Here is a 71,815-nt window from a genome sequence, read left to right as displayed (position 1 = left end):
GGGGGAGCAGGACACCGCCAATTTTAAGCCTTTAAGCCTGGGAGGGATCTTGTACAATTAATGGAACCACTAACACTGAACTTGAGAGGTGGAGAATGAAGAGGCCGAAGTAATGAATGGCAAACAGGAGCTGGAGGGAAACAGGCAATGGTGAGCTCAGTGTCTTTCACCAACAAGGTGACCAAGCTGTTAGGCATGACCTCACCTGGAGTATTGTGTGCAGTTCTGGTGTCCTCAACATAAAAAGGACATGGAACTGTTGGAACAAGTCCAGAGGAGGCCATGAGGATGATCAGGGGACTGGAGCACCTCCCATATGAAGACAGGCTGAGAAAGTTGGGGCTGTTCAGCCTGGAGAAGAGAAGGCTGCGTGGAGACCTAATAGCAGCCTTCCAGTATCTGAAGGAGGCCTATAGGGATGGGGAGGGACTCTTCATTAGGGACTGTAGTGACAGGACAAGGGGTAATGGGTTAAAACTTACACAAGGGCAGTTTAGATTGGATATAAGGAAGAAGTTCTTTACTGTAAGGTGAGGCACTGCAATGGGTTGCCCAGAGAAGCTGTGAATGATCCATCCCTGGTGGTGTTCAAGGCCAGGCTGGACAGAACCTTGGACGACATGATTCTATGATTCTATAATCACATCCATGCAATACCCTCAGCTTTCTGCACAGCCCTTGGCTTGGTCCCATGTGGTGGGTTGATCAGGAAACAATACATAATCAACAGGGCTTGCATGAAACTGATTAAAACTGCATAATGGAGAGGGCTCAAAGCACAGCTGTAAACAGCAAAGTATGTGTTGAGCAACCCTGTGTCCAGAGGGTAGTGAAGGTTAGCAGCTCTGAGCTGTGGCATGCCTGGATAAGGTAAGGACTGAGGTCGTCTGAATGTCTTGCCCGTGTCACCAGCACATGCACAGGACCTAAATGCTGGGGATCAGAGCAACCTGGCAACAAGCAAGAGGATGGGTTTATTTTCTATATCCAGCTCAGAGCCACGCACAGAGGGACTCTCCAGAAAACATCCTTCTGCTTGGCAGGAGGGTAGGAGTCAGTGGGGGTCCTGCAGTAGCCAAAAGGATGGGAAGCCCTCTGGGATGGAATTGCACTGGATATGGGTGTTTTCAAACAAACAGGGCATTCCCCACCCTGGGTCATAAGGTTCCGGGGTGGGGGGGTGGTGCTCATCCTGTCTGTCTCTTCTGGGCATCCCATCACCACCACCACCAAACACAACTGCCAGAGTGTTCCCAACATCTAAGAGCAGGTTTGGAAAACTGGAATGATGAGTGCTTCCCACTCATTTCCTCCCGCAGTGAACTGAATTCCAGGAGTATCCAATTACCTGATGTTGCCCCCAAGTTTTCTCTTACCTACTTGCTCTCTAGCTGAATTAACCCCAAGCCCAATTAAAGGACAGAATGATACTGCAGCAAGCAGGATCACTGTTAATCCTGTGGTAGATTGTAGCTTATGAAAGTGATTGAAATGGTTGGGAATTGCATTGCCTGAAAGAGATCAGCCTTCGAGTTGTAAGTAGCATTTTTCTTTTTTAATATATGCTAATCATCTCTCATGGGTCAACAAAAGTCAAGACCTGGGTTAACCAGAATGAGAAACTCCTGCATGTCCTTGGGCTTAATATCGATCTGCAAAAAGCTATGGAGAAAATGATGACATGTTTTACATCCTGCAATAACCCTCATTGTCTCAGAAGGGAAATGGGCTTGCAGACAGAGGAAGGACAAGGGTGGCTAATGTGCATGTTACAGGCATGTGTACAATAAATTACCTTGATTGCCTTCTCTGGGCTGGGCATGGGCTAAGTGCATTTGCTGGTCACTGAATGTATCGCATTAACCTGCTGCATACAGTATGTGTCTGTTTATCCTGCCAATGACTGCAAATCTAATCAGCTTTAGCTGGGTAAAAATAGAGCCAGTTTCCGTGTGGAAATCAAGAGGCACAAAAACAGCAGCAAAGAAGCTGATCCTGATCAACTGAGCTCATAGGAAGGAAGATTCCCAATGCCAGGAGCATGGAATGTGTTATGATGCTTTCTTCCTTACGGCCAGATGGATCCTCCCCCCCCCCCAGGCCTATATTCTCCCCAGCACTTACAGGCAGCCTGAAGAAAGGATCTGGGGAGCGTGGGAACCTCAGGCAGGTGGGCAGAGGCCTCCTCTGAGCACTGGTGCTTTGTGTGCTTTCAGGAGTGAAGGAGTAGGGCTGCAATCAGCTGGAAGGGACAAACAAGTCGAGGCTGACGCAGAGGAGGCAGAGGTGTGCACGAGGTATTTTGCAGTAAGGGCAAAGAAATACGAGCAGATAATTCAGGTCACTTGGCATTCAGGCTGGAGGAAAGTACACATTGCTGCAGGTTTAGCTACATCGATAGGTGGATGACGACCAGATCCAGGCTCCTTTGTGCTGTGAAACATACCCAGCAAGTGTATTCAGTAAAACTGACCTCCTATCCTGTGTAAAGGCTTATAAAGCAAACATGATAAAAGGAGAAAAGGACCAGTACATGGCTCCGCAGGTGGTAGCATCTCATCCTCCTTCCCTCCCTCCATCCCTCTGTGATGTTTGCTGAAGGACAGATGTAGCTTTTGCCCACTGTGATCTTGGAAGCTGAAAAATAAAGCAAAAGGAAAACAACATGATTTCCTCCCAAGATGTCTCATTTTCCTTTCTGTTTTACTGGCTCACCCTACAAATGTGTGTCAAGCTGTCTGTCCATGATAAACCCCACATCCTTCTCACGGTAACTGCTCTGCACGACACAGCCTGTCATGCAGCATGGTGCTGCTTTGCCTTTCTCGTCTCAGGTGGCAAACCTCTGCAAAAGGCAATGTGATAACATAATTTATCCAAAGGGAGTTGGCTTTCCCAGTCTCCCACATCTCCCTGTATTTTCCATCCTGCTAATCCACCCGCTGCTTTCATGCATGTCTGGCATGCCCCTTTGCATGGCAGAAAACCTGAGGTGGCTAACCTTAGCTTAACCTTAGCCTAACCTTACCTTTCCATAGCTGAAAGATGGTTGTAAATAAAACTGAGGTAGCCAGTACTAACCAAACGAAACATAGCCTTCATTTCAAGCCTTTGAATTTTATGTCTGAGACCAAGGAGCAGGAACGGTGCCGATAATTAAAGGACATCTGTCACCCTCATGTTCCTGCTGGTTTTGTCAGGAAATGCGGCTGACATAATGTGAGGAGAAGAAACCTGCTCTGGAAAACGACTTGGCATGCTGGTTTCCATCTTCATCACTGCCATGTGTAGGGCTACTCCTGCCTGCTGATGGTGGAAAGGGACAGAAGAGCTAATGCGGGGCTGGTCAGTCTGCCCAGTCCAAATGGGTTATATCCCAGAGCATTGCCAAACCTAGCAGCAAAATCCATGTCTGCTCCCTCTGTCCCACCCCAGTCTTGAGACAGGCTTCATCCTGCATGAGATTTAAATGAATAAACAACTCAGAGGAGAGAGTTTGTCTGTTTGTTTTGGGGTATTTTGTGGAAAGATATTGTTTTCCTTGTCTTTTCTTAGCAGCTACAAAAAAAAAATCACTTATTTTTATCTGGAAAACTCCAGTAAGAACCCCAGGATTTATGAAGCTGAGGGTTGCAAGTATTGGCCAAAATGACTTTCATACAATCATAGAATGGTTAGGGTTGGAACGGACCTTAATGCTCATCCAGTTCCAATACCCATGCCATGGGCAGGGACACCTTTCTCTAGACCAGGCTGCTCCAAGCCATGTCCAATCTGGCTTTATTTCCCTTTTTTTTTACTCAAGCTCCCAATGGACTGAATATTAGTATCTGGCTTTTCCAGTGGGGAAACAGAGGCTGGGACCCACAACACATCTTGCCAAAGGTGACACAGTAAAGCCACACTGCTGCTGTCACACAACCATGGTGAGAAAGAAACACTCACTCCTCTGGTCCGCCCCTTCAGAAAAGGCACTGCTTCTGAACCCTGGGATCAGCATTTGCTCTTGATGGAAGAATTAAGACTCCATCCCTGTTTTTAGGAGTACAGAAGATTATCAGTGCTTTGCAGCTCGTTGTTGTTCCTGTTGCTTGCTCCAACCATGGGATTTTTAGGCAGGGCTGTCCTCTCCATGGGTTCCAATACCAAACCAAAGCCAAACATTAAAGCTTGAAACCGTGGATATTCAGGAATGAACCAAGTAATGAAATAAGTCTGGCACCTGATTAGAAAGAAGTGATCACACTTTCAGTGTAATAGAGATGCTGACGTGGGAATTTCTGTGTGAATAATGAATGTTTGGAAATGCTTGGAGCATTTCAAATGGTAAAGGCAGTGTATTTTCCTGTGTTCAGCAAGCCAGTGGCAGTAGTTCCCAGAATTGTTTGGACTGTAGCAATAGGTTTATAATTCATAACAAAGAAGAAATGTCTTTCATTGAAGCAAGAAGACACAGTGAAGTAAGAAAGTTGACATTACTCATATTCTTTTGTTATGAAATGCTGTCATGCAAAGGTGTTCAAGGATCCTTTTTTCTGAGCAGATAAACAGCTGTTGATGGATTTGTTCCATATTTGATGTAGTTTTTCAAACAAGGTTTCTTTCTTATGGCCTGTTTTGCAGGGGATTTAAGCAGATGCACTCTGCAGCCTGGAATAGCACGCCTAGACTGTCTGAACATACGAAATTTGTTTGCTTACCAAAAGCTGGAGTGAAAAGCTCTACTACACGTTTCATGAGCTGTGTTTCGGAAAAAAAACACGTAAAGCACAAACCAAACCTCCACAAAACTCAAAGCCAGATTCATGGGGTTTCAAGTTCTACTTAAGGAATCAGCAAGCAGGATTGAGGAGTAGTTAATAACAGAATGTATTAGATGGTGCCTAATAACATGGGATAATCCAGGAGGAAAAGAAAGGGTGAGGGATAAAGGAATGTCATCCTAGAACAGTCAGGTACTTAGAAATGAAGCCATGAGAATTCCAAACCATGAGATTAACTCAGCTGTCACTGTCAAGCGACACCCTGGGCACAAAGCATGGGAGGCAGCAGGGATGAAGAAGAAAAGGGTATTTGAATTTTCACTGTGATGAAACACATACGTTCGTCCTGCTGAAACAGAGGCTCCCAGGAGCACACGGTCCTGATAAATCCCAGCTGGGAACTGGATTTGGATTTGGTCTGAAACTCCACTGCTCATCGCAGACACAATGGGATTAATGTTGCTCCTCAAAAGGAGTGGAGCTGGAGGTTACCTTCCCTGTACTCCATCTCGTTCATTTTGCACCCAGTTTCAGTCTTCAGCCAAGAATATAACCTTCCCTGGGCTTCCACCTCCTAGAAATGCTCTTCTCACAACCACCCCAAAGCTCCTCCCTTACCCTCTGCTCGTATTTACTAGTATTACTTGACCCTTCCCTCCAAACTTCATTTGTGATTGAAGTCACCACGATTTTCAAGAGCCTGTGAATTTTGGATGGTTAATTCTGGAGATGGTCTCAGGCTGAAAGTCATTGCCAGATGAATACTTTTGGCACTGACACATGGCCTGCCATCTTCATTAGGAACCTGAAGAACATAAAGGACCCTGAATTGTTAAAGCAAGAGGCCCAAGTCAAACTCCTGAGTGAAAAGCCTCCAAGTCATTTGTTGAAAGTGAAAATTTGGAAGAAACTGGCTTTCAAGCCATACTCAGGCACTCAACTGATTACCAGTGCTGCTGAGCACTCAGCTTTGGTCTTTAGCTCTGACTGTATTGATTCTACATACTTATCCCTACCTCTGGAGCACTGCAGAGCATCCTTTGCTCCTGTTGACAACCTGGCAGCACTCAGCCCCATACAGGATCTGTGTACAAACCTCCAGAACTGCAACAGCCTGCTTTCCCTTCTGGGCAATCACATCCTGGGAAAAACCAGAACCATCTGCAATGGAAGCCTGGCCCAGCTGAAGTCAATGAAGGTTTTGCCATGAGTTTGAACATGGCTGGGATCTTGTGCTGTCTGCAACAGGCATCTGTTTCTGTGTCCCAAAAAGACCTCTTTAAACAAGAACAGGCTGCCCATGGTTTTCATCAGTCTCAAATATTTCCTATGTTGATTTTCTTGGCCAAGCCCCAGGTTTGCCATTGCTGTACTGTACTCTCTGCTGGCCTGCACTCCCTCCAGCGTTGTCAGATGTTGTGTTTCCCCTTCCTATCACAAACAGAAGAGCCGTGCCACTCTTAGCCATGAGTCCCACCCCTTGCTCCTCCCCAAATACCTCTGGTTTATATTTACTCCACAAAATGCTTCAGGATCGTTTTGGGAGGAAAGACACTCCAGCAATGTAAGAGGACACCATCCTTTGGTGGCCCTTTCTATGAGGATGTGACTGCAGCCCGGCAATTTGCTATTCCCGTCCTGTGAAATCAGAGTGCTTCAGAGGTATGAGAGGGATCAGAGACTTGGGTGTATGGTTTCTTCTTGCCCCATGTTCACAGCAGCAAGGGAGTAACTGGAGAAGGGCTGCCCATGGAGGTCTGCCTGAGCTCTACATGGATTGCATGTGAACTGTAGTTTCCATCCTTGCAACACCAGGGAAACCACCAAGACCAAAAAGGATGGCCTCAGCAAACACCAGAACTTGGCCAAGCATTGGCTATTGCAAAACTGCTGTCTCAGACAAGTCACTTGCTGTCTTTTCATCTGTCAGCTAGAAATAATTGTTGGCACATGATGCTGACTTTGGGGTCCAGAAGAACCATATTCCTCCCAAAGCCAGAGAAAAAACCAGCTAGCTGCTGACATAGCCCTTATCCACCTGGTGAAGATACTGCTGCTCCTGCTTTATGCTGAAATCCTGGGCAGAAAAGCACAGCTCAGTCTTGCTGGTGGGGCTCAGGGTCAGCCCTTCATCCCATATGCTCTGAATCACCCACTGTGGTTTGGGGCAGGAGCCGATGGCTCCAAAACCTGAGCTACACTGGCTGAAGCAGACAGGGAAAGCTGTCAGAGTTGTGATTCAAAGCCAAGCAGCACTGGGATTTGGGGTCTAAACACATTACCTTTCCACTCACTGCTATTACCTATCACTTTCCAGACACCAGTCCCCAAAAAGGCTGATATCCCTTATGAACCTTTTTGGTCCACCAGAAAGCCATATACTCCAAAAGAGCACTGTGCTGGGCAGGTAGATGGGGAAAGTGATGCACAGGGATGGACGTGTCCAGCACTGCCTCATGAATCACTGCAGAGCAGGTCAAGCACAAAGATACCTCCTAGATCAAGAATTCATTTTGCTTTTTCCATGTGTTAGCAGCAGTAAAGAGGAACTGGTGTCCTATAGGTGGCCATCTGAGCTCTGTCCACCGGTGGCCTTTGGGGCAGAAAGAAGAGCTGGGGTCTCCAGAGCTGGGAGTGACTGGCTAATCAGAATAGTTTCACTAACACTTCTTCCACAAACCTACAACTGTTCCAATTGTTTTCCCAAAGGTCCAAAACCCAAACCGAGACTTTCATCCTGCCCTGCCGTGTTCTCTCCCAAAGTTTGCATTTTCTTTCAAAAGAGTAAACTGGGAGGATGTGGTTGCTTTCCCGTTTAGAAAAATCATTATTTCTTTAATAACACTCACCATGCCGATGAGATCCAGGAGAGATTCTTCACGTTTCACAGCTGAAAGGCTGGGAACCCTTTTCTGAGGAAGGACTGATGACACAGAGGCCACTCCTGACAAAGGTCAGTCACCCCTTTTGCTTAAGAGCATCCCAAAGGATGCTGCAGCCACTGAGGTCTGTGTATTGGGCCTAACAACTCTCATTTCCAGGCTGAGCAAAGGCTCTTTGCATGTCTGTCCTGTTGTCACTACCTCCTACACAGGGACAATCTAAAGTGGGGAACAGTGGACTTCACCCACATCATTGCCATCACATGAAGCCCAGTAAAGACCTCTCACATCCCCAGCTGATATTCTTGCTCACACACAGCAATGTGAGGGCTTCATCTCATTGAGTTTGCTGCAGGCTCTCACCTGCTGATGTGCTTTGCATTTACAGCTGCCACATCAGTTCTTCCCCATATGCATTTCAGCATGGCAGGAACGTTACTTTAGTTGGGCAGTATGAGGATCGGGTTCAACCATGGGCACAGATTTGCTGGTCCCAAGAAAGTATAGGAAAAAGTGCCGTTTTCCATGATTTCTGGGGTCTGCAGCAACAGCAGGTTCCTGGCACCCTCTAATGGAAAAGTTAAGTCACTGAATTACCATCCCTTACGTCTGTGAGTCTTGGCTTTTGCATTTCTATTTTTAAACTAATATCACAGGAATAACTTCTAGCCATGCACCATACACCTTGTGCCAGCATGGACCCGGAGAATGTGCTGAACAAATGTCAAGGCTGCTCTGGGGAAGCAGAGGTTGCCTGGCAGTTGTCCTCTAAGCCCTGGAAGCCAGCACACACAGGGATTGCTGCTTTACTTATGGAAATGCAAAGCAATAGCTGATCATCTCTGACATTTGTGCCTTGCTTGTGAATTGAAGTGACATGCTCATGGGCTAGTCATGTTACATTGCCTGTCCCTCCCTTTCCCCGCCATCTCCCCCAGCCACATTGATAGGGTGGCCTTTCCCAGGGTATTTTTCCAAGTTAGGCAGTCTGGAAGCATGGGAAATCTCTGCCCAGGTTAGATGTGGCTCTGGAGCTGGTTTGTAAACAGAATTGCTGCTCTGAATTGTAAGAGGCTTTTAAAACTTAGCTCTTGCTAGAAAGTGACACCCATGGCCAGAGAAGTCCTGCACGCAGCCCCTTGGCAGAGCTCTCTAAAAGGTATGTCCCTGGGTGGTGGGGGATACCTGACATTTAGGGGCATGGAAAAAGCCTGGGTGGTGGCAAGCACAGCATTCCTGTGATGATCCAGCAGCCTCATGCACCCAGGCAGAGGGGGCATCACTCTGCTGGCTTTTGGAATCTCATGTAGGAGCTTGGCTTCAATCTGAGGATCCCCAGATGGACCATGGGGAAGGACTGGCTTTTCCTTCGGGTGGCTCAATGGGATCCCTGCCCCAGGTAAAGCATTCCATTTCTGTCCATTGCTGACCTACCAACAGAGGATACAGTGAATAAGTAGGACCCAGCCCATCAATCATGCTCTCACCCTTTACACACTATACCCAGAGATAAAATCATTTAAATAACTGTTTATTGCAGTGAAATCTGATTTCCAGGAAACACTGATCCATGCCAGTCTCAAAACTCTGGATTTACTGCAGCATGCAAGAGGTTTGCAAACATAGCAGCATGTAAGGTGGCATTTCCCTTGGCAAAAGGCTATTGGCCTTTTGGTCAATATTGGCCAAAACCAATGAAAGTGAAAGAAAAACTGACCTGAGCCTGGCAAGCGTGCCATTGCTGACACCAAGAGTTTAACACCCCAAAGCTACCTGTGCCTCTTTTGCCTCACAACAGAGAGGAAAAAGCAGGCTGCAAAGTGCCGTATGAAAAGCATAGAGGACCAGTATTCCCTGAGGGCTAGCTGAGACAGTCCGATGCATTTCACCCATAGGTTTAAGGCACAGCTGATCACAGACCTCTGGCAGTGGAAGCTAGTACTCAAATTCAGCAGGTCTCTTCTAAAATCTCTTTAAAACCCTTTCACTTTGAGAATCCCAGTTTCCACAGCAACAAGACACACAGCTCTCTGCGGAGTTTAGGGCTATAAATAAACCCTAGATCTATAGTTGTGATATTAGCTATGAGGGCTTTAAAAAATTGCATGTGGTAATGAAGGATCAGTGCTGAAAGGAAACAAATTTAATGAGGAAAAGATGGTTCCTAACTCAGCTTAGAGCGCAGCTTTGAACAAAGGAAAATGAACAATACACACCACCTGGAAAGTTCCTGCCTTTTCTAAGGGTTCTCCTGATTTCAGTGGGATTGTTGGAAATGGTGCCTTACAATATGCATTTTGCCTGTGTTTAAACTTCATGTTTAAATGGTTGTCTTTAAAAAAAGAAGGAGAAATGCCCATTAGCCATTGTTTTCGTAGCCTTGCCCTTTCTGGGGAAGCAATTAAGGCTCTAACACTGAGCCAGATTATTCAATATCCTTATGCATATTGAAGCTCTCCTGCCACACCAGTGAATCCACTGGCTCTGCTCTAGAGCACGTCCCTATTTAGGAAAGGACTTGTATGTGTGCTAACTTTAAACATGTATTTTAATCCTAATTGCTTTTCTGAACTGGGACCATTGGCTGCTGCAGGACTGCCTGGAGGGGAAGATGCTATTCCATGAGATGCAGTCAGAGGGCAGGAATTTGGTCTGCTGGATCTAAAGAAGTGCTGTCCTCACCCCTTGACTTCAGGGTACAAACAAAGACGCAATCCCGTAAGGAAACATAAATATTAGCAGTGTTAAAAGCAAAGAGGAAATTAAATAACTATCACATGGCATAAAAACAAGCTTGTCAGGGGAGAGAGAACTGGCGGGTTTGAGCTTGCATAACAGATTTGTATACACTAGTGAGGAGGAGGAGGAGGAGGAGATGAGGAAGGAGAAGAAAGGAGACACAAATCAAAGAGTTATTTGGAGTTTCCTCTATTACAGGCAGAAGGTCCATGTTATTCAAACAGATGTACTGCATATCACCAGCTTTCTGGTGTTTGTTATTTTAAGGATGGTCTTGGGAAGAAAATAATTTCCACTCTGAGGCTCCTTTATATCCATTTTAGGCAGCCTGTGGAGAGAAGCCCAAAGAGTGGGGCTGTGGAGATTCCTCCAGGCTGAGCTGGTGGTACATCCTCTGCTCTCTTCTCAGTAGGCAGTTTTACTGAACTTGGGGAACGAAATGCAGTGGCAGCTTCACCTCAGTTGGGTCAGGTTGAGGCAGAACCCCACCATCAGCACCACGGAGCTGCACTGCTGCTGCTTGCCAAGGGGTCAAAAGAACTGGGAGAAAAAAGACAAGTGTTACACCATGGATGGACTTGGGCAAAATCCAGACAGAACTTGTATGTCTCTGCATGTAAATGGAAAGCTGCTTTCTAACCAGCAACTCCCTGAACAGTCCTCCTGGGGTGGGGAGACGTAAGGGCTCTGCAGTGAGACTGGGATGGATGGTTTAAATGTGATCCCTTCAAGTTTAACCTGGGATCTGGGTTTTCTGTGGCCTCATCACCAGCTGGAAGGATGATATGGATGGTGGTCTGCAGTTGTGCCTCTCTGAAATAACTGGCTTTGCAACCCAGAATAAAATAGGACTGCAGATACTGCAGTCTCCCATAACCAGAGTCAGGTTTTGTTTCTCCTGAAGGTGCTGGCTTGTCCATAGTAAGGAAAGGCAGAAATAAAGCATGCTATTCTGGTCACTAACATGAGTGGTCTGATGGTGAGATCGATGTAGACAGTATCGTGTTATAAACCTAAAAGCAGGACAAAGCAATCTGCTATTGAGGCAAGTCTTACATTAGGCAACTCTGACAGAGGCACATGCACCAGGTTGAGCTGTTGTCTTTTTCCAACAATGCCACATCCCAAACAAAACTGTGCTGTAGGAACTTTTTTGTGGGAAAGATCATAAACATTACCCTTACACAGAGAAAAAGAGTTAAAATATTAAATGCATGGCTGTAAGTTGCTCAGAGTGCAAACACTTAATTCCTGCACCTTCTGCCCTAGTGACATTTCTGGGCTGATTCATGTTTTCCAGAGGGCTTTCAAGCTTCTCTGCTCTTCGGTACCACTTAGTCTGAAGAAAAACAAAGCAAATGAAGACATATGAAAAACCTTCTCCTTCAGAGAATGCATTTGGCATAAGACACACTGTCTGGGACTGAGAGTACATTTCTTTCCCTGTGATTAGCTGATCATCATGCAGGACATTTCAGAAGTTAGCGCTTTTAATAGAAGACACAAAAAGTTGGAATCAATACACAATAGTAAAAGGCAAAAATAAAACAGGCATTGCAGAGGAGGCAGGCACCAGGCCCGTTCTCTGAGGGCTCCGTCCTGCTCCCAGTGAAATCAAAAGGAGTTTTGGAGTTTGCTGCAGCGGGAACAGGAACAGTCCTAAAGGCACTAATTAGTACAGCTGGTTGAATAATGAATAATGAACAGTTCATTCAGCTAATTTCATCTCTTTTTCTATTCATGAATTGCCCGTGAACCAATCCCAATTTTCTCATTTTGGTCGTCATTCAGAAGTTATTTGTGGGTTTCTTCAGGAAATCATTCCTGGTGTGCAATTCCAGCATTCAACATGTAAACACCCGAAGCTTGCACGGAAGTGCTTAAAAGTGTGGGGGTTAGCAGGACATTATCCCTCTTGCCCAAGCTGGTATTTCTGTAACCAAGTGCAGCATGAACTTTAAATATTGCAAAGGAACACTGAACTTTACATTCGTACTCAGTAAATACTTCTGCACGTTCCTTTTCTTCCTCGTGCTTTCTCCTTGCATTTTAAATGGATCTAGCTGGAATACCAACCAAAGGCAGAGAGAGAAGGGATATGATGTGAAAACACCCCAAGGAATGTCACTGGAACAGCCAAGTAAATATTTCCAGACTTTCCTTTCCAGCTGTAAAGTGATTTGGCTGTAGCAAAGAGTAAATTGACATTGTGTAATGGATGGAAGTTGGAATCGGAGAGGACGACTCCACTCTGGGTTGCTGCACATCCCTCCCAGGCTGCCAGACCAGGACTCTGTGCATGGGGCAAACGTTGGCTCTGACCCCTATGTGGCAAGCAGCTACGTTAGCTCAAGTAAAAGGAAAGTGAAAATGACTGCAACGTGCCCTCGTTTTGCAAAGAGTCACCCAAAATGTGATTTTCCTGGGGTGAGATTAAAGTAAGGAAGAGTTCGGAGCAGGAATGGAAAAGAAAGAGCTGCCCTGTGACTGGGTCAGGAGGGACGGGGAGGTTTTTACAAAGACTGAGGCATCCCTGTCATTCCAGCGCACAATGCTGGAGAGGCAGGGACAGGCCAAAGCATGGGTGGACATGGGAAGACAAAGAATGCTTCCTGAGCTGGATGCAAGGAGTGATGGAAGGGAGCTGGGGGAACCGTTCTGGGCAGCCAGGGACCATACATTTTCACACTGAAGCCAGCACCATGGGGAATAACACAGAGCCAGAAGGATCTGCCTGGCTTCTGGGTCCAAGAAGGGACGTGCCAGGGTACCCAGTGAGAGAAGAAACACAGGGCAAGGGAAGTTCAGGGCTAACACACACATTGAGTTTTGAAAGGTGACAGATGAGAGGGGTGGTGATCGAGGGACGACCTTAACTCAGGGTTAGGCAAGTCTATCCTTTGTGCCTTTAGTTGGTGAAAAACCCTGAAACGTCCTTATTTAAAGACACGTCTGTGCCTGCTAGAGTCTATCGGCAGAGGGCAGTGACACTCGCACACACACGTATCCCCGCCAGCCTTTAATCCATCCTGCTTTTGCTCCTGTCACAGCAAGGACACCTTCCACCACCCTTGTCCAAAGCAAACGCATTCAGTTTATTACTTGGAAGGCAAACTACAGGCGATGCTGCAGGCCCAACATCTGGCTTCTTTTTTTAGTCTCCCTCTTCCCAAAGCCCACGTGGTATTTTTCTATGTGTTTCAAAGCTGGGATTTATTTGTTTTTTTCAAAACCAAGAGCTCCAATTCCAGGATCTGCGAGAAACCTTACAGGAAATAACCCGTGTGCACAGAAGTAGTTGAGTGAACATGCCATAGCAATATTTATCTTTCCCTTCCGTATAACAGTGAGGACAGCACGCAATGCTATTGCTCCTGTCACTGCATCCCAGCAGAAACGAGACAGGAGAGTGCAGGGTGGAGCTGTAGGATCAAAATGCTTCACTGAAGCTGAGTAGGGAAAGGGAATAGGAGAGGTGGACACTGAGCAGATCAGAAAGGGCAGGTTTCTGTGGCAATAGGGAGCAAGGTTTTGGCAGAGGGCAGCCAGGAAGGGTATGAGGAGACAGGCAGGGGATGATCACCAGCAGAAACTTTGCTAGAGGTGGGATAGGGCAGAGAAAATACAAGGAGGTGGCTCTGAGTAACACAAAAGGAGCCAGAAGCTCTAGGGTGAAAGTCCATAGAGGTGCCATTCACACACACAGAGCTCGTCCAGAAGTATGCTTTCTCTCAGCATATTTCCCCAAAGGGAGGAGAGCTGGCTTGGGGTAGAACCCACACAGGGGAAGGATGCCCATCAGTTAACCCATCCCCAGTGAGACCAAGCCAGCAGCGGGTTCATCTAGGGCTCTGCAAGTCATTTTGGTAGAAGACTTAAGAATTTCCAAGCTGAATTTCTGGCAGAAGTGCTAATATTTAACCACATTTAGGAGGTCTAGAAATGCCAAACATGCAAAACCTGCCCACTTAATGACCAGTGTTGAACAGCCTCCTAATGGAACTAGGGAACTTTTAAAATGTGACAGATAAAAGCTCTGAAAAAGTCCCTATGGAGGAATCCTATGGGCTGGGAGCAATGAGGACAACATAGATGTGGGTAACGCCACTGGCCTTTTAACCAGCAGCCTCTTGAACAAAGCTCCCCCTCTCATTTCAGTGGCAGAGATTCTCAACTCCTGCTGACTCTGTTCACTCTGGACTCGCACTGTATTATTTTAGTCCATTTTTATATGCTTTTGGACATTCCAAGTTGCATTGAGTCAAAACTCACATAAAGAAAAGATTATATTGATGGATTTGTCTCCATTTGCTCTGACATGCTGTTTAAAGGGAAAGAAACACTTCAGCTGGGCTTCTTAGTTAAACAGGGTTGAGGAAACCGAGTACAAGAATTCAGACCCTTAAGACAGTATCCAGTGTTGAAGAAACCGGCCCTCTCCTCTCGTCTGATGGAGACATTCAGTGACACCCTCTGCAAGTTCTGAAAATCAGAAGAAAATAACTGTGCTTTCGGTTATTGTTTACTGATCACTCCAACAAGGAATCTTCCCCAGCTGTCTGTCTCAAACAAACAAGGAGAATTCACAGGATGCTGCACATGGGATGAAACAAGGAGCCAGTTCTGGCGTCCTGAGGGCTCTTATGGGATCATGGCTCTACAGGCACCCCAGAACGACCTTCACTCACAACCCATTGCTTTGAGCAAGTGGTAACACGAGCTCCTACAAAGCTGATTTATCTTGCTGAGGGCAGCTCCTTGCTTTGCCCACTGGCTAGCCAGGAATTCTTGGTGGCTTGTGACAGAATCATATGTCATGCTCCATTCCGTTTCCTCTGGCTTCACCCAAAGCCACTTGTAATGAGAGAAAAGGCTCCCAGTTTGTATACTACACTGTGGATTAGGGTTTGTCTTACTGTCTGGCATCGAGGACAAACAATTTCTGCTCTGGCTGCAAACCACAGCTGTGCTCACTCTTTAAGCAGCAAAATTCTCATTCCAGCTTTCATTTGGCTTAGACCTGGTTCCCAACCAAAAAAAGTTTAAACTTTTATCTTGCTACAGACCAGGCAATCATGAGATACCCAACTTTGAGCACAGCGCAGCCCTGTCAGGATGGATTAATGCTGGGATAAAGACGCCAACATAAGCAGAAAAGCCACCGAGGAACTTGGTGTCCTTATGTCTACTGCTGCGAATCAATGCAAACCTTTCCTAAGGGTCTGAGAGCACTTCCTCTGTTTTCCGCTTTATCCCTTCTTCCAACAGACAACACTGGGCACGGCAGGAAAAGGAAGCACATATGGTTTGCACTCAATGACAGATCACTACAAGGAAAGGACACAGAGAGGCTGTGGGATTTTCAAGGACCCTCTCACAGCAGGAGTCTGCGGCACAGAAGCAGAGTTGTGCAGCTTTACAATATATGACATTATGCAGCCCCAGTAAGCATCCTTTGACTGCTTACTCTTGCATTTCAGTACAGCTTCAATAAACGCACTTGATGGTCTCAGATATTCCACAGGGAAATAAAAAAGGATAAACTACCAGCATTTGGAATTTTTGTGGTGTGGCAGCTTGCCTTTGCAAGGTGTACAACGAAGTTTCTAATAAGCCATCACCCAAAGGAATAAGCCTTATTCTCTTACACAATACCAACACAAGCATTCACACAACTCATGTGACAGAAAGCAGCCCGCATCCGGGCGCAGTGGGCATCCCATAAAGATCAACTCAAGGCAAAATGCAATTGTGCTTCTAAAAACAACAGTGTCAGAGGTTTTGTTTATCTGCGTTGCAGCAATATTGCACTTGCTAAAATAAAACACTCTCTCCCCGTCTTCCAAGAAGATTACCATCATATAAAAACCAAGTCTGGAATCATTCTTTGCCTGCCTGGGGCTGCATTTAAGAATGTTATTCCTGGCCTGCTCCACTTAAAGATCACCACCCGTATCATTTATCTAGCTGATGTGCAGCCTGGCTACCGGGCTGCAGCAGACACACAGCCAAGTCCCATGGAAAAATGGTCTGGAAAGAAAAGAAAATGATGTGTTGGCCTCTTGGTTGCTGGATGCCATCCATGCAACCCATAGTCAAGCCTAAAGACAATAAAGGTGCTTCAAGAAGTGCATTGTTGTCAGCGAGAACCCCGGTTTAGAGTGGGAATGTGCATGCATTTAAGAGGTCTTTAGTGTCGCTTATTTCCGCATTTTTAAAGGTAATCTGAAATCAACTACCCAATTGGCTTGGACCACAGAGCATGGTTTAATTTGGTGAGGCTGCTCAGGCAAATGCTGGTGCCAAAAGCTGTTGGCATAACAAACCCAGCAGCATCTCATGCCATATTGCACCCTTCTGCTGTGCCTTTGAGGCTCTTCACCATCCTAAAACAACAGGTAAGAGAAGAGGGCAGCATGGCCATTCCCTCTGCTACTCCGTAAGCTCCTCCCGGCTTGAATGAGGATGCTTTTGACTGCAAAGCAAGGGAAAAAGGACACACTGACCCACAACACATCAAGCAACGAGCACAGGAAGGCAGTCAGTCACCCAGGCCCTTCTCCAGGGTGACCCTCTCCCTGAGGGGGGTGACAGGAGCCCCAGGCCCACATCAGTCACCAGAGCTCCTCCGCGGTGTCCAGAGCAAGGCACAGCCATGCCCTGAGGGGGGTCACTGCCTCAGGCCCGGCCCCACAGGCGGTGGCAGCACTGGGACACCCAGCAGCGCGGTTCTCCACCATGGCCTGCGCGGAGCTCCGCAAAGCCCCCACCCCTCGCCGCACCCCGCACAAAAAGAATAGGCTGCCCCCCCCACCCCGCCTCGCCTATTTAGGGGTCCTTTCCACCAATCAGCGCTAGGGGCGGGATTAACGCGGACTACAAGGTGTTGATTGACGAGCCTCTGAGACGCCTCATTTCGCCGGAGAGGGAGCGGGTGGAGCCAGCGTGTTGGCAGCCAATCACCAGGCGCGAGTAGACAGCTCAGCCAATCCCTGTGGCGGTGGGCGTGGCCCGCCGCGGGGTCAGACCGGGAGTGAAGGCTCTCTACCGTTCCTTCCTTTCTGCCTCCCGCTCCGCTGCCGTTAGGACTTCTCACTGCGGGATCCCTCCGCCGCTAAGCGGCAGTGCCCGCACTGGTCCGTGCCCCTCCGCCTGCTCGCTGCTTTCCAGCGAGGGATTATTTCCCGCGGTAGTGGCGGCGGCGGCGGGGCGGCTCCAGCGCGGCGGATGGAGGCAGCCGGCGCCCGGCTGGGAGAAGGAGCCGCCCCGTAAGGGAGGAAGGACGCGGGAGCGCAGAGGCCTGCTCGGTGCCGCCGGGCCCTACCGGGCAGGGACCCCTCGGCCAGGCCGCACCTCAGCGCTCGGGCCTGCGCCGCCGGCGGCCTCCCTCGGCGGGGACCGGCCCGGCCCTGCCCGCAGCCGGGGGCTGCCCCCCGCGCTCCTCGCCGCCGGGCCCCCTTGTCCCCCGGGGGCCGGGCTTGTCGGGGGGTCGGGAGCGCGGAGGGGGACGCTTAGGGGGTGTCGGGGCGTCGGGCTTACGGGCCCCCCTCGGTGCGCTGCCGCCGGCTCTCTCCGCCGCGACCCTCAGCAGGGTGTGCGCCCTCCGGGCCGGGGGAAGGCGGAGCACCATGGTGGAGAAGCGGTGCCCGCGGCTGCAGCGGGACGGAGTGTACCGCTGGTTCTCCGAGCTGCCGTCTCCGCAGCGTGTGGAGTTCCTGTGCGGCCTCCTGGATCTGTGCATCCCGCTGGAGCTGCGCTTCCTAGGCGCCTGCCTGGAGGACCTGGCCCGCAAGGACTACCACTCGCTGCGTGACTCCGAAATCAAGGCCAACAACCCCGCCGACCTGGGGAGCCTCACCAACCTGACGGACGAGGTGGTACGCAGCAAACTGCTGGTGTCTCTTGCTCTGCTCGGGTCTGCACACCGAGAGGCCGCCGGGGTCCTCTTCCGTACCCTCACCCACATCGATTCGGTCATCAACAACTATGGGCTACAACTCAACGAGGGCCGCACAGGGGATGAGTTCCTGTTGCTCTTTACAATGGCATCCAACCATCCTGCTTTCAGCTTCCACCAGAAACAGGTCCTGAGGCAAGAGCTCACTCAGATCCAGAATATCATGGCCAGCACCAGCAAGAATCCAAGCACCTCTACCCTCAACACCATGGCAACCTATCCTGGCTGCCATAAGGTGGGTATCCTGCTTTTGCACACCATGGTGGTACTGCTGTAGGGCACTGGGTTGTGTCTTAAGCTCTGGTTTTAAACCTTTGTTTTAGTACAGGCATTCTAGTGATAAATGGCAGCCTGAAAGACTGATGGCGATCACTTGGTTGGTTGATGATGGGGATGAATAACTGAGGGCAAAAAGAGGGATGCATGGAGTTCTTGTGGATTGTGGCATTCAGGTAGGAAGAAGTTCACAAGCTGATCAACAGGCAGCAGTATAAACCTCAACTGGTTGCTTTTGGCAGTACCTGTGCTGAAGGGACAGTCCTGCCAGTTGTATGGAAGACTAGTGATTTAGTACGGGAAGCAAGCATGTGGGTTTGGAAACAAGTATCTGTTTAAAAGTTTCCCTGGAATAAACCGGAAAGGAGAATCAGCTTAAGAAGTAGCTGTCCAGTGGCAAAGGCATCTTGGAGTGTCTGGATTTTGTTCAAACAACTGTAATGGCAAACATTTTTAGTTTCTGATACTAAAAGAAGTGTGGTGGTTGCCTGTGAATCTTCTGGCTATTGATCATGGTGTCACTGGTTCACTGTTACTAAGTTGCTGTTTGTTCATTCAGCTGCCAGCAGTTAAGGTAGGCAGTAACATTTTAAGATGTGCTGTTGATTATTACATATGTTACTGAGTGCTTAAGTGCTCTTGGGATGCTGCAACTTAGGGAGTCAAGCTGTCTTTCTGACTGAATTTAACCTACTTGAAAGTTCAAGCTAAGTGCCAGCTAGGCGGTGGGTGCGTGTGATCAGTTAACAGGCTGTAGCTTTTGAGGGTGTATGATCTCGGCCAGAAAATAACTGTGTTACCCTTCTATTGGGAAAGATGGTGTATATCTAATGGCTATGAAAATCCCTGTGTTGGAGTGGGATCCTAAATAAAGCTTTTTCTGAGGGCTCAGTACAGATTGTGTTGAGTGTTCGATTCCAGACTGAGAGAGCAATCTATGCTCAGTCTTCCCCTGAATACAAATTTCCTTCCAGTTTTGTTTCTTCTAACAGTGCTGCTTCAATTGTAAAATTTAGATGAGTATTATTAAATTTCGTATTTGTCCTAATATTCCCTTCCTATGTCTTTAAACAGTGTTTTTTCCTGACATTTTATTTTAAGGGGAAAGAACAAGGTATGGGATTGCCCTTCTCTTACGTTTAAACCTATATGTAAATAAAACATGGAATGAAAGATTTCATGCAGAGTGTAGAAGGGTATAATTGAAACCAGAAAAAGCTTCCTTTCAGGTGCTTAACTACTTGCAACTTCCTTTATTCAAAAGATGCATGGACCTAGGCTTGAAAGGGAAGACTGTAAATCAGATACAAGTTTTCCCAAAATAAGGTGAGTAAAAAAAGATAAAGTTCTGTGGGCAGGAACTTTTTTTTAGAGTATGCTTTCAAAGCTTCACAATAGCCCACGGTTTATGTGGCTGAAAAGCTCTTCCACTATTTATGTCAATCTAAGATGGACGGAGAATCCATTCTGGCATTTTTTTGTGCAGCATAAGACACATAGGACAGTCAATTGATGTTTTTTGTTCTTCTGCACTCACTGAAGGGTTGGCTCTTTGAAAATATATATTTTTTTTTAAATAAGTGTTGAACACTGGCTGCCAAGTACAGGATAGTTGGAGGGAACAAAAAAGATGACTTTGCTTTCATGGTCTCTTGAATATGCATTTTGTTTGAACAGGTTTCCTTTATGATTGTTGAACATTTTCAGTGTTGATAGCTGGGTAATTTTGCTACTTTTAGAGTAAGCAGTTGGCTTAAAACAGGAGTTGGATGAAGCAAGTGGAAAAAACCATGTCTTTCTCCATTCAGCCCAGTTTAAATATGCACAAATAAATTCCAACACTGTGGACTTCGATCTTGTGATGTTACCAAGTTATGTTGTGACAATACTTGTGCTGTAACATCACTTAAAAAAACAACAGTACAGATGTCAAGAGAAAGTGAGCGGCAGTGGGCTGCTGCCTGCCAAGAGTCCCGTGCTCTTCATCTTCTTCAGAACTGGAAGAGAGTTTCCTCCCCAGTGCCAGCACTTTCTCATCACTCCTGTTGCTTTACTACATCTGGAGTTATGCAGAGCTGGTCCTTGAAGTCAGTGCTGCATGTTAAACTGTGTGAATGCTGCTCCTATATTCTCAAGTGTAAACCTCTTTGAGCTCATCCTTAAAAAAAATGAGCTGCAGAAATGGCCACCATTTGAGGTCCTGAGAAACTTTGGGAAGCTGGAATGGCGTGGATGTGTAACGGCATGCAAATAGGGAGCTCTTTGTGAACAGGGCTAGTTATCCTTCAGAGTTTCTCTTGTGCCAAATGTGGGAATAGGGACTAACACTTCTGTGACCACAGTTTCTTCTGTGTAACTAGAGGCCCGTTACAGTTTCTGATGACTTACATTTAACTTGTTTATTCAGGGAATTGCAACAAAAAGAGTTGAACAGTGTTCTTGTTCTCTTTGCAGAAACAAATGGAAATGTGCTGCTTCTCCTTAGTCCTATTAAAGTATGACCCAACTTGATCTTAGCTACAATGTTTTTCCAGAGGATTGGAGCTTGCAGTCGTCTTTCCATCTCCTGTCTCTTTCACATCTTGCAGTGAAATCTCTTTAAATTGTGAAGAGACTGAACAGTTGATAGAAAATTACTGCAAACATTTCATGAGACTTCAAGTTACTTTGTATCATTAACCAACTTTATCTACCCCAAACAACTGCTTTTTGTTGTTCTCTTCTACTGTCTGCTGCAATTGCTGGCTACAAGAAGCCTCCAAACAGCTGTCCATATATTTTTGCTTTAATTTGTGCTTTTCAAAATGATTCTTGGAATATATGAATCTTAACAGGGAAAGGTGGCTGTGGCTGGCTTTACGTAGGTCAGTAACTATTAGATTCATAGTTTCTACTTGATAGTACAAAATTAACATTTTTTCCTTGCCCCAAGTAATGAGAACTCTGCCCTCTCTACAGCAGACTATGGCTTTAGTCCTTGTTAAGATGTTAATTTCTGCCCCTTATCCTCTGTGTTCTTCTGGCTTTGAATGGTGCCGGTGCTTGCAGGACTTGAATTGCAAATTCTTCAAACCTTTTGGCTGTAGGCATGAAATCTGAGGTGGTAGTATGGTTTTTAAGGACTGAAACAGTGCAATTGTCTTCAAATGCAGCCCAGTCATATGTCTGAGGAATCGGGTCTTTAAAAACTTTTGTTCCTGAAATTAACAGTAATAGGCCTTTTTTTTTTTTTTTTCTGGAAATGTTGTGACTGAGTTTTCAGGATAGTTTTGTACCTTAGGATGCCTATTCAGGTGTCTTATACCTTTGCCACAAAGGAGATGGAATGGTTTTCTGGCCAGCCTTTTGAAGGCTCATTTTTATGCTTATGTATAGTGCTTAGAGCTGCTAATTCTGCTGTTTTCCTAGAGGAGGGAGGGCTGGAAGCATCAGGGCTCACAAAAACCAGTAGTCAAATGTCTCCTGCTGTGTATGTATATATGCAGGTGCTTTGACAGGCAGACTGGCACTGCTGAATCCGTGACCAGCAGAAAAGGGACAAATGTTTCAAAGATGCCTCCTAACATCTTGAACCACTCATTCAGACTTCTGCTGTGTGTGCCTTGTGACAGCAAACAACTGACTTTGCTATAGGTGAAAACTTAATCACTTGGGACATAACTCCCAGAACTAAAGGAGAAGTTATTAATGAATCTGTCACTGTATTTCTTGGACTTGCTTTCATCTACTGAGGTCATTCTGTAAAAACAAGGAAATAAGATAATGCTTTGGTTGCTTACTTAGCTGTGCTAGCCAGCTATGGCAGGAGCTCCTCAGTGCAATTAGTACCATGATCTGGTTGAGGCTTCAGCTGTAGAATCGGGGTCATAAATAGTAAGTCTGACTATAGTTTGTTTGCAGCTCAATGGAAATAAGAGTCAGTGACATTGTAGTTATGTGACTGTTCCAGGTTGGTATCTTATGAATGGGAAAAAAGGTTCCTGCCGAGTCAGTTTCCAAATACTGCACCAACATCTATTTCAAGTTTCTAGCATAAGATGCTATTTTTCAGTTGTGTTAATTCAATAGGATCATCCAAACTTTCAAAATAACTAAAGACTGTGTATTGGGAGTGGTGCAGAGCTGATGTTCTGAGAGGTCCATTTCAAATAACGACACCTTTCTGCACTGTTTGACTCAGGTGATTGAAGTTACATACTCCATCTTTAGAAATATTCTGATTTTTATTCTGTCTGTGGAAGGATGAGTTGGAAAAAAGCCCTATTACTTGTTGGGTTGAAACTGAGCCCTTAAGGCCTCACGGAGTCAGCAATCTAAGTATTCAGTGATCTATGCCAGCTGCCATTATGGCTTTTTTGCTAGCTTTGTGCTGATAGAATAAATATGAGAAACCTAATTTTCAGGCTCCTTACCCACTGAACATGTTTCATAGCTTTAGATTTCATAGCTTTGGTAGATTACCATGTTAATAGCAGTTAGCTAGGATTAGAGGTGTTTATTCACTGATATCAGTAGTTGCTATCTCAGGAATTATCTCATTTTCAAAAACATACAAACCTCACCTCGGGAGCTGTAGTGGCAGGTTTTGCAGCTTCCAGCTGTGGACATGTGCCAGTCTTTGCATGTCCTTATGGTATTCTGGGTACTTGAGGCAACACTGTTTACACACACCTCTTCATGTTCCAGTTCAGAAATGTGATGCTTCCAGTTCTGGCTCACTTCCTACTGATACTCTCATTTGAAAGTTTTTGTGACTCTGATAAAATGATTGAGTCTCAAACCTGCCATATTTTCAGACATGAGCTTGGCATACGAAGGAATCCTTGGAAGACAATGGTTTCGTGTAGTAACATTAATTGCCACCAAATTCACTTTGCCTGATTGTTGAGTTTAAGAACCTAAATCAGTTTGCTTGGAAATAGACTTTGCATTCAGACATCAGGGCCAGCGCAGCCAAAAAAAATCTGTGTTGAGCTAATAATGTTGTTTTTTCCGTGAACTGTTTTCCCATATTTTTGTGCAGGCTGAATCAAGTTTTTGTTTCAAGAGTACATTTCACTTTTTAAATTGACTCTTTTTATCTTTCCTTTTCTCCTGCTAATTACCTTGTAACTGTTAGTTGTCACTTAAGGCAACATTGAAGTTGCTTATCTCTCCTGGAATTAAAAGGCCTCTTGTAAGGGTGTTGGGTGTTTTGAACTGTACCATACTTCAAACTGATTTAATTGAAGCTGTAAAAGCTCTGTGGAGATCCTGCTTGGAAAAGCAGAGGCCAGCAGTAATTAACCACACCTAACAAGCATTCCAGTGTCCAACTTCAAAGGTACTGAACAGCATCCTTTGTTGGAAGTATTTAGCCATTTGCTTTAGTGTTAGGGTAGAGCTCTGGTTCCTCTATGGACTTCTCAGTGCTTCAGTGTCTGTGTTGTTTTCCCCTTGAGTGCTCTGTAAAGGGATGTGTATAGTCGTCTTCTGTACTCAAATACTGCACTGACCATTTTCCTACTTGCTCTTGAGTGCTTTTTCTCCTCCAAAAAAAAAAAACACCAAAAGAGGCAAATATGGGAACGTTATTCCTAAGAATATAGGTAAGTATTTCTGTGACTCCATGTATATGAATCCACAGAAATGCTAGATCTAATTGTCTGTTGAAATGAGAACCATTGTCATGCTTAAACTAGAATTTAACTTTACTCTTAAGCAAAAGAATTGGAGCAAGTAAAATTGAACTTGTTCTCTGTTTAGATTTGAAATGGATATTAAATCTAGCAAAGAGATGCTGATATGGTTCAGATACATATTTCTTTGCATGGGTTTTGTAATGAGCAAACATCAGAATTCCTTGCTCTTGCCTCATGCTAAAATAGAATTTTTGCTTTGGTTCCATTTGTGTAATTATCCAACAGTAAGCACTGGAAGGGATCTTCTTTTTAATTGTGTGTTCTGGCCGATAATGGGCTTCAGGATATTTGTAAATAGCTGAAGCGATCCGGAAATAATAAGATCAATTACTTAAGAGTAAGATCTCAATTTGAATTAAAGACCTGCCAAGTCATGGTGATAAATAGTGAAAGTGAACTTTTTTCATGCTTATTATGAATTATTTTCCAGTGTTGCCTTTTTTCTCACCATAGTAGTTTTATTAAACTCAAGCCATTACTTAAGTGGTTATTGGAGGGGAGGGAGGAGGAAGGAGAAATCCAATTCAGTGGATTTGTGTCTTGTCAAATAACACCTGCCAACCTTGTTAATTGGTGAATTCTTGCAGAAGAGGCTGGAGTGGCAATGAACCATTCTACCAGGGAAAAGCTTATGGAGTCATTCCTTGATTTATACTTCAAGTTTTAGAATTGCTTCTTTCACTGGCCTTTTACCTCCCAAATGTAAATGCTGGCCCGGTGGAAGTGATTTTCCACCCATATATTGGCAACGGAAGTAGTCTAGCTCCAAAGTCAACATAATATTTATGTTTTAAAGGCAGATACCATTAAGGGATGGAGGCTTGTAGAATGGGTGGGACCATGCTACTCTTTGAATGCTCATGGTAGGTGTAAGGTGATCTTTGCTGCTGGTGGCTATGCTTTTAGGCCTTTACTTTTTGGTGGCATTCAGGTGAAGAAACAGGGACATGTTTGTACATCAGTGCTGGGATAGAGAGCAGTAGTGCCTCTTTCAAGGTCTGGTTAAGCAGTTACCTGTTTTGATTCTGAAGTGCTTTTCATGATTGGTTTGTAAAATATAGATTTGATTTCTTTCTTTTTGTTTGTTTGAAGGGAAAATAAAAATATTTCTTGCCATCTGTCCTTTTTTATTATCAAATGTACCTGATGCACTGGAAATCTAGAATGGAAGTGCCTTGAATTACCAGTGTGAGTGAACTGGTTGCATTTGCAGCTTTTCTATGTAGTAAACTGTGGAGGATCAGGTAGATGAAACAGGCGGTTGTTTTGTAGCTTATTTGTATTAATGTTTGTGGGTGTTTTTTGTTGCCTTCTATAATTTTTCCCTTTAGAGTTCAAACTTTTCACTCCATACAGCTTTTCAGCAGGAAATCTCATGAATTGCGCCTGTTTGGCATCTCCCATGGTTAACTGTTGGAGACTGTGTAGTGGTGGCAGCAAACATTGCATTAGTTTAACGTTAAAGAATTCTGAAACTTCTTTGCAGAGCACAGCTTCACTTATTTGTGGTGAGTGCACAAACTAGTGCTGTCAGGTATTTTGAAGTGTTTGATTTGATTGTCTTGAATGACAAATGCACAGCAAAACATAATTAGTCCAGTTACTCTGTGGTAGGTTTATGTTCCTAATATTGACAAAGTATTTGCAATTATTTAAGCAAAGAATTTTAGGTGTAAATTAGTCTATAAATTACAACTCACTTTTTTGGTCCATCTGCTCTGCTGAATTTATAATGGAGCCTTGGAGCAGGTGTGTGATTGTCCCACGGCATTTAAGTACTGTATGCCTCATTTCATCCCAGTAATGGTCTCACAGGACAATAGCATGTGATCTATTACCCCATTTCACTGTGAATTACCTCTTCACCCTTTGTGTTCAGAGATGGATACCTTTTTACCAGCTTCCCATGCGAGAAACATTGACACACCTGACTTGATTGCCCTCCTGCTTACATCTTTTTTGGTAGACATAGCTGTTAGAACTGCATGAATTTCTAGCACAAGCCAGACACTTTCAGTTGCATTTATGTCCCAGCCCAACAAAGAAAATAAATGTGTACATTTAACTGTTGAGTGGTGTTGAGGACTTCAGTAGATATGTGAAAAATTGGTTGTGTTTGTGTGACTGTTCCTTAAACATCCAAGAGCCCAGATCTTCCAAAGGAGTATTTGCATATAGAAGTAACTGCAGAACTGATGCTCAAGGCTATGGTTTCACAAGCAGCGGGGCAGACTAATGGCTTGTTTTGAAGAGAAGACGGTTGCTCAGTTTTGGTCCTCTTGGTTTTGTAGTCTCAGTAGGTTTTGAGTGTCAGGTCCTTGCACTGGTTGTTTCTGGCTCAGACTTAGCCTACTGAACAATCTCATGCCCCCATAGAGTGACATCTGAGTGTCAACAATGCTTTTCTTTCCCAAATTATTTGGGAACCTGAGTTATGTCTCTCTATTGGGAAATAGCACCTTATCTGCCTGAGCATGCCAGGGCTGTATTCTTGCCATCAAGCTTCTGCTGGAGCATTTTTGCAAACAGGATTGCTCTATGTTAAAGACCTTGGTGCTGACCTTAAAATAAACTGCTGTAAATACTCATTAATATGAAAATGACAGGAGCAAAGTTGATTTTATTTCCCCCCACCAGACTTCAGTGCTCCAAGCTATGAATGCACTTTTACATGTTACCTGCATCACTCTCAAGCGTGGAGGTCAGTTTATGATTATGAAAAGCCTTATTTAATGGAGGCTTCCAAAGCAAATATTGTCAGAAGCATTTATCATTGGGACTTTCCCAGTGTATCACTGGCCATTTCTGAAAACTAAGTTTTATGTGAAAATGTTTTCCTGCATGAACAGTGTAATGCAGGACCTAAATTGCATACCTAACTAGGAATAGAAATCATACTTTATTCCCTCAGATCCTATATCCGAGGTTGCATGCATACTGTAGGTAGTAAGCTATGTTGATCTTTAGTAATTGGCTCCACTTCAAGCTAAATCAGCAAATTCTTTGCTATTAAACCATGCATTTTCTGTGTTCTGTTTAGTTATTTTTAAAAGGAACATATAATTGCTGTTTTGCTAAAATTCTTACCACATGAAATTTCACTTCTATCAGTCCTGTTATTTTTATGAAAGACTCTGCTATACTAAATGTCAGGGATTGTGCCTGGGGCACCAAGCTAACAGTTACTGAATTTGGCTTCACAGGTTTACTGTTTTCCATTGACTTCCACTGTCTTGGACAGTGGCAGACCCTTTTCAGGTAGCAGTGGCTGAAGGAGAACCCATTGAAGTAACTGCTCCTGGTTATTTTGTTGTGCAGTTAATGTCTTGTTTTCTGTGTGCTTTTTGATGGATCATGGGGGTTTATAGAGATTTCTAGAACTTTCTTTTTTTTATTTCCTCTCCCAAGGTGATCTACGCCTGTTACTGTATCTCTGATGCTAAGGAAAAAAAGAAAAACATCACTGCACTGCCAAAAAAAAAAAAAATACAATTGTTTGCTGGCAGGTAGAAAGGGGAAAGTGTGATAATGGCTAAAATATTAGCAGTGGCTTCTGGTACCTTGACATGTTTGCCATCAACCCCTGAGTCAAAACAATTGTTCCACTTCTTGCTGACTCCTGGGGGTGAAGGGCTTCAGGGTGGCATTCTGTGATCCTTTAGTCTAGCCTTGTTGGGAAGGCTGTGCTTTTCAGTTTTGGTACTGATTTTATTACTATAGAGAATGACGTACAGAAGAGTTCAGGCTGAGCCTTGGTCATTAGATAGTTGTCCTGGGTTCAGCAGCAGCAGTCATTTTTCTCCTTCTTAGTAGCTGGTGCAGTGCTATGGTTTTGACTTTCAGCCTGAGAACAGTGTTGATAACACCGATGTTTTTAGTTGTTGCTCAGTAATGTTTAGTCTGACCAAGGACTTCGTGAGTCTCATGCTCTGCCAGGGAGGAGGGAAAGCTGGGACGAAGCAGAGACAGGACACCTGACCCAAACTAGCCAAAGAGGTATTCCATACCACAGCACATCATGCCCAGTATATAAACTGGGGGCAGTTACCCAGAAGGGCTAGATCACTGCTCGGTCAGGCTGGGTATTGATCAGTGGGTGGTATCCTATGCTCTTCCCTTATTATTTCCCTTATCATTATTATTATTGGTGGTAGCAGCAGTGGTTTGTGTTATACGTTAGTCACTGGACTGTTCTTATTTCAACCCGTGGGAGGTACATTCTTTCGATTCTCCTCCCCATCCCTCCAGGAGCAGAGGGATGAAAGGGGGAGCAGTGAGCGAGGACTGTGTGGCTGATTTATGACAGAGCTTAAGCCACAACAGTAGTGATGAATTTTCTTTATTATTTTCAGTTATGACTAGTACTTTAACTTGAAATTCAAGAGACAGTCTACGTTTTAATCTGGACAATCAGCAGTTCATCTGTGAGCCAGATGCTTTGCTATGGAGGGAGTAGACATCATTAAGAATTGCATAAAAATAGGTTAAGAAACTCTTCTGCACCTATTTGAGTGGTACATCTCCTGGAGCTGTTGAAGAAGCCACTCTCATGTTAAAACAATTTATAGATAATCAAGTGAAACTATGGCTAGGTAGAACAGAGGGCTTTCCTTCTCCCTGGCCCTCTACAAAGTGCTGTGCTCATGGCAAGATATAGTGAAGAATATTTCTATTCCTTTAGCTCTCTTGGGTTGCTGTTTTTCATGGACTGTTTCTGCTGATGTTCCCAAATAATTTCAGTTGAAAGATCCAAAGTCTTCTGTTCAGATGTCTTATGCTGTACCTCTCAGACCTTGAATGATTCATGAATTTTTCTGCACTTATAAATTGTCACTCCTGTGGTTTTATGATCTATAGCCTGGGCCCTTCTGGTTTGTGAGGCCAGCTTATCCACCTTTATGGTGGACTCTTACTGATTTAGAAAACAAGCCTTTTAACAGTTCCTGAACAGCAGGTCCTTACTTTTTAGTAGCATCTTGACTTTCTTGAGAGATGTTACAGACCCTAAAAGACTTAAAACAATTTACATATGATTTCTCAGAATCTTTATCTCACTGGAATACCTTGTTCTTTATTGAGAATCTAGTGGCTGCTTACTAGTAGTTGTGCTGAGTTGTGTGGGATTACAGTAATGTCCAGGTACAGTGAACGTTCCTCCCAGAATTGGCAGGACACTGACTTTCTACAGTTGAATTACCACAAATCCTTTCTGGGCATCTCTCTACTGTCAAGCTTTTGCCAATATTTCTCCCACTTCTCCTAGGACAGTGTCTTCTGCAGTTCATAGCTCATGGGTTATTGTTCCTCTGGTTTGTTTGGCTAAAATTGAAATAGAAAAAGAAAAGTGTCACTATTTCGGAAATAAAACTTAGGTTTGCAAAACATTTTTCATCATTTTGCTTTTCCTAAGCTAATACAAACCTTTGCAGTATTGGTATGTTTAAGTCAGTGGAAAAAATTATTTAAAATTTGGAATGAAAGCTTCAAGCAGTCAGATTCACTGGTTATAACCCCATTCAGCTCGCTAACAAAGTGCTCCATTTGGAACTAATCAGAGCTTTGTGATTTTTCTAGGCCAGTTTGAAACTGCTTTCCTTTGATGTGTGGCTGAATCAGACAGTATTTGAGCTCAGTCAGTCAAAGCATATGGGCTAAATTAGTCTTTACCAAATATATAAAAATTAAGTCTTTATGGAAAGAACTGGAGGTTATGTATAAACAAGATGCGAACTTCAAACTGCACGTGATGCTTATCGTAAGGATGATGGAGAGAAGGAAATATGAGATAAGAAGCAATATGTTGTAACAAACGGCTTGTTCAGAGATTTTTCTGAAGCCATGTGGCTATGTTCTTACTCAGTTTCATGTAAGTGTTTATATTTGCTGACTGTTCTGAATATTTAGAACCTGGTTGTTATAGATAACATAGTCTTGCTTGAATCTAATTTTCTAGCTTGCTATGTTACCCTCTTGCTCTTATGACGTCTCCCATGGCCAGGAGAATGGTGGTGTCAATGTGCAGTCTGCTGGAACTTCCTCTCAGCAGTAGTCCACTAGAGTGAGGGTTTAATGAGTTCCAGGAGAGAGACAGTGTGGGATAAGCTTGGGTAAAGACTGACTCTGGCAAGGAGGCTTAAACTATTCTTCACCCTATGCTCCCTCCCGATTGATGTTTAATGGCTGGTCTTCCTGATGTGAAAGCTTGGTATTACGGTTTTGTTACTGCTGGAAAGCTGTACTGAAGAACCATGCAAGTGAACTTTATTTTTTTGATCAAAAAGTAGACTTAACAGTGCTGACAAGTAAAGCAGGTACTTGTAATCCTGCTGTCTTCTGACACTCACCTGTCCTTCTAGATTGATTTGTTTGCATGTATAAGCTTTCTTATGGATGTCAAGTATACCAGGCCTTTCACTTGGGCTGCTTTAAACTGCATATAAATCTATAAATGTCAGTCTTAAAATGGAGCTTACAATAGGTAATTTTAGAGTAAGGATGTGCTATTTTTGACTCGCATTGTGTATTCTGGCTGATGTCAATGTTTAAAGCTAATGGTAGGGTGAGCAAAGTATTGTTTTAAGCTTAAATTGTCCTAAGTCACACCAGGCTCACGTAAACAGGGTCTGAAAGAGCCTTTTTCCTTCCAGGGACCTTTAGTCACTGATATTGGTTACCATGAATAAGGGATAGCTTCTCATGATGTGGAGACACAGGTTTTCTCCTGTGATTTGTGAAAGATTGAAATTGATGCTAAATTCTCATTACAGCTCTCCATACCAGGATTTTTCATTGATTTAAAATGTGTGAATTGAAATTAAAGTGATGCATTAGTTAGTATGAGTGCTTTTGTTAGTCTTAACTACCTATTTAGAGCACACTTACCTCTTTAAGAGATTTGAACCCTTGTGTTCTGTGCTGCTAATGTAACTGTTCATCCACTTCTGCTTCTCATTACCTAGAAAACCAGAGTAATTGCCTTGCTTATGAGGCAGGCGTTGAATGTTATGCTACAAGTAATAGATGTGTTTTTGTTGCTACATTATTTTGAATGCTCTTGTGGACAGCAGCTTGTGGGCAGTGCTCAGTTCTGCCTCTTCTGATGACTTCTGGTTTTTTTTATATAGCTTTAATGGTGAAAGTAAGCGTTATTATGCTAAATGCAGTTTAGAAGGTAGGTGAAGGCCATGAGGTCTGTTTTGATGATGCAGCATTCTGCTTGGGCATTTTTACTGTGCTATTTTTCATTGAAATACAGTCACGACAGCAAGCTTTTAAAGACAAATTTTATTTATTTATTTTTTTCCCACTAAATTGAAATACAATTTTGTATTCTGCGTGGAAATACTTTGAAATGCCCAAAACAAGGAATTTGTTCACCACTTCCCATTGGCTGGTGAATTGGGAAGACAAATGCCGTCACTCTGATCATCCTCCGCTTCTTTCTCATCCCTCAGCTTTCTATGCTGAGCATGATGCCATAGGGTATGGAATATCCCTGTCCTGGCTATGTCGCTTTCCAACCCCTTGTGCACCCCCCAGCCTGCTCACTGCTGGGGTGAGAACCAGAAAAGGCTATGTCTAAGCACTGCTCAGCAGTAACTAAAACATCTCTGTATTACCGACACTGTTTACAGTGCAAATCCAAAACACAGCCCCATACCAGCTATGATGAAGGAAGTTAACTTTATCCCAGCCACAACTAGCACAATGACATAACAAAAACAGGATTAGTTTTCTTCTTGAAGAGTTAAGAAATGCAGTGTGGAGAGGTTAAGGATCTTGCAATATCTCTACAATTGACTGCTGTGTGACTATTGTTTAACAAAGAATTAAACATTAAGTAGCTTTATAGATTAGCCAGAATAATCTAGATTTGTGAATAGCTGCTGACTGAAACAACTCCCCTAACTGTTACTTGTGGAATATCAGTAGTAACACCCCTTGGTTCTAGGAGAGGCAAATTTCTGACTGCCATCAGTGCTCACTCTGGAGGAAGACGAGATGTTTGCACATTCCCTCTGTTTATTTTATTGGATTTTTGTGTCTTTCCAGGTCACGCCAAGGTCCGAGACCCCCATCAACAGTGTCAGCAACAGTCTGGAAAATGTACTACATACATCAACACATTCCATTGAGGAGTCATTACCCAAGAGGCCTTCGGGGAAACACTCCAAAGGTGTGTCCTTTTCTGCATGCGCACTTCCAATGGGGGAGCAAACTCATGTATCTTGGTGGCAACTGATGTTATTTCAGTTGTGATTGGAGACTGGGGTTTTGCTTCTGAGCAAAGGAAGCCACAGAATGGGTCTTGTAGTAAGGCTATCAGTGAAAAATGGTCATCAGGAGACAAGTATGTTTATTTTTCTGTTGGAGAAATAAGCAAGAGCGATCCTTATAAGCTGAAATACCAGCTTAGTTCTCATGGAATATTGTATTCTCAGAGTGACTATCTCTTGACACTCCACCTCTCATTCTTATAGTAGCAGGTTATTTCTTGGATGAAACATATGGTGTGTTGCTTTACTGGGGAGAGGAGAAGGCATTTGAGTTAGGCTTCTACTTCCACCTCTCTCTTAGTTCCAGAATGTGTAAGTGAGAAGCTGGGGGAAGAGGAGTGGAAGACAGGAGAGAAAACTTGCACCTTTTTCCTTCTCTGCTGTTACAAAATAAGTCCTTATTTTTGCAATGCTGACCTGGCTAAAAGCTGGGCTTAGCAAATTAGCGTTAACAAGTACGTGTTCCATTTCCACACTCCAGGCTAGGATTACAAATATTAAAATGTCGAGGTGAAAATGTGACTAATAGTAATTTTTTTTTAAAGGATATGAAAAGCACTGTTAAGTGAGGAAAGCCTTTGAACCGTGAGCTGCTGTTTGTAGTAGCAAATAGCTACTTTTTGTGGTATTAATAAAAATAGTTCTCTATGGCAGAGCTAATGTAGGGGAAATGCACCATCACATTAGCAGCACTACTATATTGCCTTTAAATGTCACTAAAAAATATTGCCATGGACCATATAATTTCTTTTTATTTGGAGTTTATTTTTATTTGGAGTTGGTCTCTGCCATTGGCTTTCTGCATCACTTTGGAAATATAGCTTAGTGCCACATAAATGGTGATGAAGAACTTCAAAGCACATCTTCACTCAGAGGAGCCGATACAGATCGGAAAGGGTTACATATGCCAAGAAAATGTTCTTAGCTTGCCTGGACCAGGCCTCCTTTTCTGTGACACACTCAACTAGAATCCCAGAAGCTGTAAGCAGCAATAATATTTTATAGCAGAATAGTGCTGTAAGTAGCTATTTCTCCAGCTGTAAAAACTATCAGGGTAGAAGAAAATGCACCACTAAGCAGAAGCATGGCTAAGGTTTGTGGCTTTCATCTGATTAAAAATAGGACAGGGTTCAACACTGTTTTCATTTGTACTCAGTGATTGCTATTCCAGTACCATATATGCCAAGATTAGTCATGGTGCACTGTGAAAATTAATTAGGTTTTCCTCTGATCTGTTTTTCTTTTATAGAATATCTCCTTAGTTTTCAGAGAATGTAGCTTTTTAATTTATAGATTGCCTTAGAGATAGTCGTAAAAGGAGTCATGAAACAAATACAATTTTCTTACTAACTGAAACTCTGCTTTCTGGTTCACCAGTAGGAAAGATTGTGTTGAGTTCTTCTTGATGTACGATGTGTCTGAGAGGGAGTTCTGCCTCTTCAGGTTGGAGTAACACTGAAGATTTGCCAGCTGGAGCCACCATTGCTCACTTAAATTTCTGATTCTCATAGCAAACGGACATCTTTTAATTTGGCAGGACCCCCAAACTTTTTAACCTAGAGCACATGGAATTGTCATGTGAGTATAGGATGGACAGGTTGCATGACCACTTGTGTAATTGTTGTGTCAATATTTTCTAGTGAGCCTTGTTTCAGAGAGCTTGAGAGGACAGGATTGCGTCTCATGGTCAGTTGGGGCTGCTCAGCCTGGAGAAGAGAAGGCTGCGTGGAGACCTCATAGCAGCCTTCCAATATCTGAAGGGGGCCTATAGGGATGTTGGGGAGGGACTTTTCATTAGGGACCGTAGTGATAGGACAAGGGGTAATGGGTTGAAACTTAAACAGGGGAAGTTTAGATTGGATATAAGGAGGGAATTCTTTCCTGTGAGGGTGGTGAGGCACTGGAATGGGTTGCCCAGGGAGGTTGTGAATGCTCCATCCCTGGCAGTGTTCAAGGCCAGGTTGGATGAGGCCTTGGGTGATATGGTTTAGTGTGAGGTGTCCCTGCCCATGGCAGGGGGGTTGGAACTTGATGATCTTAAGGTCTTTTCCAACCCTAACTATTCTATGATTCTAAAATAGTGAGCTGCCTAAGTCAGTTGTTCCACTCTTGGCAGAGTACCGTAATTGAAAGTGTCTAAGTTAAAAAGGCTATAGCTGAAACAGAAGAAAAATGAAAAAAATCATGAAAGGTGCAGTATCCATTGTGCTTAGATGGATTAGAGACAGTTTGTATTAATCCAGTGACTGGTTTTAATCCTGATTTGCAGAAATGTTAGTAATTTAACCTACTCTGTACGTAGTTGAACAGAGAATGGGTTTGTAGTAAGCTTGGACCTGAAAGCTATCAGTGGCTTTATCTCTTCTAAACCACACTTTGAATCTAGCTTTTAGTATAAAAGATTTCTAGTTTGCATACTGAAGACAGATGAGACGAGTGGAGTATAACCCTGAATACTCCTTTACTAACTGTGGTGGGAGTCTGTATGCAGTTCTGTTTGCATCAAGTGGTTAATTGGAAACATTCATGCGTGCATCATAGAATCATCGTGTAGAGACTTGTCAAGTACATAACTTCTGAACAATTTCACCATCCTACCTGCACAGAATATTGCTGCCTTGGGAAACAAATTTATACAGTGAGTGTCACTGAGAAGCCTTTGTTTCAGAGGCCCAGCTAACTGTGGGAACACTGTCAGGCACTGGGCTCCTGGATCCATACTGTAATGCCCAACTTGTTGGGAGTGGTGACCAGCTGGGGGCAATCATATGGTTATTTAGCAAAATTCATCAATTTTTATACTGGTCCTTCAGTCTTAGTTAAAACCCCGTCTCCCTTCTGCATGTATCAGTGCTAAAGCAAGGCAAACCAGATGGACATTTCTGCAAAGGAAAAGTTATGACACTAGGCACATCATGTAGCCGTTGACATAAGCAGTTTGGATATCTGCCCTTTATCTGGACTTTAATTTGTAAAATAAAGTTCAAAAATTTGTCCTATCCCATTTAGAAAAATTGTGGATGGGTATTGACATAGAAGGATGTGAACCTCCTTTGGACTGTCATAGCTGTAACATGCATTATGAATTGTGCTCTTTACTGATATCTTTTGGTGACTGAGGATTGTTCAAACCTGTTCCCACAGATGTGGAAGTCAGTTGAAGGTAACATCAGTGACTGGCTATTGTGCCTGTAAACTGCACACAAGCACAGATTTTAAGATACTGACAGATCTCACAGGTCAAGGAAAACATAAGTAGATACAGACTGTTGTGATAACCGAAATTCCAGGCATGATATGTCGCTATATCTTCGTGGGTTTTTTCCCCTGTTTCTAGAATCTAGCCAGGTTTTAACTACATCTTTAACACTGATCTGAACAAAACAATCAAATTCAGATGAGGGTTGGGCATCTTTTGCATACTGCGTGAGCTGAGTATTTTTCTGTCTTTCTTGTTGTGCCCTAGGCTTTTTCCCACAATACTACAAAAGTTGAACCAGTGCAAGCATAGCTGCAGGTGTCCAAAACTGGAATCTACGTTTCTGATGTCAAGATAAGATTTCATGCTTGCAAATGCTTGCCTGATAGGCACATACTTCAGCAACAGTGCAGCTGCATAGTGATGGTCCCTTCTATAGGCAGGTTTGTGTTTCCCAGCACAATACCAACAAAGTCAGCAAGCTTATTTCAGGTATTCTGATTGCTGGTTGTCTGAAACTAAGGATTTTACCTTGCATTTTACGGAGAGGCACTTCAAACCTTTTCCTGGTTTCTGACCTGGGTGGTTAAAGAAGGTTACTGGTTAAAAATATAACACTCACTAGCAACTTCTGTTTTGTGGGCAATCCTGTGTTGGTAGCTAAGGGAAATGGAATTACTATGTCAAAGTCCAGAATGAGCTATCAGACCTAGGGGAAGTCCCATTCGCCGAGCTAATCTGTAACAAGCCTATGGATGCAGAGTTGTTCTGATCTTGTGTGGCAGTTCTCGAAAGGGAGTAGTTGGGTGCCAAAGCTGAATGAAAAAAATCAGCTTACTTTGTATTTTAAAATACAAAAGTGGTAGGAATTTCCTCTCCACCAGAGATGTTATTAATTACTCCTACCGTGTGGTTCCAAGCAGAATGATCTGGCTGATAGGTGAAAATCACTGTAGGCAAATACTACTCTGTGCATGTGACATATTTCAGCAATGTATGAAATATGCTCAGTGGCCACAGCATATTTTCCAAAAGCACAGTGGAATAAAGAATATTAGACCAGATGCTAAAGTGCAGAACAAAAGAATGTTTATAATAAAGGCAGTGTAAGTCGCAAAACGTCACCATGCAGTCTTCATACTGTAATTTCTCATAATACTGAGTAAAATTTTGATTTGTCACAGCCTCTGTTTTAAATGTTCTGCAGTGGAAGTTCTGTGCTGGTATTTATAAGATGTGCATTGCTGCTGTGAGGCTTTGCAGGTGGCACTTACCACTGTTTTCCTCCATTAAGCAGTCTGGAAGATGGTTTGCTTGACTGAACAAATCCCATTTTGTGCGAAGTGACAAAAAATCCCCTATTCTTGTCTTTCCTGTATATTTATCTTGCCTTTCCGCTGTTGCCACACAAAACCTCAAAATTGTTTCCCAGCCAGTCTGATTTCAAACGAAGCAACTGTTGAAATGTGATCCTTATATAGTGAAGCTGAATCACAATCCTTGCAACACATGCATCTAATGATAGACACAGACTGCTTTCTGTGGACAGAGAGGAGTAAAGATGTAAAATGGGTGCAGTAGGCTTTATTCTACAATCTGTACTCTATTTTGGTACTCCTGCTGAGCACAGTAAAACTTCTTCCTTAATTGAAGGTCCTGTTAGCCCACATACAGGTTTCTGCAAAGCTTCAACAGTGTGCCAGGCTAGAATAAATACACAGGATAGCACATGACTTACTGGACAAAGGCTGCTGCAGTCTGTGGGCGTGAGGAAAAACAATCTTGAGAGAACATACAGTAGTGTATTGATACGATTTTGAGTTAATATTAGATTGTAAAATATATTCTCGTTTGCAGCAACCCCCTTGACCTCAGGTAGGGTACAGGTTGCAGGGAGGTTAAACTGATTGTTATGTGCAGAAAGCTTTGGTATCTGAACTTGCATTACAATAGTCAGTAGAAATGTGTGGTGTAAGTTATCCAGAACTTCTAACTACTGTTTTTGCTACCTGATTTATTTTCCTTGGCAAAACGTATTTGTATGGTCTTACACCTTTTTCTGTCTCCCACTTCCTTGTATCATTCTTTGTCCACAAGAAACCAGACTGCAAGAGCTCTCTTAGTGGCAACCAACAGCCTTTTTCTCCTGAAATACTGCCCACCAGTTGTTCAGCCTGTTGAAGGCAGGGCAAAAACAGGAGAAAAAAAGCTCTGAAATCCTTTTGGTTCAGGGTCCAGACTTTACAGTGCCTTGTTCAGCATCAGTTGTGTAGCAGGATTATTCTATTTTTAAGTATATACATCATCTCTAATAATATTGGGTCAGCTACTGTTAGGGTAGGGCTTAAAGAAATATTTGGGCTATGGTAATCCTTCAGGAAAAAAATCTCCCTCTACCAACTGTATGTAATTTTTTTTCAGCTGTTTGTATATGTCTTCATTCATCTTGTCTCTGAAGTAGAGCTTGGACTCCAAACTTCAGCAGTGTAGGTTGTTAGATCACATAAAAGGCATTTCATTCCCGACTTACTGTCTCGAACATAGTGGTCTTACAAGTATCAAGTGTTTAGAGTTAATTCTAGCAATCAAATCAAAGGATTAGTGTACTTTAAAAAAAAGTTGTTTTCATGTTGCATATTTTCCCCTCTGCTAGAAGATTATTGCATATTAAGTGATATCTTGAAGCCTGTATGTTGCGTAAATACTTTGAAGCCTATATGTTGCATAAAGATGAAGATGCAGCTTGGTCTTCGGGCGTTGGAGTTCAGCTAAGGTTGCAGGCCTACTTTGGCAATAAAGACAATACTGAGGAGCTGTTCAATATGGTTTAGAAAAAATCAAAAGCATTGCATTTCATCTGAAGTCTTTACTGATTGTGCAATTGTACAATGTGCTTATGTAGGCAGGCATTGAAGCCCATTTTCTGCCTCCAAGTCAGAGGCCAGGTTAAGTAGCTCATCCTTGGGCTGTATCAGAGCTGGGAGAAGAGTTCCATGCTCCTAGGGCTGTACTTGGGACTCTGGCGAATTTGTGTTGTTAACTGTTAATAAGTTAGCTTTTATACTCAAGATGTTGGAGTCAGTTTGGGTTTGTCTTCCTTGTTACCACCCTTTCCACATAACAAGACTGGTAATGTCAGATCAGGGATTGCTGTGACAAGATGCAAAGGCGGAGGAGGCCAGAGTGCACAGACTCTTGTAACCGAATGAAAACAAAAGTGCTGATCTGGCTACTCATGCAGTAATTGTCATAACCTTTTTGTGCAAATAGTCCAAGGTGCTCCATACTGAAGTTTGGAAGTCATGGCCTAGATTCCTTCAGAGCCCTTTCTGGTTCGCAAGCACCCTACATGAGGACTCTAAAGTCTACCCCTTGGCCAAGAGCTGCAGTGAGTTGACTTCAGTGGACAATCATTGTATGTCTGGTTACCAGTGTTTTCAGTTCAAGTTTATAAGGCTTCACTAATGCACACTTATTGTAAGCAGTTTTATTTTGCATATATTGTATGCCTTGTTCACATCTCATACAATATTTATATCAAGTATATGCCTAAGGGCATTATCTTGAAGCTGTTGAGTGCTTCTTTTTGAGCTTCTTGCTTGTTTTGCCTCAGTAAAGGTGGTGGAATCACTCTGCTTGGGCAGCTCTGTCTGTCCCTACCTTATTAGCTGTTGAGCCTGTTGATTAAATTAATCTAAATTTGACAGAGGCATTTGGAGTTATTTACAGTAGTGTCTGAATAGAAGAGACTCATTCATGCTTCAATCAAGAGGAGAGGTAAGAACAGTTCAGCCCTTACCCTGTTTTGTCTGCCCAGACACTCACTGTGTTTGTTTTTTCTGGACTAGAAGCAACATGTGCTGATTGTTGCCCAAGTTGGCAGTTCAAGAGAGTCCTGTGCAAATCACTGTAGGGGCTGCAAGCCTGAACTGGCATCCTGAGGAAGTAAGTGGGTGTGCAAAAGAGAGGCAGGTGACCTGCAATGGTGTGGGTGCCTGGGGAAGGGAAGTAGCTAGTTACCAGTGTATGTTTAGGGACTCTGGAAAATTTAAGGTAGATCTGGTAAATAGGAAAGTAGTGTTGTTGTATGTCTGTTGTAGGTGATGAAGGACTTGAGTCTCTGCAGAGGAGGAGACGTACAGCATAGATCCATGGAAATTAAGGCTTCATTTTGCTCCTTTCTGATTCATCTTCTTTTATTTCTTCTTATATGAAGATTCGTTCTGAATTTATGTACTGGGCAATATGTTTTTCTTACTAAACACTAGAAAATTACCAGCTTTCTGCTAAAGTAAGGTTTGTCAATGAATCACTTGATTCTGAGTACTGTGAAGCCTGTTCAATTTGGCTTTAGTGGGAGTTGGATGGTATTTCTGTTTATAATAATTTAGAGTCAAGCTACTCTGAAAAAAACCCCCAAAATTCTAAGAATAGTATGCTGGTAAATTCAGCCATGCCAAGGGGTTTGCCTCACTGTAATGCATTCCTTGGGCAGACTCCTGATCTTAGTTGTCAATATCTAAATGTGAGACTAAAAACTCATATTTAACACGATTTTCATGGCTCTTTAGAAGCACAGGAGGCAATACTGAGGCATGTACATTCCTAGAAGGACCTTCTTTTATTGGCATTCATGTTTATGAAGTCCTGGAAGTGTCTGCAGTGGCACATCAGTTGCTAATGCAGATGAAATTAAGAGCCATTACCTCAACAGCTATGGAAGCAATAGCATGACCTTCTGCCAGTAATGAAAACAACATAAGCAACTTGATCTTTTAATTAAAATTGCATTTAATGAGCAAACCCAGCTTTTCTCAGATCTTTAGGTAATGGCTTAATGCAGCGCATCTGCTGGAAAAAAAATGTGGCAGAGTCAGAATAAAATGAGTGTGAAAATTTTACCTGGTGGAACTAATGCTTAAACCTGATTTAATACTGAAAATCCTTTCTAAAGGCAGGGGGTGGGGAGAGGAGATTTGAAATTTAGAAACTTATTGAAGGATAAAGACATGTCAGGCAGGAATTCAAGAAAAAGTGATGTTGAACATTAACTGCTGATTCTTCGTTCTTGGCACTTCGTGCTGCAACCTGATGGCAAGTGTCTCTCACTAGGGCTGGACATCTCTTGTGTCTGCTGCTTGAAGATTAAGGGTTGTGTGGAATGTTCAGAAATGCTCAGCTGTTCATTGCATCCCTTTAGAACTTAACACCCCTTAACATCTGGAAGTGTCTGTTTTGAAATAACCCCTTTCACTGCCATGTTAAACAGAGGGATACAGGAATTTACAGTAAGTGGCTTGCTTTTCCTTATAAACTGAATTAGACAAAAAAATCACTTTTAAGAGGAAAATAAGTGATTCACATGTGTTCCTAGAAAACCATTATCTATCTCCTTGCCCATTTTTTTTTACATGGTATCACAAGTGTACTAATGACACAAAGGCAATTTTCTTGTGTATGGCATGCTTCATAAGCTTTTATAGCTGGTTAGCTGTCTGGCTGGGGTTAAACCACGACACCTTTACATTTAAATTGTTTTTTTTTCTCCAAAATGTGTCTCTCTGAGGGCAATAGGCTTAAAGTAAAGCAATTCTGTCAGTAGCTGGGGTTTTTATAGGTGCCTGCGTATACATGTTAGAAATGCTTACATTCCTCCCAGGTATCTTTTGTGTCCATCTGAAAGATCATGAGAACTTAAGGTAAGTCTTGGGTTTTGTGCTTGACTTTTGATGTCAAAATCAGGCTTAGAATTCTGACACTGAGGCTTTTCTCTGCAGGTATGGGAGGCTGTTTTCACAAGAATCAGAGTACAGCGTAGAAAAGATAGCAGACATTGCAGGACTTGAGATAACTTCAGAGAAATTGCTGGTATTTGGACCTGGAAACAATAAATTGTGGTTTCATGTACAGTAGTAGGTCACAGGATTGAGATTAATTCTCCTTAGTGATATTTGGACCTGGAAACAATAAACTGTGGTTTCACTTAAGGTAGTAAATCACAGGATTGAGATTAATTCTCCTTAGTACTGAGCACTGTCATGACAGACTGATCTGGTTTGGAAATGAGGAGGTGGGTGGAGAGGAGGAATGAGAACATGTCACCAAAAACAAGGTTACTTTACCAGCAATTTTCTTTCCCTACTACTACAGCAAATATTTCTTTACTCTGCTTCCATTCTTTCGTATCTGGAAGTGACCTTATTTAGTAAATGACAAGGCTTTATTTCCATGATTTCTCATGTTCAGTGTCTGGCACAAAGGAACAGATGGACTGCAAAGAAGAAACGATGAATGTAATAATACTTACGCTAGTGGGAGAACATTGCAGACAGTAACTCATGAGTCTTACTGCAGGGCATGCAGCTAAAGGGGAGGACATTTTAATCAGTGTTCTCCTGCATTTTAAATACCAGCTGCTGCCAGCCTGCATTCACAGGTCAGAAGACAATGGTTGACTTTATTATACTCTTTCCCTGTGCCAGAGCTTCAGATTCTTGTGTTCTAGATACGGCTTTGCTTGAGATTTACTGTAGCGTCTTACTTATGCATCCGTCAAGCTGGGATAGTTGTTGCTTCACATCAGGACTGGCTTAATGTTTGTATAGCTCTGTGAGGAAAAGCTCAGTTTTGTGTCAAAGTGTTTGGGATTTTTCCAGTCGGTGGACAGAAAGGCTCTTTGGTCAATCCTTGCGGACAGAGGCAAGTTCCTCTCCTTTGTTTTGCTTACATAGATACTATTTCTTAAATTATATGTGCCTTCACTAACCTGTATCTCTTTTGCTAGTAACCAAACAGGAAAATAGTGCTATAAACATTGGGTTCATTATAAATAGAATCAAAATGAAGCTGAAAAGTCAAAAGCAGCAAAATTCTGTGTATTAATTCGGTTTTGTTTGGGGTTGTTTAAAGAAAGTTGGATTCTTCCATCTCATGCAGGCTTCACGTGGTTTTCATAAACTGCATCTGTTGAAAAATGCCAGAGCAGAGCCAGATACTGAGACCTGGATTAAGAGATTTGGCAGCTGAATGGTAATGAAAGCATCTATGTATTTTGGGTTGATGCTAAGAAGTAAATAGAGACTAAAATCTCATTTGTGGATTGCAGGTAGTGGAAACTGGGAGCAGTTTAAGGGGTCGTGCTGCCCTAAACCTGCATGGAGTGGGGTATCTTGCACTTTCCTTGAGCATTGGATGCTGGTGCCATCAGATGCAGTCCTGCAATGGAGGAGCTGTGGCTCTGATCCATATGGTGTATACTGTGTGCCACACAGGTAGAGGAGGAGACAAATAGTCAACTTCGATGGTGTTGAAGTGCTTTGTCAGGTTTTATTTCTAATTTAATTTTCTCTTGCTGTTTCATGCTGCAAAGTCATAGGCTGTAATCATGCAATACAGTTGTTTTGATTAAAATTATTGTTTATTTTTAGGTGCACAAAAATGCTAAACTAAAAGGTTAATGATTCGTTTGCTTTCTAACATGTTCTTTTATTTCTCTGGGAAAGAAAGCAGTGAACTTGCTGTGGTGCATTACTTCACTGTCTGGAGTGAATGCATTTCATCAGTGCATGGTGTGGATGCTATTTTTAACGGTAACTTGAAGGGATAGTCCTGCTAAAATTACATCATTTATACACACAGCTGAAAGGAAACAGCGTGAAACACAACTGTGCCTTAAATTATCTCTATTGTGTTTTCCACGTCTGTGGATGTATGAATTTGGATCATGCAAGCAGAGATACAGTTGGACCCCACCTGTTTATTTGCAAAGGATTCAGACTTCATTTGGTCTTCACATTGTGGAAATGTGAAATAACCAAACTTTGTCTGCAAAAACAATAGGTATGAAATAAGTGTTAGTGGCTTGGGAAGCTCAGAGTTTGTGTTCTGTCTTGTCCCCGTTACTAAATAGTTCAGGGATTTGATGGATCTCCTACTATTGCAAATGATAGTGGGGAGCAAGGGTGTTAAACCCTGGTTTTGCCAGAAGTGTGTTTTGCCTCATTCTGTACTGCTTGCTGAAGAACCTAGCACCAAGTACAGAGAGTCAAAGCGTTAAAACAGATTTTTAGTGGATGAGGTTTTGTTTTGTTTCTTCAGTTTCTGGGCACTCACACTGCCTTGGCAAATACCAACAAAATCTACTTTCGTCTTTTCCTTCTTACATTTGTCTCATAGATGTGTTAAAAACAGTTGTCTCATAGTAGGCAGTATCTCAAAGTAAGCTTAAATGCTGAATTAGAACTTTTCTCTGTCTCTTTGAATTACTAGTAAAATCTCGTCGGGGTCCAGAATGAAGGAACAATGATTTACACAAAAGCAGAAAAGGGAACAAGAATATTAAAGCCTGAGACCAGAGACCTGGGAATGTACAAGGACGTAATTGCCAACAAAAGAACAATCTCACAGAAGTGGTTGTGCAGAGGGATATTTGTTTCTCACTGAGCTAAGCTTTTGAATGCATTTGTGGCTCTTGGCAAGACTGTATGTACTGAAGGTTTTGCCTGTTCTATTAGTCCCTGAGCCTGGTGTTCTTACATAGTATGCTAACAGGATATTTTTTCATTGTTAACAAGGTTTTCATGTTGTAATTCTTCAGGGGGGAAAAAAAAAGCTATAAAATTACTTTGTCCCTGCTGTTACAGCCTTAAGTCACGAGTTTCAAGATGCTGGTACTGTTCTCTGACATGCAGAAAACAGCACATGCTTATTTACAAGAGCATTAAACTGTTGTTCTGGAGTATCTGCCTTTCAAATAAGACTAGCAGTGTGTGTTCATGTGCCTTTGAGTTTGAAATTCACATGGCTGCTGTATGTTTGATTTGGAGTTGGAAACTCTCTTGAAACTCCTTTAGGTAGCTAAAGGATTTCTTCTGCCAAGGTTGGAGCAGTCAGCATCTGATCTCAGAGCTCTGGTGTTTTATCACCAGATTGCCCTTCAAGGCAGGGCATGCTGGCTGAGCAGCTGCTGTGCTGTAATCTCACTGACAGGGGTCCAGCTATGCTGATATATGGTTACATACTGCAGCCCACAAGTGGTATTTGTGCTGTAGAAAAAAATACATGAACATATGTTTGTATCATATATATATATATATATATATAAAAAAATAACATGTATTCTTGCTTCCTTTTCTGCTTTCGTATAAATCATTGCTCCTGCATTCTGGATGCCAGACAAGACTTGATCAGTAATACATGTATACATGTAATAATCAGGTCCTGACTTGGTGACCTAGAAGCTTAAAGTGTTGCTGGGCAAATCCTCATGTGATGCAACTGTGATTACAACTGTAATTGTTTTTATGCAGTGGGGACTGGGTCTTGTTAATAAAGAGTAAAAGTGGATTATAATTATTGAAGTGGGACCTAGAAGACTTGAATGAATGAAATCTTGTGTGATGAAGGAAAACTAATGGGTAGTAGGCAGCCTTAACTCTGTTCCCATTTTCCAAATCCTTCTGAAAAAGATGGTTTGTTAATTCAGGCTGCACCCAAAGGTGGCATCTTGCATTACTTCAGTGGTGGGTCAGCTGTGTTGGTGGGAGACTCAATTTATCCGGCTGTATTTCGGACACTGCTGTAAACTTCAAAGCAAATGCCATTGGATTCCCTGCTGTGGAGAGTACCTGAATGTGTCACGTTTTCTTCCTCTGGTTCCCTTTCAGGTTTATATGCCCTTTCTAAGCTTAGGGTGTCTGTTCCATGCAGACATAGAAACTTCAAAGGCTTTGGCTGAATTGAGGTTGTTTCCTTTGGTGACGTTTAGATTTACTGAAGCCTGGTGTTTGGTACACTTCAGCACAAAATCTGTTATTAGGAAAAGGGCCTACATTACCAGGAGTGTTCTTCATGGAAAACTGAGTTTGCAGTTTTAGTTTTGTCAGTGAATACAGCATTTGTATTAGAACTAATCATCTGGCTTGCCTTGGGTTTGTGGGTGTTCCAGTGAATTAGAGGAAATCCTTTCTAGGGGAGCATAAGGCTTCTCTAGGATGAGCTAACCTTCCCTTAAAAATAAGAAATAAAGCCAATATTTTCTTTAAAAGGGATCTAAGAACAGCAATTAAAATAATTACTTGATCAGATAAAACTAGACTAAATATACAGCCTGTTACTTACCCAGTAAGTGTAAGTATTTATATACTAACTTGAACATCTCTCTTGATTGCAGAGATATTTTTACTGCCATGGGCTGTGTAATTAGATATGGGCAGCCTGCTTATTTTAATTGCCTATGCAAGAATGTATGTCAGTGGTTACTGATGCTGCCTTCAAACTGAGCCTTTGGGTTTATGGTCACTTTTACAGGAGAACTTTTGAAAAGAGGAATCCAATTAAATTGGAGAAGGAAGATGAACCAGGCACTGGGCTGGATCTCCAAGCAAATTAAGTACAGAGCTGCATTCATAACTTAACACATGCTTTTCACAGTTGTATGAAAATAGTTAATTAGCTGCTGCTACATATAGAATTAGCCAGCTTGGGGAATTAGGCAGTAAGTATATTTTATCAATTAAATTGTGAAGTCCTTCAAAAATGCAGCAGTCCCCCAACCACCAGGCTGTAAAATTTGAGCACATGCTTGTTCCTGAACGCTGCAAATAGTCTGAATTTGTTGTAGGATATTTAAGCTTTCAGTGTTGCAAGTATTTACCTAAAATCATGCTTGAAAATGCCAAAGTGTTTCCATGGTATTAAAAAACATAGTTAAGCATTTCTTTCAGGATATGTTCTGTGGTAGCACAAAGAGATCCATCTTTGCTTGATTAGAGCTACTTGAATTAAGAAATGATGTTTTACCTTTTGCTCAGCTGTCCTCGCTAATGTCAAATCTCTTGCAGACTCTCTTGGCTCTGTATCATAGCTCTCCTTTAGCCCAGAGCATTATTATATATATTTCAACAGCATATCCTTGGTAAGTATATGTTTCAAGGCACAGCACCTGCTTAGTAACATGTGTTGGTGCTCAGATTTAGTAAGGCAGTGGAGCTGTTACACAAATATGTCCAATACAGCAGCCCTTTCTGGGTAATTTATTCTGCAAAAGCTTTTTCTGGCCTTGGAAAAGAAAACAAGGCAACTTGTAAGGCAGTTCTCTTCAGTGGCAGTGGCAGGCAGCTCGGCAGCAGTGTGAATGTTAGTGCTCTTGGCTTGAAGTAGTGGATAAGAAAAGCCTTCATGCTGGTTTTTGACTCTGTAGCTTGGTTCTTAAACGCAGCTGACTGATTCTTCTGGGGTTTACATTTTCCTGTCCAGATGGGAGTCTTCTCCAGCCCTCAGCACAAGCAGCTTTTCAGTTTATTTAAGCTTTTTGAATCCAGTGAAGTTGCGAAACCATCCTTTAGGTTGATCGGCTTTTGTGGTTGGCTGAAGTGCTGACAGTGTTGTTCAGTGGGCTCAAAACAATGTATGAATTCAATTAAATCTTAAAACCTAAGATATACAGACTTTTTTTTTTTGTAATATCTGTCTTTTTTCTTTTTTTTTTTTTTTTTAGAAACATAAGAAGGTCACTTAGTTGGAAAGTTAAACAAGCCAAACAGGAAATAGCAGGAACATGAAAACTACCAGCTTGATTGGGAATGAGTGATACAATCTCAGTGTATTACTGCTTCCTGTATGCTGCCAAAAGCAAACCGATGTCTTTGATTTTCTGTAAAAGCTGTGTGATTATTTCCTGTGGAATATTGCAGTTCATAATCTTAAGCCTTGCTTTTAAATTAAAGGAAAATTAATTTGTCACTTAAAAGTCACGTTATAAGTATGTGTTTGTGATCCTGTTCTCTAAATTGGAAGAATCCTTATTTTTGACAAAGAAAATGACAGTTTTAAGAGCATTTATTCTGCTGATGTTGCTGCTAACAGATTTTTTCATGATGTCCACAAAGCTTTAATTTCCAGTGCCTTCCTGTGTGGCACCAACCAGCCAGAAGACTTTCTTGCTAACTAGTAAAACTGGTTGCGAGTTTTTTCCTAGCTGTAGCTTCCTTTTTAAGCAGACACCATAGAAAATCCACTGTCTGCTCTTTCAGTCTTAAGAGATACCAGCAGAAAACAGGATGGTGGACGCCCTTATAAGGCTGAAGTGGGTTTTAACAAGTTAACATACCTTAAACTTGAGTTTTGTTTTCTCCCTTTTTCTCCATAAAACCATCTGTCTTAGTAAGAGAAGATGTTCAACTTAGCACTGACTCTTAAGGAACCACAAACTCTTAAGACTAAGAGAAGTAAAAGCCAGAAAGTGGAAATGTAGGGAGCAGAAAGTGGTACGATGTGCCAAATAACTGCTAGCCGGCAGGTCTTGGGTCATGTCTGTGATACACTTCTTGACCGGCTTCAAGCAAGAAGAGGCGGCTTCTTTTTGTCCTCTGCTAGATTTTCCCTCCTTTGCTTTTGTAAATGAAAGCTGTGATGGTAATTAGTCCTGTCTCCTGAGTTTGTGTTATCAAAATTAGTTTCTACAGGATACTTGGTTTAAAGAATTTGCTGTTTGGAGTTCTAGATAAATGCACTATTTCTTTTCAAGAACGTTTCAATGATTTTTGTGTTGCAGTGGTCACCACTAAGTTTCAGAGCTATTGTACATGTACTAGTCTCATCCCTGGAACACAGTCCATAATTACCTGGATGAGTCAGGCTTCGTGGAGGATTTTGAAGGTACCTGATAGGGGAGAATAAGCAAAGATCTCACTGTGCTTTCATACCAAGGTTTTGGGATCACTTCAGTGTCCCAGTTATGCCTCTTCACACATTTTCTCAATCCATAACCACTGTATTATATAAAAATAGGTTAATATCTTAATAAATTACCCTGCTGTGTCTGTAGAGTTCTGAGAATGAGATGTCATTTCTCTTCACTAATGTTGTAATGAAAGGTCATTATTACATGACAACTCAATGTAGTGAACTGTAGAGAGAAGTTTCTTCATCCTTTCCTAGGTTTGACTTTTTCTAGGTACTAAACAAAGTTCATTTTCAAAAAGAAACACTTGCATCCCTACCTGCTTTCCCTTACTTTTAAGAAAATAGTCTAAAGATGGTTCTTGATGCTCTTCAGTGGAAGCTTTTTTCCCCTCTAGCATAGCTATGGATAGACAAGCTCATAACTGAGTGATATACACTTGTCACTTAAGTTAAATTTGTGTCATGCTTTTTAATTTTTTGACGTGCTTAGATTGTAAGAATGTTTTGTGTTTCCTGTCTTTTCATGTTCTTTCCCTCCCCAGAAGCACAGTTTCTGTAAGTACAGACTATTTCATAGAAAAGAGCCTCTTCTGTCATCCCATTATTTGGACTCTGGCCCATCAGTGTTTTGATGCTGATTGGTATCTCTTAAAAGGACTAGTTTGCGAGTTAATGAGTCATGAAACAATCCAGGGTGTGCTTTTGCTGGTTGTTGAATTGAACAGAGTTCAAGCGGAATGTTTTCAGTGTCCTCTTAACATTGAGTGATTCAGAACCTGTTAGGTCAAAGTTTGAAGTGAGGCTCTGGGGACATGCTTCCAGTGAAATCTTCCTCTAAAGGAGCCTTGGGGACAGATCAACAGTGCAGGCTCTTTCTCGGCTGTACTGATAAAACTATTACAAGTTAATTCTTGTAATTAGTATTAAATCTCTGACTTATTACAAGGGTCTTTAGTGGATAAACATGAGGCTGACCTTATTTGACATCCTGGGATGTATCATTAACATCAGGTTCTGAAAGTTGCTGATCAATACCGGGGTTGTGTAGATCTCAGTTCTCTCTTATCTGCTCATCTTATAGACTTTGGTCAGCCATTTCCGTGTGTGCTTTGAAAACCTAGTGTTTGATCTGCAAGGTTTCTTTAGGCTTCCAGTATTCTAGTTAATAGATAATTTATGAGAAGTGGCAGGGTAGGAAATAAAATGTATTTAGTTGATGGGAAAACTTAGTCTTGTGTGTTTGTGGCAGATGAGGTTTGATGTGTTTGCTGGTGAGTGGATCTTAGGTTTTTTTCCATTCTCCATGGTAGCCTAGATAAAAAGCTTCTAAAAGATAAGAAAATGTGAAAGCAGGAATTTTTCTGAAAGCAGGCAGATAAAAAAAACAAACATCTTTAGCTCATTCTTAGGAGCAGTTTCTCTGCTTTAGTTCAGTTGATAGTTGTTAAACAAAAGCAGTTGCCAACAAGTTTACTTTCATGTGCTTGTAGCCAAAAGTAAATTTGAAATTAGCAAATAAACTGGTTTTTTGTGGTTTTTTTTCCTCCCCTTCCTTTGTCTGTATGTATGGGAATGTAAATACTGGTGGGTTTGAGAGTTCAGTGGGGAGACTTTGTTGGGTTTTGTTTCCAGTTTTGGGCAGTCATTTGGGATTACCTTCTGATGTCTAACGTACAACAGTAATTGAGTAATGCTCCTTTTGAAGTACTTCTTTTAACAAAGCAAGAGGAGTTGGCATATGAAAGCCTTGGCTTTGCATTTTTGGTTACCACTTCCGTGTAAATAAGGATATGGAAAGTATTTTATTAGTTCCCTTTTGTTAAGTAGACCTTTTTAGCAAAAAAGTCAATGGCTGTGTTTGTGTTTGAATGCCTGTTTCCATGAAGGCAAAACTTCATGAATGAAAATTAATAAATCTCTAAATCCAGAAGCATCAATTGTGAGTTATGTACTTGGCCTCCCATATAACACAAACTAAAGGATTTTAGTTGATTTTTTTTTTTCCTGCTTTACATAAATGCTGATTTATTTTTACTTTTGTGTCTGGTACCATTGTCTCGAGCTGTACAGGTCCAACCTAGTATCTTTACATTCAAATTTTACTACATGAATGCTGGAAAACAGTATTTCCATGCTACATGCCATAAAAACTAAACCTACAAGCAGTGTTTTAATAAAAAGGAAAATAATGAGCTAGGTATGGACTATAATTACTCTTTCAGATGATGGGGTAAATTCTTCCTGGTAGTTTCAATGTTGTTCAGTTGCTCATCTCTTGTGATGTGCTTCTGCTCTGTGGTTTTCATCTAGTGTTGTACAGACAAAGCTATAGACTCTCATGTATGTTTTCTTTCAGTAAAGAAAATGGCTTAGAAAAAAGGTGCTGTTATAATGACATCAAAGCTAACACTGGTACAAATTGTACTGATATGCACAATAAAACTACTGAAAGATGGATCTTCAATGTAATTCTAGAGTTCTTGTGTTAAGGCTGTAATATTGGATGTTACGAAAAAGGTGTAGCCTTCAATCAGAATGTGTGTGATTAACTCAATTTTTGTTACTTTTTCAGGAGGAATAGAAAAAATATCTCTGTGTAGATTGGGACATTAATTTTCCAGTCGTTAATAGGGGCTTGATCCAGAAGATGAAAAAAGGGAGTTACAAAAACCCCAGCCAACAATGGGGTGTTAAGGTGGCTTCCACAGGTGATGTCTCTTCCACTACAGGTTTTACCCTGACCTGCCAGGAGTGTCTAATCTTGAAGTGTTTGTCTCTTTCACTTTGTGTAGCTGCTGTCATTTTGGGAGGAGGAAGTCCGAGATCCTGCTCTTTCACAGGGAGAGGCTGGTCAAGGGCTGGTATCATGAAAATCAGAGGGTTGAATATGTGGTCATGAGGAAGAGGGGAGGAGTTGTCTGTGCCTTCATGGAAAACCTCAACTGATTGATGACAAATGCACTAATACCAGTCAAATGGGTAAAAATGGCAGGCACAAATAAGAGCACTAAATAAAATGTCTTCAAGCCCACTAACTCTCTTCCCTTGACATTTTTGGACCGGGGGGAAGCACCTCCAACAGGTGTGATTTCTGCCTCTGTGCTGTATTTTGAATGCAAGCGTCCATACTTGATACAGTTCTGTGTACAACTGAAAACTACATGAAGAAAGCCTCTCTTTTGTGTGTGAAAGAAAGCAGCAAATAAAGTAATATTAAAAAATAATAAAACAACTTGGGAAATTTGATTACAGAACATACATGAGTGAATGAAGATGGTTTTGTGCCGTCTGCTGCCCTTTCAAGGCAGACTTCAGCAAACAGCAGAGGCGCAGCTAGTGAAAAATCTGGTTCCTACTAACTACAAATGGGTGCATTGGATGTAGAATATGCATGTGTGGATATGTTTCAGTTGTCTGCCCTTTTCTGAATGGTGTTGGAAGGCACCTGTAACCCAAAGGCCTCGGCATCCTTTGTATTTCTCTACCCCCTTCGTATGTCATTTGTGATCTCATCCAACACTTTTACTTCCCTGCCAGATAATCATGGATAAATCTCCACGATGAAAGTCTTCTGTGCCCCTCTGCCTTTGCAGCTTAGCCTAGCAGCGAGGCAGGCATGTACACTTAATGCACAGGCACTTTTCTTGGATCAGTTTACAGGGAAAGCAAAAGGGGAGCAAAAGGTATGTCTCTGAGATGTTGTGTTGTCACTGATATCCTGCCAAGCTGCTCTGGGTGGTTCCTGCCCCATGCACAACAACAAAGTCTGACATGGAGAGTGTAGCTGGACTGCCTGGGGATGAGCTCCCATTGATTAGTTCCAGACCCTAAGCTCAGATGTAAAGAAGTGCAGATATGCGATCTCAGGCTGTCTCCTATATTAGAAAGAGTAACTTTACTTTTTTTATCCCCTGGGTTGGGAAGCTTAATTTTTTGTTGAATTCAGCATCCTGAAAAGACAAACAGCATTCACGTGTCCTTCATTCCATACAAACGTTTTCTGGTGATGGAATCATTTATAGTGGTACTGGGTGGAGTCAGCTTTTTGAGCATTTTCTCATGCTTTTGATAGTAAATGCAATTTAAAGAAAATACATATTTTTTTACTTTATTATTAGTTAGCAAATTTAACATCCACTCACTTCTGCTTGGTAGATGGCACCTTTTTGTTCCTGAATATTGTATAATTGATAGCTCTGAATAAGGTTGAGTTTCACAGTAGGTTTATGAAGCTTATTTTAATAAAACCAACTGCAACATAAATAATATAAAGAGTATCTGAGAGGCCATGTAACAAAAACATACAAATTGACAAATTAAACAGGAACTCAGGTAATTTTTTAGATAGATTATATTTTTTTCATGGTATTAGATAATTAGGAGAAAATTACTGGAACACTTCCTATAATTAGTAATTATCTAGCCAGTTGTCCCTAGAAGCATATTGCTGCAGCACAACGAACTATATTTCATGCTCTAGGACAGACCTAATCTTAAAAGATTAGGTTTAGAGTTGCTAGAAGGTGCAGAAATAACTACCCAATGGTCCACTTTGCTAATTGCAGTTGTTTTCCAGAGGATGAATTCACTTCAGCAGATTATATTAACCGGACAAGTTCAGACCAGAACTTTAGCATGAGAAAGTCATGGAACTGTCAGCACAACAAAATCCATTAGGTGATTTAAGGTCTGTTATTAACCCACATAGTAAAAAAGCAATACCTAGATTTTGCATTGATAGGTAATCCTATTTTGCCTGAATTGATGTAGGAGGGTAGGTAAAGAAATGGGGTTTGAATGCTGTAGAAATGCCAATGATAAGAACAGTTTCAGTAAAGTGGCACTGGATTTGCTATGAATGACAAGTGCTGAGGAACACTTGTTATGTCTTTGTTAGGCTTTGACTTGCAATGTCTTCCTGGCTTTCTTTATCCTACTCCAAGAACAGATGCTGCAGCAGTTGATGCTAGGCTTTCTGTTAAGTTCTTTGCTCATCCTTCAGCTGTTTCACCAGCTGCATGGTGATATCCCTTACCAATATCCACTTCATGAGTTCTTTCCAATTATAATTCTGAAACACGTACAGTTCCAACCAATACTCAGTGTATTTTAACTGTGATCACAATCAGGGATGGCCTGAAACCTCTTTAAGTGTACCGAGATAGATTTTCCTTAAAATAGCAAGAAAACCTCTGTACCATGTGCATGCTAAAATGTCTATGCTACTCATGCTGTCTAGATAGCTCGTCAATACCTGGCATGCACATTGATTCCTGTGGCGCTCAGCACACAATATACCAGCGCAGTAGTACTATGAAATCATTTCGGAAGCAGGTGAGGAACCCACTGAAAACTTGAAGAGGAGCAAATCTGTACAAAAAGCATAATATGCAGGAGGAAGTAGAGAGTAATGAATTGACATTATTCATAAGCTCAGGGATTTATGTAACTGTAATTGGGAATTACATGGAGAAGGAGCGGTTGAGATGATCATGAAAGGAACGTTAATTCTGTATTTTAAAGACAGGCATCGACATCCGTAGATCTATTTAAAACTTGCCTGTTCTAAAAATTTCAACTGCAAATAAATGAGACTGGAAGAGGAGGTCTTTAGAAGAGACAAGAACTGGGCTGGAACACTTTTAAATGAACAGGACACACAAAGAGTTCTTAAATTGCCACAGTAAAGACTTCAGGTCATGATTGTTTCGAGATAGAGGAAAATCAAGCTCACTGTGGGGAGCAGGGAGACAGGAGGCTGATGACACAGTTTGCCTGTTGTAACACAGTCTCTATGGCTTTTTGCATTGCAACTCTTCTGTCATGCAGTTATGTTATGAGGATGTTATATGTGATAAACATGGGTTTGAGCCTTACAGGTAATATAATGTATAAATAGCCTTGAGAATAGGTAAACAAGTTGTAAATGGTGATTCACCAGAAACAAAATGGTAGATTTCTGGGTTTTGTGAGAAGCACTAAGTGAGACACTATATACACAGCATGCATCCCTTCAGGCACCTCACTTGGAGGTAAAATTCCAGTGACTTTGTTTTAGTATAATTGCTTTTGAATAGATAAGCTGATGTACATTAGCTTCTTGTAAGAAAAATTCCCTGTGTCGGTATCCCCATGCGTGCAGCCAAAAGACAGGAGAAAATTGCAAGGAAAATAGAAAGTCAGTGAAATAATCTTCATAAAGTTCAGCATGGTGGAATCTCTGTCTGTGTGTGCAGGGAAATGAGAGGCTCCAGGAATTTAGTATATCAAATATCCGATTCTTAAGACCTTGTCTTTGACGGCTGTGTACCACATGTAGAGATGGAAGCAGTGACCTGTGCTGTTACTCAACCCTTTCCACAGTAAGATCCTGTTTTTACTTACAACTTACTCGAATTGCAGTAATTGAGGCTGAAATTTTCCATGAAACTGCGGTCGAGGAGTTGTCATGATGTCAACGCAGCAATAAACCCACACTAAGCTCCCTGCAAAATCAGCCTCTGAAAACATGGAGGCTTTTGCCTGTCTTCATTTCTCTGTGTGCCAGATTTCCCTCGGAGGGATGGTGTTTGCTACTTGATGTTATTAGGATAAGTCCATGCAGTTTGTGTAGCACACTTACGATATAGATCAATGGTATGATAAGGCCATGAGGAACTTTGCATTTGATGTATTGTTGGGTATTAGTTAAGACAAAGCCTTGCTAAGGCTGGAGTTAAAAGCATCATGCAGCAGTGGTATCAACCTTCCTACGTGAGCTGTGCACCCAAAGCACTGCTGCAGGTATGAGATGCTCTCAAAGCAAGTCCTGGCAGTATCAGAGTCATCACTTTTGCATGCGTTTATGAATATCTGCCTCATTCTTCTTATCTCTTTGTTTTTTCATAGTGAGTGTTGAAAAAGTGGAATTAAAGGGACTGGCACACAAGAAGAATGAAAGAAGTGTCGAATATTCCTTTGAGGTAAGATTGGTTTTCTACTATGAAAGAAAGGAGAATAATAATACTTAAGGAGGAGTTAAAGAAATTCTCAGACCTCATTGCTGGATCCCAGAAATAGGTCTAGTGGAGCTTCTTTGAGACAAATGCTAGTCTTATTTTTTAATCAGTGGTTTGGAAGTAGTCATAAATGGCTGGTTATGAACATATGTGGGTGATGCAGAGATTGTCTGGTAAGTGGGACACAGGCAAAATAGATACATTCACTCTAATGCAGCAAGTTACGGCTAAGTATATATTTAGGGGGAAATATCATGCCACACTTACAGAACAGTTACCCTTGGGCTGAATGCAGAAGCTAGAAAGAATTTAAGTCTTAATCTGGACAGATGAGAATTTAGACTCTGTGGGTACTGCTGCACATACTGGAAAAGAGGCAGGATGGTCATTTATCTTTGCATTCAGCACTGAGGGGAGTGTGAGGCTGTGGTGTATCCTTCAGGCATTACTGATTGTAAAAGGAGTGTTGAGAAGGACAGAAAATAGCCCTGGAAATTATTCAAAGCTTGAGGAAAATGCCATGTAGTGAGAGACTTAAAGAACTTGACTGAAAGATGATTTTCAGTATCCTATAGAAGTGTTTTCAAAGGGAAGAAGATGTTGCACTGTAAAGGCGGTGTTAATCTAGCAGAAAAAGGCATAACAGGAACCGAGGTCTGAAAATTGAAGCCAGACTAATTCAAACTGGAAGTGAGAATAGTTTCTTTGGAATGAGGGTGGTTAGCCACAGAGTGCTGGGAGAAGTGGCTTCCCCTCCTATTCACGCAGCTTTTGGAGGTCCGGTCATTGCTCACAGTTTCTGTGGAAGGATGACTTCATTGTGTGAAGCCTCGTGTTAATAGCAGAGACTGGATTCTGGGTGCTGGCGAGCAAGAATGGCAAACTGCTTTTCTTCCATCTAGTTGGAATGATGTATTCCAAAATTCAGGCTGCAAAGCCCAGAAAATGTCTTTGGTTTGCTTAATGAGGCGGCGGAGCCAAACAGTTGGTGAGAAAAGGAGAACCCGAAAGGAAACAGCAGAATTTCAATTCTCTGCAATTTTATCAAAAAGAAAAAGTTACTCTTTAAAACTACCACCCCAGATCAGTTCAGCATCTGCTTCTGACGTTGACAGCATTAACCTCTGCGTGACTTGATATTGTTCTGTGTTTTCCAGATCCCATGATTGTTCCAAACATCAATATTAGAAAGGAGTTTTTCAAGGGATTTTAAAAATCACTACGAAACATGCAGTTACATATTAGTGTTTTGTGAAACATCTTTTCCTGTTATGAATTCTTCTGTAAATACCAGAAATTACTTTTACCAGTATTTCACTTGACAGCTTATAGCTGAAGGAATAGTATGTAATTTAGTTGAGCTAATAAATTGCTGTTTTCTCGGTTAGAAACCCAACCATTAAATGTTTTGTTTAGCAGCTTGGGAATAGAAGGTCAATAGAGTAGTTTAGTGTTTTCAGCATCGCTTTGTAATGTTATTGTTCTCTGCATTTATGATTCATATTTTTGTTTTATAAGTATTGAAAATTATAACCAGTTGGCGAAATGGAAGTCATAACAAATACTGGGTTATTACAAAACCAGAAAGAAAGAGAAAGTTCTAGATTTTTCTGAAATTTCTCATGAATTCTAAAAAAAGTATTCTTTTATCGTGAGCGTTAAGAAGAACCCAACAAAAAAACCCCGCAGGCTTTGTAAAAACAGAAACTGCTTAAGTTTCTCGTCTTTTCTTTTTCCTTATGTTTTTGTGTAATAGCTCTTCAGAGAGGAAATTCCTCCATTATGTAATGTATTTTGAAATACTCTCCTCTCACCAGTCGTTTTGGCAGCATTCTGGTGGCTGGAAAAACTTTGTGCGTGTTTTCAGTTGTCATTGAAACTAGTGTCATGTGAGAAGTTGGTCGCCTGGTTCTTAACACGTAAATCCAGCTTCCTCCCCTATAGAACGGATGAAGATCCATATGCTTCCCAGACACTGTGAACAGATACCTGAAGTCTGAAGGCATTTATCGCTGGCTGGTCTCATGCTGATGTCCATTGTGCCAAGAAATCCTGGCTTTGGCTCAGTTAAACTAATCATCTACCACGCAATAAAAGCCCCTGTATCTAAGAATGTAATGACTTAATGCATATGGGAAGAGATACTGAACCCTTTCCTTCTTCTAGGGCATATACAAGATGGTGTCTAAAGAGTGTAGCTAGAGCAGGAACTGCAGGTTTCCTTTCTAAGGCTCTGCCTTTCTTTGCAGTGCGGTGATTTGCTGCCATCTTCAACTTTGCATGGCATATGGAGTTGATTAATTATAAATAGGCACTGTTGTGCTGTGGCGAGTTGTTCATATTGAACATCAGATCCTACAAACCAGCTGTTTTCTTTAACAGTAATGAGAGAAAAAAGTTTCCATTACTTAGTAGTCTGTTGCTTAATACTGGACGTCTGCAGCGTGCAATGGCTGTGTAAACTATGAAGTGCTTTTTTAAGCATTCAGAATAGCTGTTAAGTATAATAACAGCAAGGGAGGACTGAGTAATGGTTACTTGTGCACAAAAGAGAGATTTTCCTTATTGCTGTCACACATAACGAACTGTCCTGAAGTCTGGGGGTGATATTTGATGACCATAATTGATCTTTTGGAACTATACTTTAGTCCCTGATCATTAGTTACTAACTGAATCCTTTTTACTTCCTAAGGTCCTGTGGTCTGATTCTTCAGTGACGTTGGTAACCAAATCTTCCTCTGAAGTGACTGATTTTATCTCAAAGGTAAAGGTGATACCAGAAACACTTTGAACACAGGAAGATGTTTCATCCCTCTGTGTAGTTTTGTCAAATGACATTTTTAGATATGCTGAGATAATGCAGATTGAATTTCATAAAATGTTTGACTTATAAATTGCTGTGCATTGAATCTCATACGAGTAACGTCTTCTTTTCACTTATTATTTGTTATAACCTCCACATTTAGCTGTCTCAGCTGTATCCAGAAGAAAACTTGGAGAAATTCATTCCTTGCCTAGCCGGTCCAGATTCATTTTACCTAGAACGGAACCACATGGACCTGGAATCAGACCTTAGGTATGCTGGGATTTCTGTTGTTGTGGGTTTTTAACTTGGCTTTTTTCACCAAGTGGAAGGAAAAAAAAAACCCAGGAAATAGAAATAATACATTCCTATTCTGAATTACTTTCAAGAAATTAGAGGCTCATCCTGAGCATTATTTCTTGATGTTCTACTAATTCCAGCATGGAAGAATTTTCTAGGAATTTTTCCTTCAGAAATACAGATGGCAATAATATTCAGTATTAAGCTTCCTGGAGAATTGACATTTCCTAATGCCTTATTCAAAACAAATACAGGATCATGGGCTTTGCAGAAGCTTGGTTTAGGCTCAAAAAATAGCCAGAAAACTCAGGAAAAATACAGCTGCCTCAAAAGTCATCCTTCTGTATTGAGGGATGGGTTGTGGGCATTTTCTTTTCTACCCTTATCCCTTTAGAGAGTTTTTGTATTGTCTCAGTTGTTTTAGGTTGTCATGGTATTTATTTTAGTTTTTAAAAGGTAGGTATGTGTATATATATGTATGTATATATAATAGCCATTAAATCCGTGGAAGCCATTAGCAGCCAAGAGGTTTTTAAAGCCTTAGACAGTACCTCCTCAAGTTACCACAAATCACCTGGCCATTATCTAATCTGAACTGCCATCTGTGGCAGGTCACATCACATCTCGCTTTCTAAATACAATAGTTTTGCCAGGAGGATTTGAAGGACTTAAACTATTGTCAGCTACTACTGTCTTTATCTATGCAAAGTATTAAATGGCATTTAAAAATACTAATTAACTTTTGTTAGAGCTTCTGCTAAACACCTATTTTCCCTAAGTCCAGACTGGCAGAGCCACCCTGGATATTGGTTTTCCATAGTCAGAGCCAGCAGGTACATGCGTAGATTATTGTTAATGGCAAACAGCATTAACGTTTCACATAGTCCCTTCTGTGCTTTGAGAATCACAGGCTATTGACAGGACTTAGGGAGGGTAAGGAAGAATGCATGCTGATGCTGTTCAGCCTGCTGAACAGCAGTCTCTGCAAATCTGGGTTAATGGAGCAGCAGTCTGTGTTCACAGAGCAGTGCTTGCATCTCTGGAGCAGAGAAAGAAGCTGTTCTGTTAAATGCTGCATGGATGAAATATTCAGAAATTTAACTGATTTTTCAGGGTGGAAAGCATGTTTGCGTGCATGTGTACGGTTGAGTTATTTTTTACTCAAAGACACTTAAAATGGTAAAGATACGGTCAAAATGGTCTCTTTAAAACCATTTTCTGTATGTTTTTGACATCTGTAGATTTGGCAACAGTTTTTGCATGACCATGAGAAGTTTATACATGTTGATGGAGCACGCTTTTTATGCATTACAAAGTTTTAGGAGATTTTCCCTCAAAAGAGGCACGGCAATCCCAAAGCAAATGTGACATAAGTTTTACAGCCTTTTTCCCTACACTGCCAGACTCTGCATCTGCTGTTTATCTCCAGGAGGAGAAAATGAAATAACAGATACATCTATATTTTATGGTCTTCGGATTCGTGAATTTGAAGGGAAATTTCCAAGTTTATATTTGAACATTTTCTGCTTTACACGCATTCAGTGTTCCTAAATTAAGCATCTTTACCGAAACACTCAAGAGAGTGAAAGCAACACAATGGTAGCGCATTTAAGTAATATTCAGTGTGAGAACATCCATAATTTGATTCAGTATTGCATGGTGTTATTAATTTGAAAAGGTCTTTTATGTTTCAATTTTAAAATCTCCAATTCACTTTCAAAACGTTATTTACAGTCTGTAATCTTGACTTTATGGGCAGCTCCAAATCAAACATAACAGAATGGGGGGGGTTGTTTGCTTTTGATGAACATGCAGGTATTTGGCACCGTTACCTTCCCATGTGGTGAAAAATGACCACGTTAGGAAGTTCTTCAGCACTTCATCTCCTTCACAGCAACTTCAGAGTTCGAGTAAGTTTAAATAAAGCTTAAAAATGAATTTTTTTGTACAGATGCAAATTTCATAAACAGATGCCACTTGTAACTTCTGTTCCCTGTTTCTAGATCCTGGCAACCCCTCCCTTTATAAAGTAGGAACCACGCTGGGAACATCTGGAAGGTGAAACTTTTATTATGTTTACGTTTGTTCTGGTTAGTTGCAAAACCCCATCACATCAGGAACTATCTGTCCTTGGAAGTTATGAAATCAGCAGTGGCTGTCTTGCCCTAGGAAATGTGTATGTTCAGGGAAGAATTTGGGGAAACCTTTTGACCAGGGTTTACATGGGAGATAAGATCAGAGGATTGCAGTGATCCTGCTGGCTGGCAGTAAAACCTGCTCTGAGCAGCCTTTCTCTAAAGGTTTACAGCTGTAGCTGCTAGTTGGCATCAACATTTCAATGCTGAGCTGTGGTGATGGATGATTTCTTTGTGATACCCTGCTTACTGCAGAAGCGGTAATGGTCTCAATTACCTACTTAGAAGGAATTGGTTTGAATCTGAATCATAGGTGTGTCATCCCTAGTACAGGTCTTTGTGGTCAGAGGGAGATTAGAGCATCTCGGGAAGGGTATTTTTCTTTCTACAGGATGTTTGAATGTTTCTTTTTACAGCAGGGGGTTCATTTCTGGGGGAAGAGGAGACCTCTTCCAGGGGAGGCAGAAATCAGCCTTGGGAGGAAAGAAATTGTCTTGCCTTTTGTTAGGATTTAACAAACTCGGAACTCATTCTCTGAAGAGGCAATTTTCATTTTCTTCTACAAAAACAGGACCTTCCAAGGAGCCAAAATTGGGGGTTATTTTGCCACTTACACATGTAAAAATTTCCATAGGATTATAATTTGGGCTTCTTTTTAATAATGCCAAGAATTACAATAAACTATGGTCATTCTCTCTAAACTTCTTTTAAACACAGAGGTAGTAGACAGTACATCATCTGTGATTATAGAAGGAAATGTCTGCTTAAGCTAAAGATAACACTATTTGCCCTAAGATGCACTGTTCTTATTGTGGTATTGAACAGCAGAGATACAAATCTCCAAGTTGGATCCAGCAGTTCAGAATTTACTAGAAATCCTGGAAGTGGTACATTTGCATGGCCATAGTAGCTTGAACTATGGGTGAGACAGATTCAATGTGCTAAACTGAACTGTATTACTCCTTTGCAGACCTATATGTGGAGTGGCTGGCATTCAGTCTTCTCAGAATCACGTTCAACACTCAGCTGCTGCTCCCGTTGCACTACCCCACTGTTCCCATGCAGGAGGTACCGGCTCGTCGCTGGCCTATCGCACTCAGATGGACACCTCTTCTTCACCCATGTTAATGTCTTCCAGTCCACAGACTCCTCAGACACAGGAGCAAAACGGGATCTTAGACTGGCTCAGGAAACTGCGGTTGCACAAATACTATCCTGTCTTCAAACAGCTCACGATGGAGAAGGTAGGGCAGTGGATTAAGAGAAGGGAGGTAGCTTTTAAATCATACTCACGTTCTCTAGTGCAGAGAGAGAGGCTGCAAACATCTGCATTGAGAATTGCAGAAGTTACTGGCAAATGTTGTGTTTTGCTCTCTTGAAGCACTAGTATTTTGATGAGAACCTTTCTGGTTGGCTCTGTGTTGTGTTTGGGCCTGAGCTGTTCCACAGCTGCCTCCTGCTTCAGAGTGCTTCACTGAATGCTTGAAGATCCGTCTTGCATGCGGCCTCAGGAGCTCTGCTTTGGCTCCTTGTTCATCCCTTCGATGTGCAGCACATAACTAAAATTTGTAGGGGCTTTTTTTATTATCATTTCTGCTTCTTGGTGGATTTTTCTCCAAAAACTATTTGGTTATCCTGATTTTAGAGAATAGATTGACAAGACTTCTGAAATGAACATCAGTGTGCGTGTACCTGCAAGTGAACGCGAGGCTTTTGTTTTCTGCAGAAATTCTTGTGGGAAAGCAATCCCTTGTATATTTGCACAATAAGAGTCACAAATTACACTTCTGTGTGCTGGGTTTTGTCTAAGTGGAATACATTCGCAGCATTTACCCAGCTCCATCTATAAAACTCGTGTAATCTTTCTGTTTTAGCCTTGAACGCCCTCCAGTGGAGCAAGTGCTTAGGTCCAGGTCTAGGTTGGAGTGGCTTTACGCTGGTTGTAGAATGTTGGACAGATTTAATCCTAATCTGTTACCAGAGTCTTCTGATTCGATTTTCTTCATTATGTGACGGAAATCTATAGTGTTTCGTTCTCTAATAAAGTAGCAAAACCGTGCATATTCTAGTGTGTTTTTAATAAGCATGCACTATTACGCATACTTTGCTGGCTTTGATTTTCATTACATTATAAATGTATATATTACAATTTCATATTCTATGTCTATATTTTGTTATAAGGTTTAATTTTGGAGTATATTTTCTAATTAAACTGATGAGTTGACTGCATATTGATTTCTGTGTTAAAACGACACAACTAGGAAAACTAGAGTGGGGGTTTTTTCAGAGAAACGGATCCTTAAACCCATTTGTAGCACAAAATTCCATTCTAATATGTACACAAATTATTCCACCTTTATTGTGAGTAGTTAATATAAGCACACACCTAATTAAATTTAACCTACAGATGTTCTCTCTTTTGCGCTGGTTTCCCCCACTTTCTGTCTGCGCTGATTCTATAACCAAAAACTAGAGCGGAGAGTTTCTTTGAATTAACGTGTTAAAAAATGGCTTTAAAGTTGCCTTCCGGAGTTGATCTCAATTAAAAATGTAAATAAGAATGTTCCAGGTTGTAAAACTTAACCACTCATTGTTTTTCTTTACAAGTTTCTGAGTCTTACTGAGGAAGATCTGAATAAGTTTGAATCCCTCACCATGGGAGCAAAGAAGAAGCTCAAGACCCAGCTAGAGCTGGAGAAGTAAGTATGCAGGGGGGGAAACTGGCTTTTTAAGGCCGTATTTAACGCAAGTTTTATGATGGCCTTTGCTTTCTAGAGCATATACCTACCAGTATTCCCAGCTGTCAATATGGGTAATGTTTATCTCACTTCCTCTGAAGATGTGTTGGTTACTGTGAAAAGCTCTTACCAGATAATATCTATTACTGGTTCACTGTCGCCTGTTCATGGTTGTGGTAGGGATAACCAAATGGAAAGAGTTTGTGAACTCTGTTTTAAAAGGATACAACAACCCAGTCAAACCCAGATAAACATCTGTTGTCATCTCCTCTCACGAAGGTCGCACCTTCATGATCTTAATATTGCCAGACATAATATTTCCAGTGCTCTGTGCAGTATTAATAGCCCTTTGGGTAAACTGATGTAACAGACTGTCCTATTTTTTGCATCTCCTCTTAGAGGGAAATGTTTGTTCTGAAGCTTCTGCAGTTACATTAAAAGTAATTAAAAATCCAAATCCAAGCCCATTTATCAAAGCTCCTTGACAGCACTTTTCATCAGTCTTAGTTTTTTTCCAGATTGTGTTTACAAAATGAAAACTTGGAGCTGCATTTGTCTTCTCTTTGGTTTTGGTGTGCATAGGTATGTTTGGGATGTGCTTACATCATATGTGGTAGGATTTAATCACTGTTGGGTGATATTTTAGCCTGTACAAATAAGAGCATTAGTTTTGTAACCAGACATTGCACAGTCCAAATGTAACTGCTGGCAAGAAGCTGTGGTCACAATTGATGTGATTTCCAAACATTTGCAGTTGGCATTCGCATAGCATTTAGTGGGTTATTTAGTGGGCTCTGTCTGCTTTGGTTTCATTCAGAAATTGATTTATCTGTCGTTGTGCGTTAGCCATTTTCTGTTTCCTCATACGTTTCTCCATCACCCCATAGAGAAAAGTCGGAGAAACGGTGCCTAAACCCCTCAACACCTTCTTCAGTTACCAGCAGCGGTGTGGCGAGGGTCCCCCCTACTACACATGTAGGGCCAATCCAGAGTATTCGTGGCAACCATGCTGCAGGTAAGAAAGAGGAGCAAAGGGCACTGCTGTGCTCTGGGGGCTGAATGTGACCTTGCACAAGAGCAAGCTCATTCTTACAGTGCTTTTTCACCAACCCATCATAAGCTTTATCTTCCAAAATGTCATTGGCTTAATGGGGAGCAATCAAAAAGTCTGATTCCTTATTGTGAGGGTGCTGAGGCGCTGGCACAGGGTGCCCAGAGAAGCTGTGGCCGCCCCATCCCTGGCAGTGCTCAAGGCCAGGTTGGACACAGGGGCTTGGAGCAACCTGCTCCAGTGGAAGGGGTCCCTGCCCATGGCAGGGGTTGGAGCTGGAGGAGCTCTAAGGTCCCTTCCAACCCAGACCATTCTGGGATTCTATGATTCCTGTGTATGTGTAGTGCAATAAAAAGTGGTTTCCTCCTTGTGGGTTCCATGTGAATGGCTGGCTGCACTGGTCAGCAATTGTTACAGCTCCAGACTGCTGCTCCTTAGCCGATGTGTGTCTGTAAACCTTGAGCACCACTGTATGTTCAATGGTGTCATGAAACAGTTGTAATTAAGTCCTGCCAAGTAGGGGTCACCACTCGCATCTGCACTACCTGACGGCTTGTACACCCTTTATTTGCAGAGCTGCGAGTGGATGTGGATCAGCCAGCTCACCCCTTGCCCCGTGAGGGCAGCTCATCTGAGTATTCCAGCTCTTCTTCCAGCCCCATGGGGATCCAGACAAGGGAAGAGAGCTCGGACAGCGCTGAGGAGAACGACAGACGTAAGCAGAACCAAGCAGAGAGGGTGCCTGTGTTGCCCAGCTTTGTCTAGTGAAGCTGTTGTACTTACGGACGTTTCTGTCCCTAGGTTTGGAGATTCACTTAGATGGTTCTGAAAAGGAGAAGCCAGTGATGTTACTGAATCATTTTGCTTCAAGCTCTGCCAGACCCACAGCTCAAGTCTTGCCAGTGCAAAACGACGCAGGCTCCAATCCGTCCAGCCACCACGCTCTGCCCATGCAAATGATGTCAGCGGCCTCTACTCACATCACCCCCATTCGGATGCTAAACTCAGTGCATAAATCAGAGCGTGGCAATGGAGACATGAAGCTCCTCTCATCGTCCATGCATTCTCTTTTATCTTTAGAAGAGAGAAATAAAGTTTCTCCTGGATCTAGGGGCAGCATTAAAATGGAAAAGAGCTTTGGAAATACAGTGGTGGATGTAATGTCTGCATCTTCTCCCCACCAGCCCTTGCAAGTGCTGTCAGGGGCTGCGGAGAACAGCTCACCCACTTCTACTATTAACTTTGGTCCTCGAACCAAAGTTGTGCATGCTTCAACTCTGGACAGAGTGATAAAAACAGCTCAGCAGCCAGGATTAATAGTAGAAACGAGTACCGCTGCCACTGTAACATCCAGCACAGTCTTCCACGTGGCTCGTCCACCCATCAAACTCCTGGTGTCTTCGTCTCTTCCTACTGATCCTGCCATTGCCGGACAGACTTCCTGCTCCAGTAATATGCAAATAACGGTGTCCCCTGCAATAATAAATCCCCGGACTGCTCTGTACACAGCCAACACCAAAGTTGCCTTTTCTGCAATGAGCAGCGTGCCAGTGGCCCCAATGCAAGGCAGCTTCTGTGCAAACAGCAACGCAGCCTCCTCCAGCAGCCACCCATCCACATCCTACGCGACCATGGCCAACCTGCCCAGCTGCCCCGCACCCAGCTCCAGCCCCACGCTCTCCTCTGTTGCCGACAACAACTTCTACAGCAGCAGCAGCAGCAGCAGTAGCAGCAGCAGCAGCGGCAGCAGCGGATCCGCAGGGAGCATCCCGGTACCAAACCAGAACCACCACCACCATCACCACCAGCAGCAGCAGCCGCAGCCGCAGCCGCCCGGGTGCATGGTGTGCAGCTCCTGCGGGTGCAGTGGGAACTGCGGCACCGGCGGTATGACCGTCAGCTACGCCAACTATTTCCAGCACCCATTTTCAGGCCCGTCAATGTTTACTTTTCCGTTTCTGCCCTTCAACCCTCTGTGTAGTAACGGCTACATCAACACGCAGCAGTACAACAGCAGCACGACCTTCCCCGTGGTCCACACCGCTTACAACAGCGGCATAGCACCGGACTCCATGATGGCCGGGCAGTCGACGTTTGCGGTACCGCCGATGCAGAACTTTATGGCAGGGACAGCAGGGGTGTACCAGGCACAGGGAATGATGGGAAACAGCAATGGTTCGAGTCACAAAAAAAACGGGAATCTCTCCTGTTACAACTGCGGGGCCAGTGGTCACAGAGCTCAGGACTGCAAACAGCCTCCCATGGATTTCAATCGACAAGGTAAAAGCAGGAGGAGGGACTGATGCAGGATGCAGCTTACAGTGGCTGCATGCCCTGAGGGCTGGTGGGAGGCTGATGGCAGTGCCCTGTCTTTTAACTTCTGACTTGCATAAAGACGTCTTGTTCTTGGAAGCTGGTGGGGTTTTAGCTGTATTTGCAGATTCTTTTGTGCAGACCCAGTGCAAGTACATAGGGCCCAAGGAAAGCCCTGGGTCCGCTGCTTTACACCTTGTCATCCAGGTCATCTTTGGTTCTAATGGGCAACTTCCCCTGGATGTTTACAAACTGAACAGCTCTGTTCCCCCTTTCCCTTCCTGAAATAGTAACCCAAATGGTGAGTTACTGTTCAGATGCTTCTGAAGGTCCCGTGTTTGCTGCTATAATTATTTTGTAGGGCATGTTGCTTACACAGTTACAGACCTGGCTTCCCCAGGAGAGAGCTGAAATCCTTAATTCCAGGTGGGAAACAACTAAGAGAGAACATTACGTTTACTGAGAGCACTTTCTAGTCCCATTTTTCTCTTACATCTGGATTGACACACTGTGTTGGGATCATTTGCATGTGGTGTAGGCTTCAAAAATGAAACGTGAACTTTTGACTGGAGGGAACTGCACTGAGGGGTTCATTTTACACAGTGTGTTGTCTGTAGTGGGTGTCTGTGTTTGGTTTTATATGGTGCAGACAAGTATTTGAACACTGTACATTAACAAGTGACTTGGTTTTGAGGCAGCACTTGACAGCACTGCTAAAACGTATGTAATTAGTGCTGTTTCTGTGGATAACATATTGATTGTGGCCAGTTGGGGAAGAACCAACACTGCCTCATCAGTCCTAATCCAGAGGACTTCAGAAACACAGCCCAATGTCTTTTTAAGATGAATTTCATTTCGTTAATTAATTTTCCATTCAAATTACCCCAAATGAATTTTTGCCAGCCCTAAAAGTGCATCTAAGCCAGTGACTTGACTTTGACTGCGTTAAACCAAGCTTTGATGTTCAGCTCCACCAGCTGCAGACATGTTTGTCAGCCTCTCCTGTAGCTTCAGCACCATGGCATGGTGCTGTAATTACACATGTAATACTGTGTTACGTGCCCAATAAGAAGCAGTTTGGTTTAGCAAGTGCAGGGATGTAATGGATGTGAGGGAGTTGATGTTTAATTCTTGTGTTTCCCCTTCTCCAGGTACGTTTAGGCTGAAGTACGCCCCTCCCTCTGAAAGTCTTGACTCCACAGACTGATATTTTATCATCTGGCAAGAAAATACTGTAAGCCATGGAGATACAAGGAGATTGAACTACAAAACTGAGACGTCCAGTTGCTGTTAAGCTTAATGTATTTTTTAATCCAAAGGTGCTTTACTTTATTAGACTAGGTAGAAAATCTAGCTTTTAGGGGTGCATCGAACCCATTTTTGATTGCCAAATTCAAGCTTGGATCTTGTTGCTGGAACTTCTGACTCCGTGTCATGGGATTGATGGATGGATGGTGGAGCTGGCCTTGATGCGAGTACAACATCCAAGGTACTTACTTTTTGCTGGAGCCACGTTGCCACACGTGGACTTCCAAAGGGGGAAGCATTGAGTTCCAGGGCAGCTTCATTCTGAGGTGGAAGCTGGAGGCTGGAGGTGGGAGCAGCCGTTTGGAAGGACTTTGGCACCCCTGGGCTGGGTAAAATGTCTACTTTTTTTCAAAAGTGATCAGGCACTAATCTCTGGGATTATTGGGGATTGCACTACAGAAGAATGTAAAACCCTTCGAGCTTTCTGCACTTCCAGCAGTGTCACCCTGAGACCAGTGCAAGAGGCAGAGAAGTTCCAGCTGTTAACAGCTGGCACCAGCAGGCGATAACGTGGCTTAACCCACACAATAGAAGTCTGAAGTAAGTGTCTCCTTTTTCCCTACCAAAAGAACACAAACACAGTGGTTTCGGTTCCTTCTGGAAACAAACTTGTGCTTCACTGTCTCACTTATTGCTAGATAGTGCTGGGTTCCCAGCGGTGGAATAGACTTTAGTTTCCAAGGGTCCAAGTCCCAGAGACTCCAGAGTCATAAAGGCTTCAAGGATATATTCCTGTAATACACAAAACCTTTACGTCCTGTTACTGTATATAGGTCTCTTTCACAGAAACCTTATTATTCTGCTTTTGTAAATGAGTTTTAAACCATCCTAAAAGGAAAAAAAAAAAAAAAAAGGAAAAAAAAAGAAAAAATAACTCTGTCAGCAGAGTTTGTAAGCTTTTGCTTTACTTCATATAAAACAATACCCCTTTGACTCCTACCCAGAGGCTTTTGCTACAGGATTCAGAAGTAGTAGAAGTCAAACATGTAAAAGGTAGTAAACTTCATTATTATCAAGACACTGACGGGCTTCTCGTCAGCCTCCTTCGTTGCAATAGATTGTAGATGACTAGCTTTGGTATTAACTACTTAGCGTACATCATTTGTGGGTGACAAATCTAAATTAGGACTCGAGAGGAAGCCAAGCAAATCCTGAACTGCTAATTTGAAAGTTTGGTCCTGCCTGCTTGAAAGAAGATACTGATCCTCATGGCTCACCATCTGACAGCATTAGGTGGGTCTTTTCTATCGTAGAGATATTTCCTTGCTGTAACTGGGAAAACATCTTGAAAGTCCAAAGCCTTGTTTACACTTGGAGGTATTTCTTACACCAACTTAAACCACACCAGGATGAAGGGTACATGTAGTGGTGCAGCCAGTTTCGCTTGGAAGAGAAGGAAGTTGCATTGGAGGTGAAATGTCCGTGTGAGGGGGTGATGCAGGAGCTTGACAGCTGAGACCTTTCTGGACCATAGCAAAGGAATGTTCTGGGCCATCCTTCAGCCCCGTGTGCTCAGGGGGCAGTTGTCAGCCTCATCAGAGCAGGATAAAGAGCATTGTCAGAGAGGCACAGCAGCGTGAGATGGCCCGGAACCAGGCTCGGTCCAGGTAGTGATGTGTGGCTCATAGTGGATGTGGCTTCATGGAAACCCAAATCTAAAATCACATAATGTTTGGTTTTAAAGCAAAATGGATGAATTTTTACTTCCTATGCAATGAAGCAGAAAGATTTGTGCATCCTCATCCCAGCTCACACGCCCTGCGGTACCACACGCGGCTATGGAGATGCTTCCATCGCTCTGCCCGCGCTGGAAGAGGTTCCCTGAGCTCTAACCACCGACCTTCAGACCTACAACACTAAAGTGATGAAAACTGACAATGCAATTTACTTTGCCTTAATGAGCTTGAGACAATGGGAGGAACAATCTGTCGTACTGTGTTACGCTGAGGAAACGCGCAGTTTTCAGTGGTGATGTTTACTCTTTACAGCTTTGGGGGGTCTCTCCAGTGGCCTGGAACATGTGCTGAAAGCCAAACCTTTATTTTGTTTTAGTGGGGGTTTTTTTCCACTTTTTTTTAAACAAGACTTTCAGAATGAATTGTATTGAAAACTGTTACTTTTAACACACATGCAGGTGTTAAAAACCCTCTCAAAATAGCAAAAATCAACAGCAAAAAAGTAAGGAATACTAATTTCTGTACCACTTCTGTTTTGGTTTAATGCCCAGAGCTGGGCACAGCGTGTCGTCTAACATTCATCAGTGTCGAAACTGTCACAAAACGACTGTCAGACTGAACCTGTATCCAGCAAACTTTCATTCCTTTCTTCAGAGCTGTCTTTGGGATCGTTTCCTTTGTGTGAAGTTAAGGCTGATGTTTCTTAAGTGGCTTACGTGTACTTTTAGGTAATGATTTTAAGTGGCAAAGCCTGGTTTTAGGGTAAGTTCAACTTCAGAAGTCTCAAGTACCATAAAGCAGTGTGAGTGTTTGATGAGCTAAACAACGATTCCCAAGCTTTCCCTACACCCAGCGAGCTGTGGCTCTGGATCTGTGAGCAAACGCTGTTCAAAGTACCACAGACCACCAAAGTCGGTAAGTCTGAACAGAGCACTTCAGGTCTGTCAAACGACCCTTACATCTGTCTTTAAAAGGCACAAATCCATCTTTTCACCCCCCAAAAAGCAAGGCAGCTTGTTTTAGAATTGTAGTTCTAGCTTCGCTGAAAGAACCAGTTCTTAAAACCTATTTTTATACATTGAGAGATGGGGATTTCAAAGAAAGCTATTTATTCCTGTGTCCTAGAAGGATCAAAAGAATTAGTTCTCAAAGTGGATTTCACTGTGGAGTGGAAGTGATTTTTAAACGCAAAGGAGAAAGGGAATCCCAAGTCCTTCCCTGCAGGGGCACGGAGAAGTTAGCCTCGAGGCTTCCATTGGGAGGAGCAAACAGCGTGCGGTTTCCATTTGGGAGTGTTGGCAATGGGAATACTGGAAATGGGATGGAATTCCCAGCAAGCTCCTCGTCACGCTGGCAGCCTGGAATTGACGTGTTAATAACTAGGCCAGGCTGACGCCCAGCAGCAGGAGGGTGAAAAGGGAAGCCTCACTGCATCAAATGGGGTATGGATCAGAGCACTCCATGAGGCTCCTCCTTCAGAGCACGCTGCACTCCCCTTTTTGTGGAACCTTGTCATGCCACGGTCTGTAAATCCTGGCAAATTAAGTGCCAGGCTTCCAAAAATAACAGGTTAACTAACGCCGGGCCTCGCCATTACCCGGATTCCATCCCGTGCTATTCCTGGCCGGAGAGCTGCAGGGTGAGGGTACTCGGAAATGAAACACAGCCTGGTTCCTGCCCAGAATAAACCTGACATCATCTGAACCCCCAGCACGTGGGTTCGCTGCCTGGTTGGTTACCAGAGGGCACGGAGCTCGGAGCTGTGCGTTCGGGATAGTGTGGAATGCTGTTAAATGAGAGGGATGTGAGCAGAGCTGGAGAGAAATCCGTGTGACTGAGCGCTTCCAGAGGCCAGGAAACACATTGGGTGGGAGAGGCTGCAGCCTGACTACACCTCCTGTACCGAGCCCTTGGATCTGCCCCTTTGCTCCCTTCCATTTTTCCTCACGTAAGGAAGAACCGTGTTGGTACTGAAGCAGAAAGCAAATCCTGTGTGTTTTCAAGTGCAGTTTAATAGCTTCTCTTGGACATAACTT

The 71,815-nt window shown here is 42.5% G+C and overlaps 1 protein-coding gene across 1 annotated transcript; it reads left to right on the top strand.

The window, feature by feature from the left end:
* Nucleotides 1–17,804: 17,804 nt before the first annotated feature.
* On the top strand, nt 17,805–68,253 carry ZCCHC14 (zinc finger CCHC-type containing 14). Its single transcript, XM_061369956.1, has 13 exons — nt 17,805–18,576; nt 32,351–32,474; nt 55,346–55,419; nt 58,148–58,219; nt 58,422–58,531; nt 60,374–60,468; nt 60,562–60,616; nt 61,664–61,937; nt 63,301–63,392; nt 64,319–64,446; nt 65,057–65,197; nt 65,284–66,762; nt 67,947–68,253. The coding sequence occupies exons 1-13, from the start codon at nt 18,013–18,015 to the stop codon at nt 68,000–68,002; spliced, it is 3,264 nt and encodes a 1,087-aa protein (XP_061225940.1). The 5' UTR covers nt 17,805–18,012; the 3' UTR covers nt 68,003–68,253.
* Nucleotides 68,254–71,815: the final 3,562 nt, after the last annotated feature.

This window comes from Neopsephotus bourkii, unplaced genomic scaffold (assembly GCF_033783945.1).
Source record: "Neopsephotus bourkii isolate Nb327-2 ecotype Australia unplaced genomic scaffold, CSIRO-AGI_Nbou_v1 NB_1525, whole genome shotgun sequence".
Taxonomy (NCBI): Eukaryota; Metazoa; Chordata; class Aves; order Psittaciformes; family Psittacidae; genus Neopsephotus; species Neopsephotus bourkii.
The sequence above is the reverse complement of the archived record's forward strand: the minus strand, read 5'-3'. Positions and strand labels throughout refer to the sequence as shown.

Bases quoted from the DNA above. Each gene is read 5' to 3' on its own strand.
- ZCCHC14 (XM_061369956.1), top strand. From the start codon at position 18,013: ATGGTGGAGAAGCGGTGCCCGCGGCTGCAGCGGGACGGAGTGTACCGC. The intron at 32,475-55,345 runs GTGTGTCCTTTT...GTTTTTTCATAG, and splicing joins TTCGGGGAAACACTCCAAAG to TGAGTGTTGAAAAAGTGGAA. The intron at 58,220-58,421 runs GTAAAGGTGATA...CTCCACATTTAG, and splicing joins TGACTGATTTTATCTCAAAG to CTGTCTCAGCTGTATCCAGA.